The following is a 72,089-nucleotide window of genomic DNA, read 5'->3' on the forward strand; positions in this document are numbered from 1 at the left end:
ACGAGTTTTTATAGCAATTTCCAGTAACAATTTTCTGCGAAATGATAATCCCATTGTAAAACATAAAATTATGTTAAGACTATGATTTGTTCACTGATTACTATAATCCATTAACTTGTCAATCACTTTTAGTTTCATAATGTATCACTACAATATTCTTTTGTTTTCAAATGAAGTTTTAACTAATGTTAAAAACTTCTGCATTGGTATTTCAATCATAATAAGGAATTAAAAAATTACATAAAATTCATTTTTTAAGTTTATATTTAAATATTCGTTTATATATTTGGATTTAAATTCAATTAATTGTACTTTTAAAATTTATTTTGGGATGTGGATTGGTTTCGATAATTAAGAATTGAAAAATAAAGAATATTTTTTTGAGTTGATATTTCTCTACTCGTTTATGTATATAAGTTCAACTAATTAATAAAATACAATCATCTCCAATGTTAACTTTAGTTATGAATGACAATTTAATGTCACCTAAATTACTCAATTTAAATTCCTTTTACATACAAAAACTAAATTCTTATATATTTTATAAAACCATACATAAGTTATTAATTAATCTATATTACTTTGGAAAGTGTTCAATTTATAATATTATTAAATAGTAATCATTGATCACGATTACTCATTCCATATTTTCATATTTCTTTTGATTAAACATAACTGATCTCTTTCACATGACACTAGAAAAAAAAATTGATGTATGTTACTTATTATTTTTAATGTTTCAAAAAACACCAACATGATATTAATTGACGTTCGAAGTAGAAAATATGTCATTTGACATTGGAAATACAAACTTCCGACATTCTATAGCGTTGAGCGCACAACCTTTTTAGAATACATGTATTCTGACATCCTTCTCGTTAGGTCACATTCTTCTCATTCAACGAATGTTTGTCTCTCGAGTGGCACTATAAGATTTTTGACGTTAAAATATGCATTTTTCGTTGTTAGTTGATGCCGAAAGTTGTCACTTTCGACAGAGTGAAAAGTACCTTTTCCGACGTCTTTTTTGTGATTTTTTTTATAGAAGTTTCATTTTTACATTTTTACCAAACCTGGCATTTCATATATATCCATAATTTATATGATCAAATACTGTACTAATCATAATTCAACCTATAAATAAAGTTATGACAATTGAAATTAAAAACTAAAGCTATCAATATCAAAACACAGAATTGAAACTAAACTATTGTATGTCTAACTCCATATCTCCAAAAGATATATTGCTCATTCTTGTTGTATCTTAATCATTGTGGCCTCTGTTATTAGGGATTGATTGTTTAACCACTGCAAAAATAGGAAAACTTGACTATATTTGCATTCTAATGTTCAAAGTTGGATATAATTTGTAAGATGTGAAAAATGTATTATTATCTCAATCCAATCATCTTTAATTTTTGCTTGAATGATGGTCTTCATTCAAGACATGATGTAGTACTCATATGTTCAGGAATCTAACTGCTTGTTACATTAAACATGACAAAGAAAATAGTCAAATATATATGATGATCTAAATTTCACATACAAATATTAATAAGTTAAAAATCAATGAAGCTCAACTTTTGGATAAATTGTGCTTTGCACTTATCCATAAGTCTAATTAAATTTGAAACATAAGTTAATATATTAATATCATGATAATTGATACGAGAAAATGTAATAATTATGTTTGTAACAAGAATTTCTAATCAAGTTTCATCTTTTTATACAAAAAAACAAAATCATATAATTTAACATTATCTACCCTTATTGTTCCCATGTACTCTAATGTGCATAACTTTTTTTTATCAAAAACAAAAAAAAAGACAATTTTTTTTTGTGTTTACACATATCCACTTAATAAACACTAGTGAAAACATTTATTACGCTCCCGTGTGTGTATATATATATATATATATATATATATATATATATATATATATATATATATATATATATATATATATATATATATATATATATATATATATATATATATATATATATATATATATATATATATATATATATATATATATATATATATATATATATATATATATATATATAATATAATATAATATAATATAATTATTATTAATATAACAATAAATATTAATAAAGTTAATACTTTTATTGTAAGTAAATTTTATTTGTTTTTGTAAAAAAAATTATCATTATTTTAGTTTAGTTTAACAAAATAGTTAAACTAAAAAAACAGTTAAATTAAGGAAAAAATCAATTAAATTTTAAAAATAAGTATCATACAAAGGATACAATAATAAAACAGTAAATTAATTTTAAAAAAACTATTGTATAAAGGGTGAAATAGGAAATAATATGCGCACATCAAAAAGAGAAATCACTTTTATATAATAATATCGATAATATATGAAATGAAGCTTAACTGCGCATTTAACATAAATATTTTAATTTTATTTTTTGAATAAGAAAAAAGTACAAAGACATAAAAGAAAACATGAGAAAGTTAGGAAAAAAAATACAGAAAAATACATGCTTGACTATATTTATCTTTATCTTCAAAACAAAACATTTATATCTATCTATGTTTTTGATATAGGTAAACCATAGAAACAATTCGTTTCCGCTTAACCTATCTAAATATTTATCAAATAATATGTTTATAATAATATAAATTTCAAAATAAATTATTACACAAACAAAAAGTACTTAGCTACTTTAAAATAGAAAAAGAAAACATTTATTTTAAAAATTTTAATATTTTCCCTGATTCATATTTCAATCTTTAATCAATCTGTATATTTATTAATGCCAAAATAAATTCTAACAATACTAAGTTTATTTTTTATCCTAATAGTACCCACTTGTTTTTTTTTTAAAATATGATTATATACTATACCATGGTAGTAAATATGTGCACAACTTTTAAACCAAATCTATATTCCCTTATTTGAAAGGGTGAAGTATAAATTATTGTTCTTGATTATTCAATTTTTGTGTTTATTTTGTTATTCTCGAGAAAGATAATATCATGTACACAAAACGAGAGAATAAAATCTTCATGAAGTTTGATGAAAACATGCAATGCAATATCTTTTAAGAGTATGTAGCACGTGGTTGAGGATGGAACAATAGATAAAGTAGGTCAAGACTTTTACAAAAATCAAAGTTAAACTTAAACAACCCTAATAAATTTTATCTTGGTTTTTGTTTTCATCCTTGCTAAGATAAGTAATGCAACTTCTTTTAGTGTTCTTATAATTGTGTAGAGTAGGGCAAGATGTCAAAGAGACATTAATTAAATGAGGGTTGAATAGAAAGACAAGAAAAAGGAAAATTAGTCATGCAATAGTAAATTGAAGGTCATAGAAGCAAACCCCATTGAGTTGTTTTTGTTGGCGTTTGTAGTTTTGATATTAAAGAATTTTGAATGGTTTATTTCCCTAAAAAAGATTGAATTATTATAATAGGTACCATAAATCACGTTTAGCAATAAACAAGTAATATTATAAAAGTGTAGCTTGACGCTATTTTTTAACTACTTGAAAAATGAATTTAGAAGTTTGACTATGAAAATTAAAGGAAAAATAAAAATTGAATTTTACTACTCTCTCTATATAAACATATTAAAGAATTGTTATTTTATAGCTAATTGTGGAAATGTTAATATTTTTTCAAACCATCATTCTCACTTGAAAATTAAACAAAGTCACAAAAAAAAATATTTTTTACAAATTAAAAAGAGTTAAAAAAAGGTTTGTAACTGAGAATTTAGAACTATCCTTAAAAAAATTTGCATCACCTTATGAAACATTTTCACAAGCATGTGGTAAGCACCAACCATAGGACAATGGTTTTTATATTTTCATAAACTAATCATAGATCCGCACTATATTGAATGATACCCAATTGAGGTAAATTCGCCTAACCAAGCACCATAAGAGAATATCAAATACATAGTAGTGGTACAATCAATTGAAAACCAAATCCATTTCAATCCAATGGAATATGCATTCAACCTGAAAACATGATTACTCTGAATCTTGTTTTAACTCAATGGAAGAGAAAATTGACTAGTCATATGAAGACCAGCATTTATGCATGAGTCAAACTAGCAAAAAGTAACAACAAATGGATACATTCAAAAACAATTATCATGAGACCTTTTGTATTTGTGTCCCACCCACATCCACTGTGTTGACATCAACCCTGCCTTTTTAGTGTCACACCAGAAGTGCTGTCAACTATCCAAAAGAATTCTCAATTACCAATTTAAGCACAATGCATGACAAATCAAGTGGAAAGAATGGTTTTCGAGAAGGAAGATAAGCCAAGTTTAGATAATGGCACGAAGGATAATTCCAACACCATTTTATACATAATTAATCTTAATTTTCATATTGATGTTGTTTAGATAATGGCACGAAGGATAATTCCAACACCATTTTACTCAAAATTAGAAACGAAATTATAGATTATAGAAGTTAACAGTAGTAGTAAGATTCTAGACGAAATTCATATATGCGTATATAAAGTATTACATCTCACTCAAAAGTCATAACTGAATTGAATTTTTGAAGTTATCATGACAAACAAAACAATAATATAATAAACATATAAAAGAATAAATCAATAGATATAAAGACTACGTCCTAGTTACATAGTAATAACTTCTTCCTAGTTATAAAATAGTTAACCAATAGCTCCATCCTATTTCCAAATAAGATTTTTATCCTAGTTACAAAAGATCAATCGATCCAAAAGAAATAATCTTGTTAGTTGAAATCATAATAGACTTTCATCTCCATCATTTCCAACTCTATATCCTGTACAATTCAAGTAACTAATGTCTATATCATGTTTATTTAGAGTTTCACCATCCTCAACTTAGATTGAAACCAAGTTTTCATCTAAATTCAAGTTTTCTATATCCAAACTTAATACTTCATTTTGCTCATACTCATCTTACATAATTCACTAATTATCAAATGAACACCAGTATTAATTTTTGGCTTTCTTGTTTGCTTCTTCTTAGTTATTTTTTATTAGTTATAACAAAAACATCATTCATTATGTTCTAAATAAATGTAAATTAAATGTGATATGCAAATAGTAACTAGTAATTCTATTACATAGATGTATTTTTATTAATATTCATATTTGGAGGAACTACATGTCAAGCTCAATACACCAAAGACAAATTTTTGGAGTTCTGAATCGCCTTAAGCCAATTTATTGAAGTATGTAAATTAATTGACTTAGTATCCAAAGACAATCAAGATGCAGGAAATGATGTCTGCTAAGTCAAGTTTAATGCAGCAAATAACATGCGCATATCAGCTTAGAGTACCATCATGACATAAAGGGAAAACATTTGTGACAACCATCAAATTTGAAACAATATAGAATTTCCAGATTCACAGCCAGCTTTATGTAAGTAGCACTTAAAGAGGAGAAAACAATATGATTTCTGGTTTCTGAAAACAGAAATTGAGAAATCTAATCGATTACTTTTATTGCTAATTGGTTAAATGCAAACTTTGTGTTTCCACTAACTTCAAGGTTAATTATTTTGTTCATTGTTGGATTTGAAAACTCAACAAGAACAATCTAATTGATTATTTGTGATAGTTAACTGAGAAACGTGTTTTGAAATGTGCTTTAGATAATCAATTATTACTAAAAATAGTCTATTAATTCACTTATAGTAATTGATTATCGATTATACTAAAGGGTTAAATATGTTTTTAGTCCCTAAACTATTGGCCGTTTCTGGTTTTCGTCCCTCTTTCAAAGTAAGGTACAATTTGGTCCTCATTCTTTTCGAAACGTTCGTTTTAGTCCTCGGAATTTTGGTTTTAGTCCTCATTTGTTGCTAAATGAGGACCAAATTTTTAAACAGTGTTTAGTTTTCGAGGACTAAAATGAACGTTTCGAAAAGAATGAGGACCAAATTATACCTTACTTTGAAAGAGGGACGAAAACCAGAAACGGCCAATAGTTTAGGGACTAAAAACATATTTAACCCTATACTAAACGAGTATTCTTAAAGTCTCTTCAAAAAGAGTTTTGAAAATATGGTTAAGTTCAAAAGAAAGGTAATTGAAGAATATGATGCATGATCCAATACAAACTTATTAACATGTATGAATCATATTCAATCACTCAAACAAACAATAACACGCACGACTACAATGAATTTGATCTATCATCAAAACAAAACATCTAAACATAAGAGTATTCGATCTTTATGTTCCTTGATCAGAAATTTCCCCCTATTTTGGGAAGATCAAGACCTGCATTGACTCTTATGTGATGATGTGAATTCTGCAATAATAACACACAAATATTCATCCTTGTATTTGAACTGCTTCATCATCATGAGTGGTTAAGTTCCTCTTGTAACGAGATTAAATGTAATCTATCAAAACACATGAAATTCAATCTCAATACCATTTATCAGCATTACAATCCCATATTTTATTACTTACTTTATATTTCATTGGTTAACAGTTGTCAAATCTTTACATGATATGCAAGTTTTAAATTGAATAGTGGATATTACTGAACACTACACATGTCTATGAGGAATTGACACTTGTTATATATTACAATTGACTCAAAGGTCGAGCACATGTCAGACCGGGTTTGATCAAGTCAAGTCCTCATCAGGTTTTGTGTGGTCAAATCAAATTCAAGTGTATCCAATTCAAATCTAATTTTGAAAAAGTTATGCAAAATGGATTTAATTTAATTTAAATTCGATTGGAAAATCCTACTCAATCTGATCTAGTTAAAATAGATTAGGATTTTGGATCCAATCTATTTTATTGAATCTGAAAAAAGCCAATACATAATCACCCCTAACAAGTATAGCTAAATGAAAAATTCCTAGAATAAAATAACTGATAAGAACAGAAACCAGATCCGCTAAGAAGAGACAGAAGGTTTGCCCAAAGAATAAAGAGAAAATATATTATTCAAGAATGAAAAAAATTAGTCTGAGAAACCTGAACCTCCCTAAACCAATTATGATGTCAACTAATTTCCTTGGTCACAGTTGCAAGTTACATAAACCTGTCTAATAGACGGCCAAACTCTATCAACAAATCATCAAATATCAACAGGCACTAAATATAATGATATAGATCTCTCAAAATATGTGCTGGACCACAATCTTCTGGCATTCTTAGAATTTGGATTTGAGTCCAACTTGATCATAAAATCTAAGTTATATAAACTGAGGTTTATTCTTCATTTATATACATTATTTCAGCTCTATCATGCCTAGTACTAAAGTGCATAGATCATATCATAGTTGGCCCAATAATAGATCTAATCTAAGCTCTAAGCTTAGAGTGAGACTTGTTCCCATTTATATATGCAATTAAAATATTATTTCTAGTCAATGTGAAACTTAGATTTTTTCTTTTCAACAGACATTAACGAATAACCCTGAGGAAATGAAATGTTATCCTCCCATCTTCTTCACATCAATGAAACCATCCTTAACCAATTCTTTCTAAATAATCTTTCTAAAGGCGTTATTCACTGCCTGCCTTCACATCATAACACCCAGATAGGTTGACAATTGTTTTAATATCACTATATTTTGAAGCACTACGTCACCTCCTGCTCCAAGATACAGAAAACCAATATTAATAGTTTCAGCAAGTACAAATGAAATGCGATAACCGCCTAAATGGAATAGGACTTCGCTCAACCTCAGTCCTTACCTATCAGAGCTCTATAGAATACCTTTGCTCATATGATACTAGTTAACAACTGTTACAATTAAAGGCATTGGCCATTTTCATTTTAGCGCGGTTTCTGAACAATAACATGCAGCTGAAACGCTGAACTGGTTTCTTATCAGAAATTACACAATTCTCCTCATATTGCATCACTAAAGGTTGATATCTTAATATCCAAAACATGGTTGACAAGGACAGTTCTCATAATGATTTTAGGCATAATGAAACTTGATCAAGGAATGCTGCATAAATCAGCGTGGATAATCATAAATGTAAAATGATATCTAGTGCTATCTTAATTGTCTTGTTAGTAGAATTATTTACAGATAAGGAGAAAGAATCAACCTACCTTTACTATGACCAACACTTGCACGGATTACACGGTTAGATTCATGGAAATGTTGAACTACAGCATGTAAATCATCAACCATTGCCCCATGGTTACCATACTGAAACAAACCTTTAGTTTCCCTTCAAGGAAAATACGACAGCTAAAGTTAAGACAAAACAGAGAGGTGGAGCAAGGCTGATGATCATGGCAAGATGAAGAAACTTTAGCAGATATAATGTACTGTAAATGGAGAAACTACCACACAGTTCACACCAAAGAAACGAGTTCCGTATGTTGGAACTAAGCAAAGACTCCTGAAACATAGGTACTTCGTTAAGTAAAATGTACCCATACCTGGTCCGTGCTAAGTACAAAAACTGCATGTGGCTTGCGACTTGACTATATTCAAGTGAAACTAAATGTGGCTTGGAGAATAGCTAGGTATGCTTTAGGTACTTGCAAGATCATCCCCTCCCCCTCCAAATGACAATTTTAAGTTATATACAGGGATTTTATTTTCATTCTCTCAACCTTTACCTGTAAATATTGTATATTCTTCATTTATATCATTTAAAAAAGAATATTAACGTACTGATACCTATAAGTTTTAAAAGGTACCATTTTATGCACCTATACTGGTATGGAGTACTACCTTATCTGTGTAATGTATTCGTGCATCATAGAGCAGCAGATACAGTGACAGAATCAGTTTTATCTATAGAAGGCACTATCTAATATCAATTACCGTATTGCAAAAATCAGGAAATTGAGTTCCTGAGGATACATATACAGATCTTCTAGCCTGATGAAACTCCTAAAACAATAACAATGATCCTAATATCCTAACGACCAGAACTACATGACTAATTTTAACAGAAGTTATGACAAACAAAAATAGCCTCTGCAACCAGAGGAATTGCATTAGAGGACGGCCAATATAAATTCAATGCCGTTTGAATGATCATACTATCATATTCATCAGTACAGTGACATATGCCGTTGGTGTTTAAAAAGTATCAGTATTTGTAACATCGAGAAAGTATTAGTGTTCAGAAACCCACTAACTAATACATACGACCAAAATGATAATAAAAAAAGAAAGAATTTAAATCACATGTTTTTCACACAGGTAATCGTCTTGCACCATCATTATCCATTTGAAAACAGAAGAACCCCAATAATGTATATCCCTCCACCAAAAAATGAAGGTCCAGTCCATTTTCTCCATTTCTCAGATTTAGCAGATCATTGGATAGTAAAATTCTGAAATTCTAATACAATTTAAAAACCATTTATTGTAACATGACCGATAACACAAACGCATACTTAACCATTTCCAGAAAAGCTAAAACGGATAGAACTAATTTTGGTATTTTCCAATGCAACTGCAAGTTTCAATATGAGATTGGCATGGTATCCTAAAAAGAAAATATAAATAATCAATGGGAATAATCAGGCATTAAAGGAATTAAATAATACTGATATAATACTAATTAATACTAATAATATTCTTATCCAACAACTCAAAGGATTATAAGTTCTCTCAATTAAACATTTTTTTATAATTTTTATCTTATCTCACTTGGCTGGTACACTTATAATTAGCAAAAAATATTTCTCAAAATCATGTTAATCCCTAAATGGAATCTCAGTAATTTTTTAATTGTTCTATAGATAAAATAATTTTACAACATAATTCAAGTCATTTATTATAAATGGGAGAAAAATTATGTATTATAAATCTGACATATTAAAGTTATTCTTTATCACAGATGTTAACCATAACATACTTGACATGTTAAAATATTCATTTATTATAAATTTTAATTCTATTTATAAAAAAATATACTATATCTGTTAATTATAATATATTTTTTTATATATACTTTTACTAGAATAACGTTTAGAAGAAGAAGATGAAGAAGTATTGGTTAGAATGCAGAAGAAACAGACCTTCGAAGATCGAAAAGCATGACATACAAGATTACAATGTACCGTATTTCACTGTGCCGATTGGGTTTGAGATAGTGTGTCGCTGAACAGCTGAAAAACCAAACGGAAGATGGAAGGCCAAATTCAATCGTGAATAAGAATGAGTGTGTTGTTGGTGTTGAGAATGCGTGACTGATCTCGGTTTTGTGGTGGAGGCAGAGCCATCTTCAAGGCTGGTTCATCTCTGCCAATTTAGCGAAATGGCCTCCATCTGCATCTGCGTGCTTGTGCTTCGATTCTCGCGCTGAGACTCGAATCACGTTTTCCTTAATTTAATTTTGTTTAAACTTAAAAATAAAGTAATTTTTCAAAAAAACAAATAGGAAAAATAAGTATTTTTTTTTTTACAAAAACGGAAATTACTTTACAAAAGCATTTTTATTCACATTAAAAATTTCCTATATGTTTCTAAAAATAGTTTTACATCACTTTATTATTAACTATATCAAGGAGATTATTTTTTTTTATAATTTTTTTCTCATTTTTAGTTCAATTGTATAGACCAACAACCCAGAGTGAGAGAATATTTGCAATCACATTAGTTCAAGTCAATTCACAGTAAATAAAATAATAATTATGTAATTAATAAATAATGCATATATTAATATTATCACTTATTTATACTACTGTTACAGAATTATTTACCAGTATAGAGTTATGGGGTAACCTTGTACATATCCTAAATTTTAAGTATGAGAAAATCTTGGTTTTAGTTTAGGAAAATGATACTTGAACAACTATTTTTGACAACATTTAGACACGCACACATGTGTCAAAATCTGAGTGGTCCAGTTGGAAAAATTAAATGAAAATGGACCACTCAGATTTTGACACGTGTGCGCGTGTCTAAATGTTGTCAAAAATGGTTGTTCAAGTATCATTTTCCTTTAGTTTAATACATTCATTTTAACATATGATATTGATTACGCTGCTGAACCGATATTTTTCTCCATATATTTCCTAAAAAATTAACTACATCAAAATAACACAGTTTATTAATTATCTTTACAAAAAAATTTATATTTAAACTTTTTAAAATTATATTTTCTTTTCATATGACTAATTAATTTATTAGGTGTACATAAATATTTATTATTTTTCTTTAAATTATATTGTAAGTCACAACCAAATATCAAACAGATGTAAAAAAAATCGTAAAAAGAACGCACAAAGAAGAAAAACCTAGAGACAAAAAAAAAGTAGAAAATAAATGTAAATTTACTCCAAGATTCATTTTTTGGTGTCAGATTATGTTTTTCAACTTTACTATACTTTTTAATAAGTAACTATTTTTTAAATTAAAATTAACTTATCAATTTTATTCTTTAATAACATTTATTAAATTTAATCGTGTTATTTTTATCATTTTTTAAAATTTAACTATTTTATTAAACTGAAATAATTATTTATAATAAACACTACTTATAAAATAAATAAAAAATTATATTTTATTGTAAAACTAATTGATATTCACATTTATATTTACAAACTTGAAAAAATGTCACCTAAAAAAATTGGTAAAAAATTGTGTATAAAATGCTTTATTAATGTTATAGATGTCAGCGAAGATTTTAGTTAATTTAAGAATAAAAGAAAAAAATAAATACAGGAGTATTGAAAAGTTTTAAGAACCATGTTTCCAGAAACACTATAAACTTTTAAAAAAAACTACTAATGTTTATAATTATATATGAAAATAATATATATTTTATTATATTTTATTTTTTCAATTTTACTCTTTTAATTAATATTCTTTAAATCTAAATAATTATTTATAATGAAAAATTATTTTTCAAGTTTATCATTTTATTAAGGCTTAATATCCTATTTTGTTCCAGTTTGGCTCGACAATGTAAATTAGTCCATCTTTAAAAAGTGCGTCAATCTTATATCAATGAAATCCTTTTGTACGGATTTAACGGAAGGGATTTCATTGATATAAATTTTATTAGGTAAGAACGTAATTGACGCACTTTTTAAAAGATGAACTAATTTGACTTATTAACTATTTTTTTTAAATTTAAATAATTACGCATAATATTATTTATATAATAATACTTATAATATTTTTTAGGGTTAAATATGTTTTTCGTCCCTTAAGTATCACACGATTTTGGTTTTAGTCCCTACTCGAAACTTTGATGGTTTTTAGTCCTCATAGTATTGAAACTATTAGTATTAATCCTTAAAAATGGACGGCGTCAACTTTTAGCTGATCTGGCAAACGGCGAGGCCACGTCTTCTTCCCACGTTGCTTCTTCGTCATCTTAGTTGGGGGCAAAGTTGAGTTCTTCTTTTTCGTCATCTGAGATTAACCAATTCACCAAAGGCTCCCTATCATCCTTCTCGTCAATCCTCAACGCCACTTTCAACTCCTTCAACCCTTGTGCTGCAAATTCGAACCTTCCACTCCTCAACGCTTCCTTCACACTTTCTAACCTCTTGTTCAACCCCACAACAGTTCCAACCAGCCCTAGGAGTTCCTTCACCTTTAGCTCCTCTTTCTTCACCTTCATTTCCGACACAACCTCGCGCACCTCGACATCGATCAGTCGGTCGGAGAGGAGTCGAATAATGGCAGCGACGTCGTCGGAGACCTCGCGAGTCTGCGAAACGGCATCGTTGCAGAGAGAGAAGAGGCGCGCGAAGTCTTCACGGTGTGAGACTAGGTAGGACTGGACCTGAGAGCGGATCTGGAGGGACTGCGACTCGAGGCGCTGGATCAGGAGGTGCAGATCGGGTGAAACCAGAACACAGTATAAAGGCCAACAATGAACTCGGACTGCAACAACCTGCTCAAATAGAAATTATGCAATTGAAACACCACTGTTAAATTCCTAAACACCCTTTAGATTTCAATTGTCAATGATTGACTCCATTTTCTAAACACTTCCAAACAAAATAAAAGGTTTAAATAACATATAACATCACCGCTGATTTTCTATGGTACACTGCATTGGAAGAAGCAAGAGAATTATACAAGTACTTTTAGGATGAAGACGTTAATTGCTTCATTTTAGATGCAACCTGCGGTGAGATTTGTACAAATTCATTTTTCTTTGGGAAATAAGGTAAAAGGTAATATGAGAACTCTTAAATTCATTTCAAAAAACAACGTGAAAAAAGTAATTGACTTGAACTTCGTCCAGGGGCTGGGGAGGGGAAGATGATTCATTTTATAAAAAAAATATTGGGGCCAAATTATTTCGTGGTGGTACCTGTAGCAGAAGAACGATAATAAAACACATATCCATGTCCTTAGCCGTGATTGTGACCACAAGTTCTATGGCAAAAGTGGCCATCATAGGGAATCGCGAGAAACCCATGAAATCATAGCACTATAACGGGCGCTGGATCAGGAGGTGCAGATCGGGCGCTGATAGAGGGGAGTTAGGTCCGAGAGGTCCTGCGCCGAGAGAAGGTCGCGGAAGAAGAATTCGGCTTTGCTCCAACTGAGATGACAAAGAAGCAACGTGGCAGATACTGAAGAAGAAGACGTGGCATCGCCGTTTGCCAGATCAACTAAAAGTTGACGCCGTCCATTTTTAAGGATTAATACTAATAGTTTCAATACTATGAGGACTAAAAACCATCAAAGTTTCGAGTAGGGACTAAAACCAAAATCGTGTGATACTTAAGGGACGAAAAACATATTTAACCCTATTTTTTATGTTAATAACTAAAATTTATTCTATCTATAGTTATATCTATTTAACTATATACACTTTTCATTTTTTTCAATTATACTGTTTTAATTATTATTTTTAAAATTTAAATAACTTATAAATATTTGAAAAATAGGGACACATATAGGGATGGCAACGGGTCGGGTCAAACACGAATAGTGCCTACCCGCAACCCGACCCGACAAAAAAAAATCCACCCGCTACCCGACCCGCTACCCGCACGGATATCCGCGGATACCCGCAAATAATAAAAAAAAATATTTTAATAAATTATTAAAATAAAATTTAAATAAAATTACAAAAAATATATAATATAATATAAATTAAATTAAATTTAAATTTAAATTTAATTTTAATTAAATTTAATATTGTAAAATATAAATTAATGTTGATTTTAATTAAATTTAACTTAATAAAAAATAAATTAAATTTTTATTTTTATTTTTTACCGATAGCGGGTATCGGCGAGTACGGATAGTGTAATACCCGCACCCGACCCATTTATAAGCGGGTATTAAAATATCCGCTACCCGCGGATTGCGGATAGTAAATATTCGCGGGTATCAACTATCTGTAACGGATTTTATCCGCGGATATCCGCGGGCGCGGACACACATATATATATATATATATATATATATATATATATATATATATATATATATATATATATATATATGTGTGTGTGTGTTTTTACCCTGTTTATTAATAATGTGAGAGAATATTTTAATTAGAAACGAAAATTAAAAAGCAATTGAAATATCACGCAGAAAATGACCTTAATTAAAAGAATTACCTTAATTAATTGACTTATGTGTTCATGTTACCATCTTCCAAATTGGCTGCTGTTGTTCTAGTCTTGATAACCACACAAAATAGGAGAAGGAATAGTCATCCCTATCAACCTATCAAAATTAGGTCAATTCTAACCTAAAGACTATGGTCCCAGGAACAAGACTAATTGTGAGATGTGGTCTCAACCACTTTTTCGAACATTTGCAAACATAACAGACCTTTCATATCTCTTTTTCTTTTCTGTATTTTTTTAACTACATAATTTTATTATTTATTAAATTAAATAAATATACAATTGCTTCGTATGTCATTTTTAATTGTATAAAAGTAATATTCTTAAATTATTATTTATAAGTATTTTCAAAATTAAACCACATGCTTTTTCATAAATTAACATTAATTTGTACTAAACATGATTTGTAGGATATTACCGTTTTTCTCTATTTTTAATTTATGTAAACTATTTCTTATTATTTTTTTCTTTAAAGTGTGCATGAGGAAGTATCTAAATATGTATTAAATAAAAGAACCTTTTTTAATCAAAATTTGAATGTTAATTTGTCGCTTGTCGGAGAAAATAGTTGCTATAATAGACTTCTGCTTGTCATTCTCACTGAATATATAATTTAGAATAATAATTATCTCAAACGAAAATGTTTTTAAGTCATTTCTTAATAGACGTTTAATTTGTTGAACTTTTGGTCAATCACAGCAGTTTTAGATGTTTTTTTATATCTTTTTCACATTATCAATTGCAAAAAAAATTAGTTTTCAATTGCACTTCAATGTTTTAAAAATATCACGTCAAAATTATATTATTTTTTCATAAATCTAAAATATAATTTATATGCTTGAAATATATATATATATATATATATATATATATATATATATATATATAACTTAATTATCGTACTTTAAAATATTTATTTATAATAAATTTAGCTATATAAATAAATATTTATTTTTTGTTTATTGAATCTATTGAGATCAATTATATAGAAAACATTGTCTATTTTTTTAATCTAAAACTTCCTTATAATTTTGTATTTAAAAGTAGGAAAGACAAATAGACATGTATATTCTTTGAAGATATTTTGATAGAAAATTCTCAGTGGTTAAAATATAGGTAATACTTAACTTTTCTAATTGAAAATATGTACTAGTGCAATTTTTACTTTTTAATTTACGGTTTTGAAGAAAATAAAACATATAAAGATGCAATGAAAATTTTGAAATTTTTTTGAATTTATAGGTCTCGGTTCCATTGGATCCAAAGCTATATACTTCTTTTGACTTTGGTTATTACATAACCTAGATCGAATTATGTGCGAAATTTCAATGTTTTTTCAAAAAATTTATTATTTTTTTAATTATTTTAACTGAGAGAGAAGATTTGGTTTCAATTATTAAAAAACTATAACCACTTATTTTTTTACTTTGGTTATTCAAGAACCAAGTTGAAAGGTGCATCCAAAATTTTTAAAATATCTCGTTATTTTTTTATTTATTTTATCTTAACAAGGGATCTTTTAAAGAGATATTTCTTTGTTTTCTTCACCAGCTTTTATTAGAAGTGGACTTGAGGCCTAACTCATCCCCACAAAACCGGCTTGTAGGGTGAGGTTTATCTTAAATCGGCCTTATCTCTAGTCGATGTGGGACTTCCAACAGCTTTTTCTTTATTATCTTTGTTCAAAAATTTGTAAGGTGACCACATTGTTTTAGTGTTTTTCCACAGTAACCACAATTGTTTAGTTCCAGTTCAAATACTATGTTTCTAGGTTTGCAATCTTCTCTTGACCCTTATAGACTCTAAAGATTATATAATTGTATATTTGATTTACTGTTTGTTGTATGTATTATCATTATTTTAATTCATTCAAACTTTAGAGAATGATGAACACTAAACTCTAAATGTTGTATATATATATGACAAACATATAATCTAAACCCATGAAAATTCTCTATTTAATGTTAAAACACCAGAAAAAAATTGTAGAATTTTTTTTGAATAATATATGTTAGTCAAATAAATATATGAAATATAGAAAAATTGAAGAAAAATACTTAAAAACTAGAAAAAACATAGTAAACGATGAAATTTTGAGAAACATAATTTTTAATAACTTTGTCAACCGAGATCCACAATAAGAATTATATTTGTTTCAAACTTTATCTTTACTAAATATTTTGTGACAAATATATACCATGTAAGTATTCTACAAAAAAATATACACTAATAAGAGTTTCCACAAAAAAAATTGAATCAAAAATTAATTTATACATATTTTTAGTGAAATTTTCAAAATCAAGTGAATTTCTATTTATATTGCTTGTTTTTGTTCAACAAAGTTGTCTCGTGCAGTTAAATATTATTTTAACCTTTCAGATTATTTATTCTAGTGTAGAAATTACTAAAACAAAATTATATTTTCTTTAAAGAAATTTTATAATATGCTATGGATAAATAAAAAAACCATAGTCTATTTTATGATTATAGAGCACGATTTTCTCATCTAACCGTAATACATTATAAATTTTTTTTAAATATATATATCTATATTAAGTCTATATATTACGGTTAAAAGTTATAGTTTTAAGTTCTTCTTTTATTATCATGCTTAGATTTAACGTCGAAAATAATTGTAGCCATATTTATTTGTTGTTTGTTATTAATTTGACTTTGTTATCTCTTATATTTGTTTGATAATAAAAACATACTTTTATCATTTTAATATATATATTTGAGAAGAGCTTGAAGATATTAGGAAAATAGAGAAGGAAAGTGAATGAGACGAAGCTTCCTTTGGCAATAATGTACAGCTATGACGAAAGAGGTTTGCTTCAACCACAACTTTTTTTTCAATTTCAAATGTCTTGGTACAAGGTTTGAATGGTTTTCGAGATGTTATATTATCTGTCTCCAATAATTGCATTTTAGGTTTAAAAATAAATAAATAAACTAATATTTTTAGTTTTCAATAAATATTAATTCTTTATTTTTAATTTGTTCCAAATAGTTAATTACATCGTTATTTATATTTACACTATATAAAAGTATTTCAAAATATATATTATTTTCTAGGTAAAGAAAAGTATATATGTTTTGTTAATGTATATAATGGTTAATAAATAACATAATGTTATAACAACTTATTTCTGTAATTTCAAATTACTGGTAATAATAAAAGAAATGGTAATAAAGTTGTAAATATAATGAAATACTTTTTGTTTCAAGTTAAACTATAATTAGTATAAAAAGTATATCCATAAATATAAAAGAAACAAATTTGTTTCTCTTTCTTTTTTTACTTTTCTCTTCTCTTTTCTCTTTTGTTTTTCCTAAAGTCTCACTTCCTTCGCCGACACAACCAAATTGTCATTAATCCACTAAGTGTACCATACCACTCTCCAACTTGTCAACCAATAGTCTATTATTTGCAGCCACACTTTCTTACCAGCTTTGTTTTCTCATTATTAATTTTTAATTCCATCTTAGTTTAATTAAATATTTATTATTAGATAAAAAAATTGTAGTTGAATATTAAAGTTCAATTTTTTTCTACATAAGATTATAGTAAGCCAAAGTCTATATAAGAATATATTAAGCCAAAGTTTATGATTCCATTGTGAATTGATTAACTTATATTCTGTCAAGAAACAAATCTAACTTCTAAGAATCTATCTCTTTAACAATCATCTCAATACAAATTAAATTTGAAATCTTAGATTATTACACTATTAAATAGAAAAACTTGTAGAACTATATTTTCTTACCTAATGTAAACGCTCAATCTTTGTAGATTAAATGCTTATTAAGAATCTTGAAGATTAAAATGTATTGATAGTTTATAGTTTTTGTGATTGAATGAGTATAAATCATGTATTTATCTTTAAATAAGAAGCTTACTCACTTGATTTTTACTTAAGTTTTTCTAAAATATTTTAAAATGGTTTTAACAAATTAGAACATATTAATTGATTATCACTTAAAATCCATGGGCATTCGTTAAGTAATCAATTATCTTTAGTAATTATTGATTATTTTATAATTGGTTTCCAAATATACACGTACAATTAATTGATTATTTAATATATAATTGATTCTCTCTCTTTTTTCAATGCAAATTAACTTATTGATTAATTTTAAGTGGTTCACGTTATGTATACGTATACAATAAAGAACAAAATAATTAGCGTTAGACATAATAGATTAAGATTCGATTAAGATGTCTTAGATTGATTTTCTATGGATTGTTTTGCATGTTTTCTTGATTAATAATATTTTTTCAATATTATTCATTACATTCTTTCAAGAAACATTATAAGAAGTTGAATAACACTTTGATTATTCATCTTTTGATAAATCTTTATGCTAGACATCAATCTACACATTTTACATTTTAGTAAAGTTGTTTGTTTTACTCTTTAATTTTAATTTTTGAATACTTCTCACTAAAGTTGATTTATTGGAAACATCTATGAATAGTTTTTTTAATATCTTGTAAGGTGTATTTTAGAAATAGGTTTCTACATTTATATAAGTTGTATATTTGGAGACTTGCTAAAAAGACATTTCATATCTTTTATGATTACAAGTGTTAAGAAATAGACTTTAAGGTTAACTCAATTTCACAAAATCGACTTGTAAAGTGATGTTTGCACCCACATATATATTATAAACTGATTTTATCTCTAGTCGATGTGAGATTTTCAACAACATGTATTGCACATGTTGTAATATGAATTTGAAAAAAGAAGTTTATCTAAAATCAAGTATATTGACATTAGATACACGATGAGGTAATTCGAACCAATCTAAAAATTAGGACAAAATTATTAATGATGTCAATAAAAGAATAGTCCACTAATCTAAGATTGTAATGAAGTGTATTAGAATGATTAGAGCACAAGAATCTACATTTAGATATTGGTTAATTGTTTTTACTACAACAATGTTTCTTTCTTATTATCTTGGTAGGGCTTCATTTTTCAAAAAAAACTTTTTCATTTTGATAGTCTATCAATATATCTAATGTCTTTGGTAAAAGTGATTATTGTATCACTACCTAAGTGTCAACTTTCATTTATTTCATTATTATATAATCTTGAGTAGTCCAAAATCAACGTTGCTTAATAAAATTTTAAAAAATATCATTTTTAAAACCAACATCAATTTTATGGATATAAAATAAAAATATATAAATATATAAAATCAAATTCCAAACCATTTTTTAATATTTTTCTTATTAATAACTATATTTTGATCACTTGATTTAAAAAAAAATCAAATAAAATTCATTAATAATATTAATAATTACTAACATGTATCTGCAAGTTAAATATAATGATATTTTATACATACGTCATCAATAAAGTGGTATATAAAATATTAATACATATTATCCGCGAGTATCTATTATGAACTTTACCAATAAATATCTACATATGACTTTTTTTTGTCATCTTCTAAAAGAACTTTAAATAAGATAACAATTAATTTAATAAAAAACCTTTATTAATTTTAGTAAACTTGACACAATAGAAAAAAAAATAATATATATATATATATATATATATATATTAAAATTTTCTAAAACTTACTTTTTAAACATAAAGATTATTCTACACACAATACTTTTTTTTCTTACTTTTCTAGACATTGTTCATTCTTTTAGTTTATAGGAATTATCTCCAGGAACGTCCCCGGCTCTAATCTTATTACTACTGTATATGGTAATAACATAGGAAAGTATGAATAGTATTGTGATGAATTAAAAGTATTTTAATTTTATTATAATAGTAAAATAATATAATATTTAAAAATTATCTTATGAATTCGAATATTCATATTAATATATTATTATAATGAGTTGTTAGTATATCATATGGTATCTCCCATCAAATGCAACTCTAACAACTCTTCTAGGGTTATCATATTGTTGATATTTTATGGGGTCATAATGGTGAAATTTTTAGATGAATTATATTTTAATACCCTTTACCAACAAAACACTCCTTAATAATTTTATTTTAACAATATATATATATAACAATTTAATTTAAAAAAATATCATTAAAACATCAATATAATACTAACAAATTGTCAAAGTATTTATTTTTAGATAACTTTGATACTTACATCAGAGTTGTTTCTGCACTCTATATTAATTATCACTATAGTTTTTAATCATTAACAATAAATATATTAAATAAGGATAATTGGATTGTTCCAACAGGATTATCGATAGTTGTAAGGTTGAATTAACTTTGTTTAGGATTAGAAGTTGGCCATTAATGCTATGGAAAATTTTAATATTGTAACTTGAAATATTGTGTAACATAAGGGAATATCTTGTTTCCTTTGTGAAGCTTACATAAGAAAGATAATTAATGATTTTTGGGCAATAAGTTAACTTTTGTTAGTTGAAACTACACACCTAATTGTCTTAGAGATAGTTTTCTTTCGTAACATAATTAGGTTACCTATATTTCTATTCGTACAATTTTGGCTTTATGGATAATTTATTTCTTCCCTCATGATTTTGTTTGCATGTTGATAAAAGGTTTATGTTTGTCTCTATTTCTATTATTTTAAAAATATACACTTTTTTTTTATTTTTTAGTAAACTAATTTTTATCTATTTCTTATGTAAGTAATTATTTAAAAAAAATTATTTCAAGAATACGTATTTTAAATTTAACTCAAATGATACTTTGTATTTTTTTTCACCTTTTTATTTCTTATAAATTACACCTCTGTTATATATTATTGCATGCAAAAAATATAACTTTAATTGTATATGTTATTTCAAAAATGTGTCTTTTTATGTTATTTGTAAAGGCCTAGAAAATTATAAGGCCATTGGGCCCAGTTGGAGGCAGCCAGGCCCAAACTAAGGGAACATGACCTTAGCAAGGGTCTTTCCCCAAAAGTCATATTCTTCTTTCTATTTTCCTTTCTCACTCTAAAAAGAAACTTTTGCCCTAAAGGTTTTCTCTGCCTTCTCTCTAGATACTCTGAACTTGGAACCATAGAGAGTTGATTCTGGTGCTGCCTAAGTGTCTGTGGAGTAGGGGGTTTCGTTTCCAGGGAACAATTTCCTATTCCAATCGGTAAGTTTCCTTTTCCCCTTCTCTTTCACTGTTCTAGAACATAGGGCATGTGAATTTGCTGGGTTCACGTACCTTGTACGTTTTCCTTCCATTCTCTGTCTATTTGGACTCTAAGAGCTATGTTTTATCACCAATATGGTGATTTGTAGGTTCTGTCAAGTTCCGCTCTGTGTGGAGGGTACTGTTAGAGAACTCCAATAGGATATACTGCTTATCTTCAAGGTAAGGGGAGCTAGTTATAATTTTGGATGATGTATGATATGCTTGTTTGATTTCTTTGATTTTTACTGTTCTGCTTGTTTGGTTGGATGGTTTAATGTATCTCCGATTGATTTCATGTGTGTTGTGATTAATACATCTTTGTTAATTGTTGAGTTCGGTTAGGCTTTCTTTTGGTCTCGTTCAGTTTTCATTGGGTTATCTGAAGAATGTTTTGTGAGCCATATGATAGGGATGTTAAGCACTTATGATAATGGGTGTTGTCTTGTTCAGTATATTCATGGTTTTAATTCTCTTTGAAAATATTGGTTACGTATGTGCTTTGTCTTGGGTGCTTATGGCCATGAATCTGGTTTTTGTGACATTTGCGGGATCATATAATCTTTAGAGAATCCATGGGTCTTATAGATTGGGGGAAAGTAAGATTAAAATTAGAAGTAGTCTATCAAATAAAAACTCTGGAAATAGTTAAGGTGGGCAGTGAGTGGATACCTGGACTGTTTCAGGTTGATTGCGGTGAGCTAAGGGGGGGCTGGGTATGTTTATTTGATTTAAAATCATATATACTGCATCTGATGCAAATCTGAGAAGGAGAGGATGAAAAAATGGGGTTTCTGGAAATCTGGTGTTTCTGCATAATTCTGCAAAATTCTGCAGAACGCGCGCTCGACCAATTGCTAGACCAATTTAGCGTTCGGCCAAAATGTCGTGAGCGTTCGGTCTTGTTCCCTGCGAGCGAGAGTTAGCGTTCGTCCTTGGTATGTGTCAGGAATCAGTTAGCGTTCGTCCATTGGAAAGTGTTAGTGATAACTTAGCGTCCGTCCTTGAGCCCGTGTTAGTGATCAGTTAGCGTTCGTCCTTGGCATGTGCTAGTGATAGTTTAGCGTTCGTCCTTGAGCCAGTGTTAGTGATCAGTTAGCGTTCGTCCTAGTGATGTTAGCGTTCGGCCTTGATCATGTGTTAAGTGATAATAGCGTTCGGTCTTATACTCACAGGTAGCAAGTGTTAGCGTTCGTCCTAGTGATAGTAGCGTTTTGTATTGGTACCTTAGTGACGATTAGCGTTCGTTCTCGATGAGGTTCGTCCCCAGGTACTTTTCATAGGTAGCGTTCGGTCATGATGAGGCTGGATATTTGAGCGTTCGTCCAAACAGTACGCGATCCAATATGGCGTTCGGTTTTAGCGTTCGGCCAATTTTGTTCAGTGTAATATGGCGTTCGGTTTTAGCGTTCGGCCAATTTTGTTCAAGGTGTTCGGTTTGAGCGTTCGTCCTAGCATGGTTAATCTCACTGAGTTCGTGCAAGTAGCGTTCGGTTCCAGGTTCCTTGCTCTTGGGTTGAGTTAAATGTGTAACATGTTTGGAATGTATACTGTAAATTGATTTATGTGACAGTATGTGAATGCATGAGATATGTTTAAATTATTGTGATAATATGCTTGTGAATGTAAGTGTAGAATTTGAGTATGAGTTGGACATCTCGGGGAGAGATGGATGAAAGTGATATGTGGGGCGTTGTTGATGTTCTGTATAACTGTATGGAGCTTTGAACTGGTATGTCTATCCCTACACTCGAAGCATTGTTCATACTCAGATAGAGGAGAGCAGTGTAAGTGGTGAGAGTAGAGGGAGGTCCTCGTCTATAGTCTTAGAGTTTAGACATAGACAGATTGGGGGATTTACCTTGCATAGTGTTGGGGAGTGCCAACTGAACTACGCAAGTGCAAAGACGACCAATAGTTCGACAATTATACTAATCCGGATTGAGTCGCGTGAGTGTTGGAGTCATGGTTTAAAGTGTCATGTATTAACTGTTTTATATGTACTAAGCATGATGATTAGTAAGTGATTGAACAGTATGATTATTGCTTGTTTATCTAGCTCACCCTTGCTTCTGTGTTGTGTGTTGCTTGTGTATGTTTTCTTTGCGATGATCATCCTCTTGGATGGGAGCAGATGTTGGTGAGGAGATACCTTTGGAGCAAGAGCTAGAGGAGAATGATGCTGCTGCACCGTCTACTTAGGATTTAGATATTTAGACCTTTGGATATTAAATACTCTAAATTGTTTAAGTTTAACTATGTATTATGTTTTAGATGACTGTAATTTCGTGTTTAAATTGCAAGTCATATTCTAACTGTTCTCTTTATTGGGGATGTCGACTTCTAAATTATATGATGTGGTTGTTATATTTTGGGGTGTCACATTATTTCGTATGTGTTAGTTGATTAAATCCTTTTAATTCACTCACTTATTTATCTTATCAGGTTTCAATTTTATTCTCTACTTTTTTAATTATTAACTGATCAACTAGGTCAAACATTATTCAGAGACCAGTAGAATTTTTTTTTAGTTATTTATTTTTTTGTCTTTCTCGGCATTGTGAAGAATAAGCTGATTTAATAATGTATATCCCAAATATAGTATTATGGACCACACCAATGGTAGTTGCAGAATCTTGCATACATTCAAGATTAATCAAACGTGGCTGCTGGATTCTATAACTCACACATGAATATTAAAAATAGTCAATTGAAGATCAATAACTTAAGTACTAACATTACCACTTAATCCACGTATGTGAACAAATAAAATAGATTTTTCGTTTATTGCTAAATAATAGAGTGGCAAAATAAATAAATAATTTAGGAGAGTTACAAGTTGATGCAGCGATCGACTTAGTACAAATTAAACTAAAAAAATCAGAGTCAAAGTTACAATATTATTGGTAAACAAATAGGTTAATTTAGTTGTCTCTTTTGAGAACTTGTTTAATCACACACATCATAGTGAATGAGTGGATGTTATATTTTAATAAAGTGCAAAGAAACAAGTATTTATCAAAAGGTTGTTAGTACAAATAATTTAACACTTAAGTTCATTAATTAATAACTAAGATTTTGAATCTTTCATTTATATATAACAATTAAATATATATTATCTTAAAATGAGTTTATGGGTAAGAAAAAATTAACGTCTATTTTCTATTAAATATATATTATCTTAAAATGAGTTTAAGGGTAAGAAAAAATTAAATATCACGTCTATTTTCTATATTAATTATAATTATAATTAGTATAAGAATACCATTACATTCATTTTTTATATATGTTATAATTAAGTTGGTATGAAAAAAAAAAGTTATTTTATGAAATAATCGTTGTATAATTATTTTAATTTAACCAATAACTTTAAGTTTAGGATTTAGGGTTGGAGAAAAATTATGTTGTGAAAGCATTAGTGTCCTTGTCTGTGTAATTTAGAGAGAAGCTTCTTGTTCTAAACATAGATATGTGGCCTAAAAGGAAGCAAATATAAAACTGTATATAGAAATTTCAAAAGAAATGTGGAAAGAAAGGCCGTGCCTTCCAGCCTTGACTAATTTTCAAAGCATTCAAGCATCGACTTTGACTTTACTACTTTTCCACCATTTCCTTCCTACTCTACTTTTCTTTCATCCTTTCGCTTTCCATCTCAATGTCATCTTCCTTCTTCCTGTCTTCTTCTCTCAGTTCAGTGTTTCAGACACACTACTTTTCAAACTCTAACTTCCCAGCAACAGCTCCATATTGTTTTTCCTACGTGCAGGTGCTGCTTTTATTTCTTTTCTTTTTTCCGGAAACTCTACTTTTATCTATTTTCTCCTCCATTCATTTGGGTTTCACATTTCTTATCATCATGTCTCTTCTGATAAACATTTCCTCGTAGTGGTATCAACCAACTTTAGTACTTTTCAAAACCCTTTCTTTCTCTCTTTGATTCTTTCTTTCTTTCTTTCACACGTGAAATAAATACACATCTTGAAATTTTCAATGGATAATTATTTATGAGGTTTGAAAATTATTTTGTCTCCCAATCCTAGCTAGCATCATTGTTCATACATTATAGTATTGTATCTCTGATTTTTTTTTTTTGTTTATTTTGCCGATGGAACCAAGCCACTCCCTCACTCATATAGCAGTAGTTTGCATCTCCTAAAAGTAAATTCAAATGGCATATAGAAAGGAGAAGAAAAGTATTACTAGAGGCACAAAACATATTCTCTTCTTTCTCATGATCATGATGCAAAAGCATTAGCATCAAGCACCATGCACCCCATGGAAAATGTCTTCTCTCTTCCTGTAGCCGCCAGGGCTGATTTTATGCAATTTCTGTTGCAGTCTTTTGGCTGCAGTTACATCTGTCTGTGGGCATATGATTCCATTTCACCCAAGTATATTTATGCATATACACACACATTATTCTATATTTTCATTATAAACATGTCATAGTTCTTATCACAACTTGGTCTGATCTTTTCTTTTCTGGCAAAAATAGTCGTTTGTGCTTCTTGGATGGTATCTACAATGTAAGAAACGACCAACCGGGCTCTAGTTTGGGGACTGTGGCACAACAACTTTTCAGACAGTTCAGGACTTTAACATTTGATGTTAATGATGAGTAAGTGTTCCATTACTTTTAACGCAAATCGACATATTTATTTGCATTTGAATGCAATAAATATAGACAATTTGCTTTTAAGAAAAAGGTAAACGTGTGCTTTTGTTTTATTCAGCCGTGTTCCTGGACTAGCTTTTAGGAACCAGCGTCCCTACCTAGAGTTGCAACGATTGGAACTTCTGAGACTTGCATCAACAGAAATACAAACACAATTCTTTCAGGTAATTTATTCTTCTGACGGAAGATAATTCTCTTCAAAGTTATATTTAAGCATCTTTTTATACTAAGATTAGTTTTTTATTTTGCAGGAGGCGAGGATTAAGGTTCGTCTGTTGTCAAAGAACCTGAAAATACTTTACATTAATTTTGTTTCCTAATGATATTCATGATGAACCAGGGATCTTATAACTGATAATGCTTGTGCCTTATATATATTATTCTCAGAGTGCTGTTTTCATGGGGTGTAACAAAGGAGAAATTGAGCTTGGTTTCTTAAATATGTCCCAAGTAAGAAACTATACGTAATGCCAATTCCATTAACCAGAGAAGTATCAATGCTGTATAATTATTTGAATTTTGATTTCTTTCTGTGCAGGTTGACATTCAAACAGCACTTAGGAGTTTGTTTCCTGCAGAATTTTCCACGGGACAGTCCCAGCAAATTGATCAAAACCCTCCCACATCATCTTCATCTTCTTTGAGATCAATATCCACAGGTAGCCCTGAATACTCATCTCTTCTGTTCAGTATTCCAGGCACTTCTCAATCCCACTTCCCTGAGACACTTGGAGGAGCAAGAGTGTCCCCAATGCAGCCAGTGCCAAACACAGCCACTGGTTCTCACCAACAAGCCATTCAAGCACTGGCACAAGCCCCTCTAACCCAATTCCCCACACCAGAAACTGAACATGATGCAATCATGAAAGCAATCCTCCATGTTATATCTCCAACTTCTCATCAGCACCAAAACTTGCCCTTTGATCCAGTGGTTCATCCAGATGCCAGTGCTTTCCAGAGGTACAGATCAGACATTGGTCCTAATATAGCTTCCAATATCAGAAAGCAAAGCTTCATGAAGCGATCTTTTGCATTCTTTAGAAACTTAAACTTTATGAGAATGAGAGAACGCATTCAAGCAACGTCCCGTCCCACTAATACCCAGCTGCATCATATGATATCAGAGAGAAGAAGGCGTGAGAAACTAAACGAGAATTTCCAAGCACTTAGAGCATTACTTCCTCCGGGAACAAAGGTACTGAACTAATCCATTCTATATTCTTCTATAAGCAATGCTTTCTGCAATTAGCAAAACTCAACACAACCATAGCTATAGGTAATGTTGATTTCTAATCAATCGACCACAAAGGTTGTACACTATATATGATAATTTAAACTTTGCCAATATTTCATGTGTGGTGTATTCCTATTAAGGCCTTGAATTTTAACATGGTATAATTTGTTAGAAAGATAAAGCGTCTATACTAATAGCAGCAAAGGACACATTGAGCTATCTAATGGCTGAAGTTGATCAACTAAGCAAAAGGAATCAGGGTTTGAAATCACTTTTGCCATCCAAAGAACCTACAACTGAAGAAACCAAGGCTAGATTATCTCCAAATGAAAGATTAAGTGTCCGAGTTTCACATGTACCCGAATCAAGCTCGTCACAGGAGCGAATGGTGGACTTGCAAGTGAATGTGAGAGGACAACTTTCTCAAATTGATCTGTCAATCTGCTTATTGGAATTCCTAAAACAGTGTCTCAACATGAGCTTGGTTTCCATGGACGCAAACACCCACATTGCAGAAGGAAATAATGAAATTCATCAACTAACCTTCAGATTAAGGATTATTCAGGTATGTCAATATTTATCTCTAGAACAATTCATGAAATACTGTACAAAGTTAGAAACAAACGTTATATTAAAACGGAAGCTGTGGTCATGTATAACTTTTGTTTAAAATTGTGGGTTCAACAGACAATACTATAAGTATGAGATTTGGTATATATATAGAGTACACTATTAATACGATATACCAAAATGCCAGCATGCATATATTTACAATGTTTACATTGATCATTTTATTTTATCTTACAAAAAACTATATAGCCACACGTGGCTAAAATATACGTGAGGGTGATAGAAAATATATTACATATGAAGTAGTTTTTGTTTATACATATATATAGTAAAGTACAGAAAGTTTGTTCATGAAAATATAGTAAGGAAGATGATAAGTTTCAAAATGAGTCAGGCATGCAGGACATAAATATTCAAACAAAAGAAATGTTTAGTAACCATTTGCACTATGTCAAACTTTTCAAAAGTGGGTGGCGCAGGATAAGTCTATCTCTGCATTATGAGAGTAGAATTATGCATACAAAATCAGAATTAGATGAGAAAAAAAGTGGCGGCTTCTTTTCTGCAGGATCCAAGAACCCCCCTCGATCAGAATTTACAATGATGAAAAATATATATTTCTTTTTGTTTTAAAGTTAAAACGAAGTAACTTCGAAAGTGCAGTTGATGATAGTGAAGGTGTGGTTTGGTGTGGTTTGTCACCATCTCTGATGTCACAAAATGGCATATTCAATTCAAAAAAGTTGGTTCTATTTTGGCAGCCATCGAACATACGCATGAGTCAGAATGAATATGTTGATAACTTCCATACGTATAAAGTTGCCTCCTAAAAGAAGAAAACTAAACTTGTGGTGATGGTGGTGGCTGTTGGGTGCATTATATTACACAAAACGACTAAATAACGTCACTGTTATAGTATTGTATATTCCAAGTCCCGTTTCAATTTGTTTTCATACAGTCTACAACCAAATAATATACTATACTGTTATATCACATTGCATGTAGTATTTGCCGTCACATGTCGGAAATGACATTAAAACTCACAAAAACAACAAAGTCGCTCTCAAAGACTATGTAGCAGAAGTTTATAATTAGTAGGGACACTTGTTGTTGCTGTGAAGAATAATGAGGTTTTGATGTTTGTGTAGGGAAGTGATTGGGACGAGTGTACCTTCGAGGAAGCAGTGAGAAGAGTGGTTGCTGACTTGGCACAGTACAAAGAGGACTAATAACTTTGACCAAAAACTTCAGCAGTCTTTGTCCATCAAATCCATTCCATTCAACTGTCCTAGTTGTTGTTATATGTTGGTTTCATGATTAAATTGGTTTTATTAATTAGGTCTACATATTTATTATAATTTGTATTAGTTTCAGCAGTTGATCTTAGTATTGAATATCCCATTTTTCTCTACTAATTTATCATTACTTCCTTTTTCATTACTGTAGACGTTTTAGTTTTTTGTGTCAACATTTATGTTTTCTTAATATATATATATTAATCATAAATAGTTATGGATGGAGTATAGTAATTAGTTAAATTCAATGATATGTACCTTAATGGTGATTATTCATATCTAATAATTTTTTTTTGTGACATGCGAAAAGAACAATATCTAATAGAACTCTGTATGACGTCATTTATCAAAATAATTTAGATGTAAGATTGAAGAATAATTTATGTAATTAGGTAAATGGGGAATTAATAAGAAGTAAAGAAATATGGAAAGTGAAATTATAGGTCGTTTAAATGTAAAACAGAATCCTAAATTGTTATAATGAAATGGCAGTTTTAGTTATGTAAGGGTAATGATTGTGGTTATAATTAAATGGATGCACAGCAACTACTTGGAGTGCCGCCTTTCAAAAACCAACATATAATAACATAAGTGTTTTATTCCTTATTTTTGTTATAACAAGTGTGTTTTCTCAATTATGGTGTGTAATAAGTTTCACGTTTTTACTTTTTGGTAAATGTTTATTTTCTTTGGCATCTTCTTTATAAACTTTTTTTTCTATTTGAAAATTTGTAAAAGAGTTGAAAGACCGCAAATATTATATATATATATTCTTTGCTAATAAAAAATTATTGTGATTATAATGAGTTATGCATGTTTTAATATGAAGTTTAAATATGGGTTAAGTTTAAAATATATATGTTTTTATTAGATTTGATTGAGATGTTATTTTAATTAACTTAAATCGGAAATAATCAATTCAACATCAATTATGTTAATTTAAAGTTGGTTTAGAACTTAAGTTTTGTTTAGACTTAACATGTAAACTTGTATAAGTTTATGAGTTTGCTCACTTGTCATTGTTCGAACTAGATTTAACCAAAGTAAAAATATTTATAATAGATTTGTTGATTCGAATTTGAATAATTTGTTGATGAGTTGTATGTTTTGTCTGCGAACTTGAGTGGTTTGAATTTCTGGTTGTAAGGATTATATTGAGATATATAAACTCAAAATGTCATAATATTAAATTATGTTGTAAATTTAGCATATTTGGTAAGAGTTGTGTAGTAAATGGATTTGGTTTATTATAAGATGAACTAAAATTGTATGTTGATTTGAGAAAGTTATGTGAATTAGAATGTTTTGGAATGAGAGATCTTGATTGTTGCAATTGGTCAGTTTGGGTATCATTTATGAAACAATTAAAATGAATTTAAATTGAGAAAAATGCAAGATATACCAAAATGTGAAATAGAACAAACCAAAATCTCACATTCAAAAACATATGGTATGACATTGAGCAAAGATATGGGTTGTTGTTGAACATTGGATTTAAAATCTTAAAATCAATGGTAGTTTTTGTGACAGGACACTAAGCAATAGTTTTTTGTCGTTAAGTGCTCAAGTTTGAGAACTCAATAACTTTGACACTAAATTTTAATTTTCACCACTAAGAGTCATATTGCTTTTGTGGTTTTTCACGTTATCTTTCTTTGAGATTATGTTATTATGTGGCGAGTATTGATGTTATTACACTCAAACATGGTATGAATGAGTGTGTTGTAAAACATTCTCAAGGACGTAATCTCGTTAATTGTGTGATTTCTTTAATGTATGGATTAATATATAGATTTAAAGAAAAATTTAGCATTATAATTACAATTATTACAATAATCATTGTTGTTTGATAATACTATTTATTTGTTTTCATTTTTTTAATTTTTTTTAGAGACTTTTGATCGTCATTGTTTTCTAAAAACTTTTAATGACGACGATATCAATTACATCTCATAATCGAGGTAAAACATAATTTTAATCATAGTAAAAAGAATTTTCAATTCCAAATCATACTCTTACTAACAACTACAACTACCTAAATAAAAAAGTGAATGAGAGAATACTAAAATTAATCATATATGATTGAAATTAAAATTATTCACGTAGCTAGCTGTCATGTACAAAAAATTATATTAATCTAAAAGTATTTGATATGTCATTTATTAAATTAAAATATATGTATTTTAAAATATACTAAAATATAAATCATGACTCTATTACTATCTCATTATTATTGTTTGTTTTTAATAATATTTGATCAAATTTATATTGATCATTCCTTTTATTTACTTATATATAGAGATAAGGGTCAAATATATTTTTTTATCTAAATATTAATTCAATTTGGTCTACCCACTAAATCCCCGTCAAACTACGTTTCTAACAATGTTAAAATGGCAATATCATATATATATATATATATATATATATATATATATATATATATATATATATATATATATATATATATATATATATATATAATAAAACAAAATTCCTATCATTAAACGTCCGAGGACCAAACTGGTCTAAAGCCACGTGTATTTCATATATTTATTGGTAGACGAGTATGCCATATGAATTTTATTGATTTTCAGGGTTAAACTCTATTTTTTTTCATATAAACTAAATAATTTTCATTGTTTTGTTAATTGAGCTAAAACTTTATTAATAGTCTTAATAACTTGTGTTTGCGTGATAAGTACTTGATGGAAGGAAATTTTCAATTACAATAAGATCAAGGTTAAAACTAATTCAGAATTTCTTGTCTGTATTGATAAAAAATTATACCGTTACTTAGATATGATAAAATTAGTCTATCAATTTTTTTTCCAAATATAAATTATAAATTATGTTTCTTTAATAACATATATTAAAAATATTTAATTATATAAATACTTTTTTATATTTTTAATTAATTAATCAATGATTTAATACAATAGTAAAGATTATTTTATTGAAAATTAATGGATTAAATATGTTTTGATCCCTTAATTTTTAATGAAAATTGAAATTAGTTTTTATTCCAAACTTTGATCCAATTTTGTCTCTCGTATGGATTTAATTTTTTTTAACTAAATTTTATCAAGTTTATTTAACGTTTTAGAAACATCTCATAATAGAATTTGAGTGGTTACACTGCTTGCACATTTTTGTTTATTTATTGTTAATTGAGAAATGAATTTGAAATATCAAGTATATTTAACAAAATTCGTTAAAATGACTAAATTCACACATTTATAAATATGAGATTAAATTAGTCCAAAATTTCAAAAGGAACCTAATTCTAATTAAATTAGAAGACAAAAAACACATATTTAACTGAAATTTAATTTAAAAGAATAAATTATTTAAAAAATTAAATATATTTTTATGATCATAATTTTATTTATCTCATAAACTTTAAATCAATATTATTTATAAACTTATATTAATAAATAATGGGTTTGTTAACTTACGTAACCTCTTAAAGTATACCAAAATTTAGTTGACAAAAATAATTTCATGTGGATTCTAAGTGTTAAGGTTAAATTTTTTTTTTTTATTTTTTTATTTTAAATGAAAAATAAAAATTATTAAAATATCTCCGTGATTGAAGTATGTTTATCTTTTTTTAATATATGAGGGTATTTTTGTCAACTAAATTTTAATATATTTTAAAAGGTTACGGTAAGTTAACAAATCCCAAAGTTAAAAATTTAGTAAAAGGACATGTTGACAAAGCAGTTGTCTCCTTCTCTCCTTTTCCTTCATTTTTCTTCCATAACTTCTTCCCCAATGCAATTTACTAAACCGTGGTTAGTGGTTGACATACAAGTCAAAACCAATTTTGCTAATCCTAACTTAGGTACCTAATGTCACGAGACAGCCAATTTTTTTTCACAGGAAGCAACTACTTATGAAAAACACATTGATGGCTACATTCACTTTGAATTCAAAACATGGTCAAAATTATCACAAAGTCATATTAAATACCCGCAATTGTTTTGTATTCTTATTCTTAGGATTCCAACCTTAACCAATCAAAATTCTATTGGAAAATCTGTTGTCACCTTTAGAGACGGCGGTTTTGACTCTCCATCTCATCCCGATTTCTTCAAACCATTCAATAAATTTTTCAGACAATATAGTTTTTGGTTTCTCTCTTTTCTTCAATAAGATCTATTCCGAATCTGCATAAAAGGTTAGGTCATCATTTTTCGAATATTGTGGACATCAAATACCTACGTAAATCCAGATACCTTTCTTCTACATTTTAGTACAAATAGTTTTAAAATGAAAACATTGATTATGAAGAGAGACTGTGTTATAACTATTGGTTTGTATTTAGAAATTATATGTTTGAAAAATAAGTTTCAAGGCATGATAAAGTAAATTTTCTTTACCAATTCGACCCACGAGTTGTTTTTGAATAACTTTTATATAAGAAGTTATATTTTTTTTCATTTATAAAATATATATTAAAATTGAATTAAATTTAAAAATTTCTATAAGTTGAAAATCCTACCTAAGACTAATTTATATTATATAAATGAATACAAATCTCAGCTTATAAACCAGTTTTGTGGGATTGAGTTAGATTTAAAGTTAATGAATATTTAATTGTATAAAGTTATAAAATAATTTATTTTTTACTTTTGCAATATTTTTTCAATATTTCACATTAGGTTCTTTAAAAATTATTTTTAATTCAAATTTAATAAATAGGAATTTTTTTCTCTCAAAAATATTTAAAAATAAGTTTATTTTTAATCATATCCATTCCAAAAACTGATGAAAATTATTTCCTACCTTTGATGTAACCATGTTGAAAATACTTACATATAATGTTGAAGGTACAATAATCCAAGTTTCATATAGAAATGGTGATTTGGTAGGTTGGACTATATTTTTTTTATACCTTACTGAAGGACACATTCGGAAGTGACACATTTTCAGTTCATTTTTTTCTTCATAATGCATCGTTGATTGCGCAGTCACTTCAAGTTTTCAAAGTAAAACTAACGATGTTTATGTTGACAAATTGATTTTTATGCCAAATTATTGAATGTCACCATAAAAGTGTAAGAAATAAATGTTACATTTTCAATAAATAAAAAAACATTTTTAAACCATTACTCATAATTAAGAAAAACAGAAGTTACATCATACTTGCGTATAATGTTTAGAAACACAGTCAGAGTATAAACTTATTGATGAAAAACCAACAAAATAAAACCATGTTATAGTATACTACCAGAGACAAAGCTCACCTTTTAAGCTAACTTTACAGAATTAAATAAAACTTAAATTTCACTTAATAAACTCATCAAAGTTCTACTCATTATTTGATAATATTTATAAATCTATAAATAAGTCGTGTCAAAGTTAAATAACTATATAATCAATAGTGTTGAGATCAACATGTATACATAGAAAATCAGAAGTGGCTAGTATAAGCTTCTGAATCATTTTGTAATTTGAAGTTAACTGTAGATCAAATGACTTGCATCCAAAGACAGAATAAGTCTAACATACTAAGCTAAAATATTATCTGCAAGATATTCATCTAATAGTGTTGATTCATGCAAAATTCTTACAAGGAATACATATACACACAGAATCATATAATGACTGAAGTATTGATGAGCCTAGAGGGCCCTTGATTCCTCATCAGTCACAAAACTTAGATGCACAACAGGACTCGTGGCTCGCATAAAATGACCAAAAATTTCAATTTACAAAGGCAATGTGCCTTGTGCTCACAAGGAGGAAAATTTGTTCCAAACTAGGAACCATGTGGCATCCTTCTCACCTTGTTAGAGCCATCTTCATCTGTGACAGCCCTGTGAGTAGAGTTTTCTTTTTGAAGCAGGGAAACTGCAGTACCCTATATTTTAAGGTTATTAGCAAATTTATGCTTCTACAACAGCAGCAGCATCAGAAGCAGTTTCATCAGTAGAATCAAGAGATACCATTTCTTCCATAACGTCTTCGATCATCACCTGTTCCTCGGGGTCAACTTCCGGCGCCGTATTAAGAATCTTCTCCCTGAGCTTTGTTGCTAATTCTTGTACACTGTCGCTGTCCACCAGAAACCTCTTTAGAGCATCCTTGCCATGGAAATTCTGGCCATTGTATTCATAAAAGGAACCACTCTTCCTTATGAGTTTGTATTTTATGCTCAACTCTATAACCTCTGCTTCTCTACTTATACCCTTGCCAAACTCAAGCTCAAACTGTGCCGTTTTAAATGGAGGGGCATGCTTGTTCTTCACAACCTTGACAAGAACCTGGCTTCCCAGAGTCTGCATAAGAAATGCCATTAAGAATATCATAAAAATTAGACCCTAATGTATTGTTCAAATCAATATTAAGACCTGCCGTTATGAACAAGCAGAGACCACATACAAAAGATTAAGTGTGAGAAAAAAAGAGTCAGCCGTAGATAGCTAGTGAAGAGCACTGGTTTAAGGGTCAACATCAGAACAATCTTGCAATGCATCCAACAAAATTTTATGTACACAATCTTGCTAGGTTTCTGACAAAGATCCGTATATCTATTTTTTATTTAGAGTACTTGTATAAAGGTACAAATTACAATACATTGGAAAGAGAAGTGAAAATTTCACATATTTATTCATGCTTATTTGAAACCATCCTAGTTGAGAAGGCGGTAGCAGTAATGTAGTGTGCATGGAAAAGAAGAATTTGAAGATGATTTGTACCTCTTCACCCTTCTTGACAAACCCAATTCTTTTGATATTTAGCCGCACAGAAGCATAGAACTTCAGTGCATTACCACCACATGTAACTTCAGTGGGACCACCAAATCCTCCAAAAGTAGAAATCTTAGACCTCACCTGGAGAAGCATACACAAGAATTCCCATAACTAAAAGGTAAACCTTTCTCTCAAGTAATTTCAACAGAATTACTTATATTTAAAAGAATAGACACACATTTTTATACAATATATGTATATGTGTGTGTGTGTGTGTGTATAAACAGTAAAATCTAGTAACATGCAAGTCAAGAACATTCCCTGGGATCAAACAACAACCTCAATCCAGCACAATCAATATCACAAATTCACAAAATTGGTTAAATGGCAAATAGAAACTGGCACACCAATACTTCAGCCCAAATAAATCATTATCACATTCAATTAATTTATATAATCAAGAAAACAAAAGTCCACTAACACCTTTCATCTTATTTTAGAGTTTACTGGGCCTGATATATACACCAGGAAAAGCTAATACCATAACATCCATAACATATTCGAAAAAGATATAATCAGTTGAATTTGAATAAGTGGATATTCCAGGACATCATATGCATGCTGTACATTTTTCACCACAGCTTATGTCGATTATATTATAGCTTACGTTTTTTACCTCTAAAGTCTACAAATAAAACCAGGCACTAAATCTTGTACTCACGCAGCTTTAACTGGGTAAAAACGAAAGAGGAAGAAAATGTAGCTAGGCAAAAACAGTAAATATGAAAGAACAAAGATAGATAGGGAACAAACGTTAATTTCAATACAACATAACAATCATGTAAAGGTTATAAAACATGATAACTACAACAGCAAACTCGTAGTAATGACCTAAAAGCACATTGACTGTAAGACTAACCAATCCCAACCTCAACCACAAATTAGAAAGCAAAGCCCTTTGGCTCAGAAGGTTCACAAAACATAGTCAAAGACAAAGATGGAATGTGTACACATCGGACTATCCCGACTAACACTCTATAAATAAATATCCAAAATTTAACCATAGGAAATTTGATACCGATGCAATACAACTGTAACTGATACCTGGTTTATAAAAATCAATATACACTGGGAAAGAGACAAAGAGTGGCACAATTTCCGAAGAGCCTGACTCATCAACCTAGCCTGCATTGCCATGTGAGCATCACCCATCTCACCATCAAGTTCACCTTTAGGCACAAGAGCAGCCACCTATAAATGGAAACATGGCAAAAAGTTGTGGACATTAACTCAACTTATAAGAACATCAACCCAGTGAAACAAGATATTAAGTTAAAAAGAAAAACAAAAGGCTTGAATATGTTTTTAGTCCATTTAAAATTAACATTTTGATATTGGTTTTAGTCCCTGCAAAATATTTTTATTTGATTTTCATCCCTCCAAAACTTTAAATCACTGTTTTCTTAGAGCTAACGCAAGATATTACAAGTTACAGCCCTGGTATATGTCACTTGGAATAATCATTTAACCTGTTGTTCAACACGTAAGTAATTAATATCATATAATATTAGGAATCAAAAGTGATCATTTCAATTTTGGAAGGACACAGAACATATTCCTCAGGGACCAACCTCGTTGGTCCTCCAGGGACTAAAAACAAAGTTAAGCCCAATAAACATGGCAACAAAATTTAACATCAAAGTTAGACCGAGTCTATATTAGAAAATATGTTAATTTCAGAACAGTATCCACATTACATATTTCAGGCTCAAAACTTGCAATCAACACATTATTTTCTGCACAATATAGGAAGAAATAACGATCTCCAAGTGCAAAACTAACTAAGGTTATTTCATAATACATATATATGAAAACACGTGTGTAGGAAGCAATGCAGATGGAAATGAGAAGAATTAAGTAAAGTAATCCCAATAACTTCTGCCCTCGCTCACACACATTTTGTGTGTCCAGGAGTAAGCATTTAATAGGGTGCACTGATGCTTTCACAATTCACCCCGTGGATATGTACACAATCAATGATCACACTTACAGAGTAAGTACTAATAAAACCAAAACATGAAGGGGTGCAACACTTACACTGTCAACAACAATTACATCAACCGAACCACTCCGGATTAAGGTATCCACAAGGCCAAGTGCTTGTTCACCACAATCAGGTTGTGAAAGAAGCAAGTTCTTAGTATTTACACCAATTGAATCTGCAAGTGTCTTATCAAGTGCATGCTCAGCATCAACAAATGCACAGTAGCCTGCATGATAATAACAAATTAATTAAAGAGATAATATCAAAAAGTAATCAGTACCAAAAAATATACAGTCTTCTGGTTATCATTAAACTTATGGGAACATAAATCCAGATTTAACATAGTTTCTCCCAAACAAAAGATAACTTCTCTGCTCAATTTAACTTACACAAACAACCTCTTCTTTCAATACACCCACTTATTCAACTGAATCTGGAAGCACAAACAAATTGTTGGTATAACCTCAATTTGGACTAAGATTTTCAACAGTTAAGCTTTATTGTTAAGACTTTTCAAAGGAAAGAGTGTCAGGCTCCCTTAAGTTTATAGATGCTTAGAAAGAAGTTACAGATGGAACTTCTAAATTGAGCTACCCAAGTTGAAACTTGTGCAAAAAGTTTGATTTATTTTGGCTCCTTCATTCACTTTAGCCTTTTGTCCGGCAAGTGCTTGTTTAGAAGTTCATCAAAAACTGGCTTATAGTATACAAGCATGTATTGATAAAATAAGAACCCTATCATGGATCAAAACACAATTTTCACTTTCAAATAATATCAGTTAGAAGAAGACTGCATTAGAACATGATTTAGACAATCATCAAAAAATCATAACAATTAAAACAAAATCATTAAAATCATATCAATAAAAACAAAAGGCAGCCACAAAAAAGACAAAATGATCACTACACTACTGTCATGGTCATATAAGACAAGTTGGATTGCAATTGTACATTTAATACAGCCAAAAGAAATTGACATTTTAACTGTCACTTTAAAAATAGCACATAAAGCTAACCTCCTAGCTTTTGTGCTTCTGCAATCACATGCAAAGCAAGAGTTGTTTTCCCAGAAGCCTCTGGACCAAATATTTCCACAACACGCCCCTACACACATCAGTTACATAAAATTATCATAAAGTAGCAGTTGCATAATGAAGCATAGAATTGTTTCACTCCTTGATGCTCTTCTAGATATATATATCCCAAATAAGTGGCTAACATATATTGAAACTAAAACGCTAGTAACATCTCATAACCCAAAACATATTTTGCAGTTGTAGAGTAACTAACAGAATTAACAAGATATAATAGCCATATAAATTGATATTTTCAAAGAACAGATAAAGATGTATAATTATAGTTGGCAAATAAACAAAGAATCGTGGAGAGAAATCTAAGAAATTGAACCCACGCCTCCGCACCAAAAAAGTTAAAAGGCCTTTTGTCATCAACAAAAGAACTCATTGAATGTATTAAAAGAGTTCAACATTAGTTCCAGTACAAAAAAAAAAACAAAAAGATACCTTTGGAAGACCTCCAACCCCAAGTGCTATATCAAGAGCAAATGAACCAGTAGACACCACAGGAATATTTTTAGGTGCCACAGAACGACCAAGCCACATGATAGATCCCTTTCCATATGCGGAAGTGATCTGATCAATAGCTTGCTGTAAGGCCACGTCTTTCTTAGACATGCTCTCTTCACCTGAATCACTTCCATCTGATTTAGACCTCCTTTTGCCTTCAAGTGCATAAGAAATTAAAAACGCAATCAACTTCTAATCAGCATCGAACTCAAAGAAGAACCCAAAAAATTAAAAAAAAGAAAAAGTAATCAAGCAAAATTTTACAGGAAGAAAAAGACAGCAACCCCTAAGCCATTATCTGAACTTGCTATGACTAAAAGGCACAAAACCCATGTAATAAAAACAAGTGAAATGCACCTTTATATTTGCTCCTGCTTGGTTCAGAGCAACAAATATCTAACTAAGTACGAGAGTCAACACAACAAAATGAACAGACATTGGTGACTCGAACAGAGATATTCCTTATGCCACAACGTTATATTAGACAATAAAACCAAAATAATACTTTAGCACTTACGAGTTGAAAAGCTCAAAACTTGAGACGTGCCCAATAGTCCTGGTTTGAAGCAAAAGCGCTGCAAGCAAAAGGGTAGCAAAAAAACACCATCATTCATTCATGCACCAAAAAACTTTTTTAAAACAAATATTCTTTAAAAAAAACATAATGCATCACCGTCAGAAGGTCGGAATGGAAGAAAGAACGTTTAAGAAGGGAAGAGTTAGCGGTGCGAAGCAGCCACGCCATGGAACAGAGGCCCTAGAAAGGAATAATGATTTGTTTTTGTTCACAAATGAGGTGTGCAGTGTCAGTGTCCGAAGTAAAATAGAATGTCTTCTTTCTCTTATTTTTCTCTTAATTTTATATTGGTGCAATGAATTTAGGGTTTGCTTTCCCTCCATTTTCAATTTCCATTGCCATTGCCATTGCCACTGCCAATTTCCTGGGAAACAATTATTTTTTGTTGTGTAAGGAAAGGTTTGTGTGTGTTACATCTTTCTTGGGCCAGGCCCATGAAGTTTAACTGATTTATCGAGTTCACAGAGAAAAAAAAAAGTATACGTTTTGTTGTGCCTATCATTCTGTTACTAAATTTTATGTGAAAAATAAGCTAAGGAGTAAAATTATGTTCCTTCATTTGCCTGCACGACTTTTAAATATTTAATAATTTATAATTGTTTTCAAATTATATCTCGAGCTCTACTTTATTTCTCAATCTTGTTCGATCTTAAATTTCTAATTATACTTTCGTGTATGGAGTTCAATATCAGTGTTTTCCCTTTTCTAATCGCATTGTTTTGTATTAAGCAGGGATTATACATCCAGATTCAAATGCTAGCCGATAAGAACTGCATCATATCTAAATATTAAAGCGACAAACCATTAAAAATGAACTAGAGCTTGGAAAGATACAACAATGACTTTAACAAGATCTTTTATTTAACTCAGAATTTCAACAATTCTCTGGTATTTACAACTCCAAATATCTAACTCATGCAAAAACAAATTGTTGCCAGTTTTACCTAGTTTTCATCAAGTATCATCCTCTGCTGCAGGGCATTTAAATCATTCTTTAACTGTGTCTGTTCGCCCATTCAATGGCAATATAATTAAGCAAATTTACTTTTTAAGTTCTGATAACATTTTGTCCGACTATTGTTCACTTCCTTCGTAAACCAAAATCATTTTTATTTTCATAAATTTTATTAGAGAAAAAGTTAAATTTCACGAGCCGTTACTTTTTATGCACATATGAGATTTGGGCTGCACTATAGCTTGCTATTAAGGGTATCAGTACTACTGCAGTGTGCACTTCAGCTAAATGTTGCAACTATGCCAATTTATTGGCGACGGTCTTTCTTGTATCTTCACTTCAGTTTCACACATGTCAAGTATGTAGTACACATTCTTGGTGACACAATAGCAACCACTCTTACACCATAGTAATGCCATAGCTACATTTAATGCTTTGAGGTTTCTAATACTTCAAGAATATTAAAAATCTGAGGACTAGATGCCAAATATATTGATATAGTCTGTTCATTATTTAATAAACGGAGCAACGTTGCTACGGTACAAGTGTCATCACGTCACTACTATATTTTGTAGATCCATTTTCTTGAGGATGAAAGATCTCTAAAAGAGTGTACAACTTCATTTTCTTAAGTACCGAAGTAAATATTGCCCCATTTAAGTCTTAAACATTTAAAATGGAGTGCTGCGATATTTTTTTGGAGAAATAGACATGAGTAAAAGAAATGTCCTTTCGACGCCACACCAATTCATATTAAAAACAAAATTGTGTATAAAAATTTAACAAAGATAAATAATAACCAAAGCACACGACCTATAAAATAATTCAGTATCTGAAATGACATACAAATTCCAAAATAACAAATCATAGTATACCTGACTATATATAATAACCACATTCTCTCCGAATGAATGGAAAAAAAGAAGGGACTAAATAAATTCAGACTATAGAATCTAGGGAGGAAAATGAATCAAGGACCACCCAAAACTGCACGAAACTGAAACCCATCAAGCACCATAGGACCTCAAAAATACCCATCAGCTGCATAACAAACATCAAAGAACTAAATTACTGCTGCTTGCACTCTGGAGGTCGCTCACCCTGCTGACCATCACCAATCTGTGCCCTTCCACTCTTCTGAAAATCAGGAATACAAATATAATGACCAGAGTAATGGGAAATAAAGAGAATGTTAACTACACAATAGCAAACAAACTTAAGACAGAAACCATTATGTGTCCATGAATAATTTCATTCAGACCACAATAAAAATATCTCACGTTAGTGGCAGATGACTGCAACATGCCAAAGGAAATTGGTAACAATGTAGGTAAAAAAAAAGGCATTAATTCAGCTTCAAACCTATCAAATAACAAACAAACCAAGGTTTCAATACTCCAAACAAATTAAACTATACCTTCTTTTTAGTCTTACTGTCTTCCTCCTCTTCCTCGTCGTCGTCATCATCTTCATCCTCATCCTCATCTTCATCCTCCTCATCATCATCTTCGTCCTCATCATCCTCCAGGTCTTCAAACTCATCTCCCTGAACAGCCTCCCCAGTAAACCAAGATACTGCATGAGGGATAATTTTGTCCCTTATAGTTGACCTAAACAGGAAACGAGATTAACTCAGATTCAAGAATACAGATACAAGGAGCGCCACGTTATGCTTAGACAGCATGAGATAACCGTGCAACGTGTTGGATAATAAAAAATATAAGGTTCGTACTAATGAAAAACATCAATCAAGCTTACCCAATGTCATAATCTTGTTCCATTTGGTTCTGAAGTTCCTCGGCCTGCAGAAAAAATGAAACTATTATAACAATACACAAGTTTCGTATTTAGTTTTAGCCTTGAGTTTATTGAGACAAAAATGTCATACCAAATCTTCATCAATGTCATCATCATCTTCAGGAACTTCTGGTGGTTTGAAAAAATTGAAGAAGCTTTCACAGTTTTCAGTTTTGGTAATTGGTTTAGCATTCTTTGAACCCTTCTTGGGCTTTTTCTTCAACACCTTCTGAGTCAAGCATTTTCCCGGGTACCATTCAATTTCCGTCCTATTAAAAAGGGTAGCAACCAAAACTTAATCTACATCAAGCCTAACCCTTTGAACAATATTGTAAACATTGTAAACACATTACATAACACCACCATGTAAAATGAACACCGTACCCAATTGCTTTCTCCAATATAGGCTCATCCTCATCAATCATATGATATGTTTTAGTCAAGACAGAGTTTGAAAAGTACGGATTGGTATCAAAAAAGAAATCAAGCTTGAATCCTTTAGGGTTATCTATCCGGCCCCACTTAATGTCTTTTAGAAACTTGAGAGCACCTTCATCACGCTCTGAAATCTACTTCACAAAAAAGCAGTAAAAGGATCACTTAAAAACATTGAGTCTAACTAAAAATGTAACTTCAATGCAAAACTAGGAAGATTCAGCAGGTAAGAAATTGACTAACCTCTTCAGCCAACACATCATTATTTTTCATTGCATTGAGCCAAAAAGAAGGTACTCCTTTCTCTACAAATCACAAGCAAATTGCTATCTCAGAATTGAAACAACAGAATAAGGAGACATTTTATAGTCTCTACTCACCATTATCCTCTTCTGATCCATCTGTTGTTTCAACTGCTTGTCCTTCCACTTCAGTAACACCATTTACTATTTCATAGCGCTGCATCCATTTATTAACAAGACCATTGACAAGAATATTACATCAAATCAAATTATCCAATACAAATCAGAATCAAGAATTTCAAAAAAAAAGTAAAAGATCATTAATAGAAACAAAAAATGTCTGCTTCAAATAGCATCAAGTCTGGTATCTACAAGAACCATGTTATGGAACACAAAAAGATAACTTAAACATCACATGCATGCCTCTACGTTACAGAATACTCAGGATACCTTTGTGTATAAGGGCTGATACAACTTTTGGTACTTAGCTTCAAGAGCTTCTCTCTCCTTGAAGAATTCTGCCTCTAGTTCGTCATGTTTACCCTGCATAATCAATAAACATATTCAGAAGCTGGCATTATGCAACAACACATTCACAATAGCTAATTTAAACCGAACAGATTAATAAAGGAGAAGCTCATTTCAAAAACAATCAGTGAAAAGGGTCTAACCATAGAGATAAAAACACTAATTCAAAATATTAAAAAAAAAATCAACAATTATTTTACCCCCATTACATAATATAACATAATAAATACAGATAGATGGGCTAAATTATAAAATATAAAAAAAAGAAGGTTAGATCATTGCAAAAAAGTTTTGCCCCAGTCAAAGCTAATTTCTGATTATGCAAAAGTTCAACAAAAATCAGAAACTCAACAAATCAATCCTCCCAATTAAAATTGAAACTTAAAAAAATATAAGCTATCCACAAAAAGCAGCATCGATACTGAAGAATCAACAAGAGAGGATATACCTGAATCTCTCTAAGAGATTCAACACGCTTCCTGACGTTAGGCGATAAAGTCTCCAGAACATCCGAATGCTGTCCAGCCAGACTCTGTATCTTACTCTGCACACAAGTTCAGTCCCGCAATAATCATATACCAATAGATTAATCCAAAACATTAGCAAACATCAAAAAACTTGTATTCTGGCTAAGCAAGCAGAAGAATCGTTATCCATAAAACTTTACAGAGAGCAAACAAATTCGATTTCAGGAACTGCAAAACAGTATAGCATACCTTGAGAGCACTGACTAGATCGGCGCGATTGTCTTCGTTGAGGGCTGCATAGGAAAACCAATCGAAGTCAGCAAATTAGAAGAGAAAAAGAAGATTGAGAAAGGAAAAGAAAGAAAGAGAAAGAAAATTGAGAGAGGAATGAGAAAGAACCAGAAGTGAGATCGGTCATGGTGATGTTTTCGTTGTTGTTGGACATTGAGAAGAAGGTTGAAGAGAAAAAGAGAACTAAAACCCTAGAAAGAGTGGAATGAAGCAGGGTTTGACGATGCCGTCTAGTCTTCTTCTCCCACTCTTTTTAAACACACTCTTACCCTCACACTGTTATTATTTACTACTATTATTTTATTTTCATAATTAAATAATTTAATATGCTAAAAATCTCTCTGACGAAAATTTTCACCAATATGCCATTTAAAAAATTAAAAAAATATATATATCCAACTACACTCTTTTGAAAAATTTTACTGAACTACACCTAACTAACTTTGTAGGTTCCAATTTGGATTCTGATATCGAATTTTGAATCTCAATTTGGTACTCTTTTACTATAAAGTTATCAGAATTTGCCTTATTTATAGGACTCGAATTTCTATTTTACTTGAATATATATATATATATATATAATATGATATACAAATTTTAATACAGATATAATAAAAGTAAATTAATATCGATATTTTAAATTATTAAATGAAAAATGTAAATTAATGATAAAAATTATTATATTAAAATTAATAAAATTTATTGAAAATACTTTAAATTCATTATTACTATTAAATAAAATTTATTAGTAAATGTGTGATTTATTATTAAAAACAAATGTATTACATTAAGTTAGACCATAGATTATTACTATTGTTACTTTTGAGAAATTGCAAACTTTAAAGATGTTGTTTATATGATATTCTCTAAAATATAATTTAATATGCTAAAAATCTCCATTTAAAATCTCTGACGAAATTTTTCACCAATATGCCATTTAAAAAAAATATATATCCAACTACACTCTTTCAAAAATTTTATTGAACTACACCTAACTTTGTCAATTCGAATATGGATTTTGAGATCGAATTTTGAATATCAATACTCTTTTACTAGAAAGTTATCAAAATTTACCTTATTTATAGGGCTCGAATTTCTATATTAATTGAAAAAAAAGAATATATATATATATATATATATATATATATATATATATATATATAAATTTTGAAACAGATATAATAAAAGTAAATTAATATGATATTTTAAATTATTAGATAGAAAATGTAAATTAATGTTAAAAATTAATATTATATTAAAACTATAAAATTTATCAAAAAAATTTAAAAATACTTTAAATTCATTGTTACTATTAATTAAAATTTATTAGTAAATGTGTGATTTATTATTAAAAACAAATGTATTACATTAAGTTAGATGATGGATTATTACTATTGTTTCCTTTTAGAAATTGCGAAGTTTAAAGATGTTGTTTATATAATATTATGTAAAATATAAGATGTTACTTTTGATAGAATATTATGTAAAATATAATTAATCTTTAACCTAAATATATGATAGTTAGAACAAATATTATTTAAGAATAATTATTTTCCTAAATACATGATAGTTAGAACAAATATTATTTAAGAATAATTATCTGCGGTAAAAATTTAATCTGTTTATTTAGGCTAATATTATAACCGTTAGTTTAATTTTAAAATTAATAATGTACTAAATTCATTGTTAAAAATTTAAAACATACTATAATGATAATTTTAATTTGCAAATATATTTGTATATTTAGTATCAAATTTATTAATGGTGAAAATTTTATTGTTATATTAGATTTATTGATTATTAGAGTGATAATTAATTATTAAATGATAATTTAAAAGTATTGTTATGTTTCAAAAATAATGTTTATGTCAAATTTATCGTGGTAAAATGTCAAATTTAAACATAAAATTAATAATTATACGAAAAACACGCATAACACAAAAACGTAAATATCATTAACATGAGAATGATAATGGAAAATAACATTAAAAATACAATTAATATTGACGAACTCAAATGATGATTAAATTCTAAATAAATCAAATAAAAAATATATATTTTATTTATTTATATATCTTTTTGCTTTTTTCATCATATGGTTAGACCAACCGCATTAACATAGTATATACTTCATTCACATTGATAAGATGATGAAAATGACGAGGACTATTAGGAAGAAAGATACTACAAATGTGTTCACAAAACCAATTCTTAAAAACAGGTTCATACTTTGCTTATATTTGATAAATGTCGATTATTAAGACTAATTGCACGTGAAAAGATTGTTGTCAAAGGTAGAGTTTATGGTATCTTGTGTACTAAACTCTGAAAGTAGATTATCAGGTGATAAAGTATCTAATAATATACAATTTGACAAGGTGCTAGATGACTTGGGTTTACAATCGTTTGTTTCATTAAATAATTAGTTTTGTTTCCAGGATAACTAACTATGTATTGTCATGTCCCTAATACATAGTGAATTATATGTATTTATTGGAAGACGTATTGAGTGATTTTTTTTTTTCAGGAAAAATCACATGTTTTTTGTGAATTTTCATATGTAAATGAAAAAAACATAAAAGAAACTTGTAAAGTTACATTAAAATTATGTGAAAAACAAAAATAGTTGATTCTTGCAAAAGAACACAATGAAATTAATACGTTTGTTTTTTCAAAAAAAAATCATCTTTTTCATTGACCTATGCTACCATTCAATCTCTATACACTGTTTCATTTTTTATACAAAAACCTATAAAATAAAAATATGATTATTAGAAAACAATGATGAATTTCTAATTGAAATTCATTAATTAAGTGAATTAAACTTGTGAAATTAATTCACAAATTTTATCTTAATTATAAAATCTTAAATTATCACACAACACACTCTAATTTTAATTTGAATTGAAAAATATATTTTGTTAGTCCAATCAACCTCGTTAAGCTAATTTGATTAAAAAAATAAATTGTTGAAGTATGGAACTAAAATCCTCAAACAAACAATTTGCTTCTAATAAATAAAAAGTGCACGAATATGTACAATAAAACGTGAAATAAGAAAAAGGTATGTGAAACAAAAATAATGAACACGAATATAAAAAAATATAACGATTTTGACATTATTTTAAAGTAACAAAGAAATGCTATATTAATAATTATATTTTATAAATAAATAATAAATGTTTTGTTATAATATAATGAAAGAAATAATTAAAATAAAAATACTAGAATAATTAATAAAATTAAAATAACCAATAGCCACACAAACTAATTTTGAAACCCAACCCACTGAACTCAACAATTTTAATTGAATTGAATAATAAATTTTAGCAAATCCCATCTAAACTGATATGTGATTGTTCCCAATAAGAAGATTATTTACTTTTGGATTTGTGGTGCCACTTACAACCTTATGAAGATTGTAGTCCATATGAAGATTTCTTTTTAAAGATTGGTTTCAAAGTTTTGGTGTGTTTTATCTGTTCGGCAGCAGAATCATCATCTCAACTACAACATCAATCTGGATTTTCTTTGAACCTAAATGGAGAATAGAATATCCTAAAATACATTTCATTTTGCCTCATCAGATACACCTCCCTTATCATCCCTATTTAGAGACGAAATTCCTTACTCAGGCAAACCGAATCATAAGTAAACCATTCATGTTTCATGTACATTATACTCCTGCTAGTTCTTAAATCAAAACAATCTCTATACAATAGTAATTTATCATGTAATTTATCATGTAATTTATTAACATTTCAAAAATGCACGCACATAAACAAAGAAATCTATTGGAGAGTACAAAATTCCACAAATCCATTTACAGGGCAATGAAGGAATTAGCCCAAAATAAAATGAACTACCTTTGCTATCGCCCTAGCAGCTTTAAAAAGTTCCACAAAAACAAAAGTAGCATGCAAATCAGAGTAGGATAGCCTATCAATTCACTTTCATTGACTGAATTACACATAATAGTTATTGGCCTACAAATTTGATGAGTGTCTTACCCCAGAAAAGAACCCAACTTCTCCAAGAAAACAGTAGTTATTCTATTCAGTTCTCCTGTAAGAACCCTAAAAAGGGTTTTCAGCAGCTTCATGTTCATGGTCATTGTTCTTCTCATTGGCAGGCTTCTCTTGATTCAGCACACGCCCAGTTAGAGCATCGACAGGGCGAGTATCACGCAGTCCACCTTTACGCCCCATTGCCACCATAGGTGGTGGGGGCAGTACCCCAGCTCTGAATAGAAGCCGTTCCACAGGCTCTGAAGGCTGAGCTCCAACAGAAAGCCAATACCTAAAGAAGAACAAGAAAAAACAACAGTATCAGGAAAAAAAAATGACGAGCTTCCTCATTTATGTCTACAAGAAAAGTCCCTGGTGAATAATTTCTAACAGGAACATTCACAGGATATTCACACAACCAGAAAATTTTCTATTTCTTTTCTCAGAAACACCTAAATCAATTCTAAGTAGGACATGATGAGGTACAATTTCTTATAAACGGTTCTATAAGATTAAAAAAAAAATCTTCATAAACTAAATCAAGCTTATACAGAAGTTAAAAATATAATTTACAGAGGAATTTAACAATTTCGCTTATATTTCATTAAAATTTTAATTATTGAAATATGAATCACCTTCTTCAAACTGGCATAGCAAGAAAGAATCACTTACTTCACCCTTTCGAAGTTGAGACCCATTCTCTTGCCACCATCTTGACCTGAGAGGAAACAACAAAAGGATAACATCGAGGCACGAATCTAACTAATTACCTCTGGGCATTCGAAAAAACGTCATCTTTCGGAATGAATCAGAAAAAGAAAAATAAAAGAGAAAAAAAGGGGAATTGTGAGAACCTGGTAAGGGATTGTAGTAACCGAGAACTTCAATGTGTTTGCCATCTCTGGGAGATCTGCTGTCAGCAGCCATGACCCGATAGAAGGGTTTGTTCTTGCATCCGAACCGCGAGAGCCGAATCCTCACCACCATTTTCAGAGCCAAAGCAATAATAGGGTTCTGGGTTTAGTCGCAGAACACTGCTTACTTCTGCAACTGTGTTTAGTAGCTCAATCTCAACACTTTTTTTTTTCATTGAACGACGACGCATTGGGCTTGTGATGCTCAAGTTGTAGAACTTTTATCATTTTATTGGATAAAATAATATCTTTATTTAAAATCATCGAGTTAATGTAATACTGCTTATATTGAAAAGAGATGGAATACTAGTTAAAAATATGGTTTAGGTTAAATTTGTATAAATATAATATTTTATTAAGTTAAAATTGAAATTTAGTTTTCTTTAATTTTTATTTTTTAAATTTAATTTTGGTCCTTTTTTTTTCCATCATTTGAGTCTCTCTGTTTTAGATATGCAATTTCAATCTCATTTTGAATTTGAATACCTTCTAGGTTTAATTGTACATTGGATGGATATGCTAAGTTTAATATTTAATAGCACCAAATATACAAAATTAAGTTAGATTAAAATAATTGATCTTTTAAAATATGAAAGGTAAAAATAAACAAATAAAAAGTAAAGAATCAAAATCATGTATTGAAAGAGTGTGAAAAATAATTTATTTTATTTTTAAATGATATAACATATGAGTAGTATTTAAAAAACCGTGGTTAAAAACAACCAATAAAAAAACCAAAAGATACATTCACAAATAATACACAAGAAAAAAGTGTAATATATGTAAAAAAAGTATAATTCTATTTTCAACTCCATCACTCCGAAATCCTCTCTATTGAAAAAAGAGATCCAAAAATTCTTGAATCCTACTAATTCTATTTTTTTCTCACTCTCGAATCTGTCAAAATAAACTCATATACACAAATCATTACTTTCTTATCATTAAATATAATGTGTCACCTCAAACAAACACAACCTAATTATATATTAAGTGTATCACTCACTCCTAATATTTACTGTATCACTTCAATTTGCATCACATCATCATTCATCCATGCTTTATAAAGTCAATGCAACTTTTAATGGGAAGTCATTTAAATGCATGATATAGTTATGTTTGTATTTGTAATACAGGGGGTAGACAATTTTTTTAAAATATTTTCATAGATAAAAAAAATATGAAATAAATGTAACATTTCATAATCTCATACTTCATAATTTATAATTGATATATTGTAACATTAAATTTAAGGTAACATCTCATAATCTCACACTTGATAATTCATAGTTGATATATATATATATATATATATATATATATATATATATATATATATATATATATATATATATATATATATATTAAACTCAGATTTTAACTACAAACTCATAAATATAACTCAAATTCTTCTAATTTATTCTTCTATCTCTTTCTTCATTGGCACTGAATCAGACGACATTCCTTCATCTGCTCCCATATAACGAATTATACGATCATCGCACATACACAAACACAAACAAGTAGGGTGAGCTAACATGGAACAAATCATTTATAAAACATGCATAATTACTTTGATACACTCAACAAACATCGTATAATAATTATGTCAGACACCCTCATATAATCATACAACAATCGCACCATAGATATTCATCTCATCATACCACAATTCCTAATGGACACTCATCCCACGATACCCCATAGACACTCATCCCACAATACTCAATAGACACTCATTCCACGATACCCAATAGACATTCATCCCACAATACCCAATAGACACTCATTCGGATGATACGTTGATGAGCGGTCACGGGAGGTTATGCACTTGTGATGACTTCTACTTCTTCTTACAAATACACTTCCAAAATACTCCATACCATCCACAAGGTTAGTCCTCAACACTATGTCCAAAATCGGCACATAGACCAAGACCTCATGCCCCTCTCACCACATAATTCATCATTCTCTACTTGAGACTGGATGATTATTAGAGTATCAGGATAACCTCCAACAACAGGACCCTCAACATCAACATATACACAAATACCATATCATTACAAAATCTCTTCACGAGACTCATATCATGCTCATATTCCTCAACTCATATTATACCATTACAAAATCTCTCCATAATACTGATATCATGTTCAGATGCATAAATTCAAATCCAATATAATAAAATACAATCATCACAGAAATCATACAAAATGAATATATCACAAAATAAATTAACAATACTAAAATATCACCACAAATGGTCACCGGAGAAGAATAAAATGTTTAACGAATCAAACTCACCATAAACGCGGGTACATATGACTAGTCACAACTTACTGGATTTGACCAGGGCTGCTCTATGATCAGGGATGTACCAACTCCGGTTTTTAAGATTCATCTATCCTACCATCACAATTATAACCTTAATATAAACGTTTTGGGGAACTAAGAAGTTGAATCTAGCATAGCCGGTTAGACTTATCCTTCCAGAAAGGTGAATTCATCACATATTTTATATCAATTGAGTATATTGCATAATAGTTTAACAGTACTTAATCTGTTCAATAGGATTTAAGTTAAAAACATATCGAGTAGACTTTCAGGAAAGAGAGGTGTGTCACAATGGACAACTTAAGTACCAAGTCTTTCCTTAGTCAAAGTGTTTCTCAACTAGTTTTTAACAAATTTCTTATTTAAAGATTTAAAACAACAGCATATAATGTTAGCACAAAAATTCAATATAGATAGATATACAGTAAGCACATATGTTTTTCATTAACAGTATTCACACAGAATTTCAAGACATGAATAGTAATAAAACAATACTAAATCATAATATAAAAGCTTAGAAAGGTTAGCTCCCCTATCTCTATTACAGACTTAATCTCTTGCTCAGAATTTGTTTTCCCGAAAACCCTCCGAAACCTGTACTCTTCTTGCAACTAAAAATTTCTTCCTAACTGTAGAAAAGAGTTTGAATCCATGTTCTTGAAATCACCACAATTTTCTACCATTTAAGCTATCAAAATTTCTTATTTAGCTTTCCACATTTTATTTTTACATAAACTTATTAATTATATTTTCCATTTACAAAGAAATTTACTACTAGTAAAAAAATATTTACTATTGAAATAAATATTTTTCATGAATTTTACAATAAACATCTTTAAAAATTAATATTAATAAATGTATATAGATTAACCGGGCATTGCATTATTGAAAATCATTGGAAACCTTTTCCATGGTTAACGGAAAAACTTTTGCTTTTTTAGATTCAAATTCATTTGAAATGGTGGACTTAAATAGTTTGCTTGCACACTTCAACATTTTGAACTAACGTTATGATTGTCACAATTTAAATGTTTCAATACACGTGCTTCCCACATTTAGGTTGGGAAATGACGTTCTCTTACTATAACAATCAAGCATATACCAACTTTTTGTAATTACACTACTATAAAAATGGATGACCTATGCCAACAAGTTTTTGATATTTATTTATTTATGTTAATTCCCACTTTATATTTTTTAGTTAAAAATAGTTTTTACTTATTTTATTAATTGTTTTTATTTATTTTTCTCTCAGTTTCCTAATACAGACATTTAAGTATATCCTGAGCACATTTTTTTAAGTTGAAATTATTGTCCATCTCTACATAAACTATACTATATCAACGTTAACTTTGTACGTGGATGAATATTTTTTTTAAAAGATATAAGTCAATTTGATAAAAAAAATTAAAATATTTTATAATAAAATATGTTATGTGATTACATCTACAAAACATATCGAATACATTTCTAAAATTATAATCATAAAATAAGTTTGATTTTTCATAAATATCCTCCATTATATTAAGTAAATACAAAATTAAATAATTAAATTATATTGTTGATAGTGTCACATCAATTAAAAATAAAATTTATAATACATAAATAAGTGTAAATTTTATTTTACAAATATATTTTATAGGATTGAGTTAAGTTTAAAATTCACTTTTTAAAATGGCATGAGAGTCAAATTCTAATGAAATTTGTTACTTGTTTGATTTGTTATTTGTTTTTACGATTTGATTTGTTATTTGTTTTTACGATTGAGTTAAATTTGTTGTTTTACCCAGACTATTTATTCATGTTTAGATGGGCATGCTTCAACGCTACAATATAATAAATCAGTGCAAATTCTACTTTAAAAATTTTGTGGAAAAGAATTAGATTTATAGCCATTTTTTATTATATATTTTATACAAATTTGATTTCATGTTTCATAAGAATGAAGTGAGTGAAACAAGTTTTGATTTCTCCTCAATGAAATCAATAGCAGTTATATTAATTGTACATAATAATAATAACACAGACCCTTTTGGCCACTGTGATTTTCATTTGGCTCAACCTATGAATCTATGATGACAGTTGAAAAGTTATGCAGAGCAGGTGCAAATTAATAATCTGACACACACTGGTTTCATATCAGACAGAAAGAAGCAGCATGGTCACTCTGATATACATGTGAAGAAGTTGATGAACGAGAAGGAAGATACTTGTAATACAAATAGAGATACTTGCACCGGTTTATGTTCAACCACTTTTCAACCAAGTTCATAAATTATACTTTAATATTATCATAACGTACATGTGGAGTGACTCAGAACACACATAAATGTGTTCCTGAAAGAACAAATCACTGGAGTGACATATTCTTCAAGTTCTTTTGTTCGTTTGTTGAGAAAACACTGTTAAGAGGAATTTGAGAAGATGAATTTAGAAAATAATTGTGTTCACATTAAGGGATTTGCAACGATTGATTCTCGCTGATTTATGGGATGAGGTGCTTTTTTCTATCCACAGGGATGCAACGAGATTTGGAGGTGATTATGCTGAAAAATCTTTTCTACCCCTGTGAACAAGCACAGACCACATGAAGCACAGTTACTCCTCCTGCCCAACTTTATAACAAACATAGGATTTTATATGATGCGAAGGGAACGTTGTTTTGTCTCTCTTGACAAAATATTTTATATAATTTTTTTTAACATCACAATTGTTTTATTTTTATATTATACATAGTTAATAATAATAATAATAATAATGATAATAATAATAATAATTAATAATAATAATAATTATTATTATTATTATTTCAATTTACTAAATTAATATTTTTTTACATTTTAATAATTAATTTTATTTTTTTTTCTTATAAACATTTTTACAATTAAATATAACATTAAAAATTATCATTTTATATCACTTTAATAATTAGGGATATTTTGGTAATCTTAAATTTCTATCAATTAAATAATTTTGTTTTATCTGTCACATCAATCAAATCCTACACTAATTCTCACAAACTTTACCCTCAAATCCACTTTCAATTACCCACAAATCCACTCAAAAAAACAACAAAAAAAATTACCCTCAAATTCACTCAAATCCATTCAAATCATCTTCCCCAAATCATCTCCCTCAAATTCATCTAAAAGAACACAGCCTTATTGTTTGCGTGATATTTTATGATTATTATGCTAGAAAAAACAAAAAATCAACTTTATATTAAAAATTATATGAAGTTTGATTTTAATAGAACTTACCAAATGTGATCCCTTTATAACAGAGATTGAATTCATATTATAAAAAATCTATACACCGTCGAGATATTTAAATTAAATTCCAGGGAAAACAAAATACTTTATCAAAGAAAGTGAAAATTTTGAAATTTAAATTAGGAAAGTTAATTTACTTTAACTTTCTATGCAGTCAAGCAAAACAAAATACATAAAATAAAGAACATGTAGAACATCGTCATCCACATTTTTTTTTCTATTTTATTTCCTTTAATAAAAGTACACGAAAGAACAAAGATAATGTGTTATTTCTGATAATACCATCGTACATTTTGACGTTCATTTGATATAAATTATAATGATAAAAAAATGTAAATTTTTGTATTGTTTTAAAAAAGAAAAAGGTAAAAAGTAACTGAATAAACTCTAAAATATTTAAGAGTGTAAAACCATCTTTAGTCTTATCTTACTTAATAATGGACAAAAAAATATACTGAAATGTAGAACATGTAGAAGTAAAAGAACAACCTTATAAATGTAAACATCCACAAGCATGTAATTTGAATCTGGCAAGGAGACTAAAGTACAGTTTCACAACATCTTTCTCTCAGTCTCACTTTGTACTAAGTTTCTGTTTCCAATGGCTACATCGGTAAAGAACAACTTCCTGAACCATGCACTGGCTTCCAATCTCCAGCAAGCACTGATCCGCAAGAAGGACAGTGTGCAGGAACAGCACCAGAGCAAAGCCAAGGAACCAACCAAAGCTTCTTCAAAACCTGCGGTACTAGTCACCAATGGTGAAGGCATAGACTCTCCTGGTCTAACATTCCTCGTGGAGGCACTCCTCCGTGATGCTGTTCTTGATGTTCATGTCTGTGCCCCACAATCGTAAGTTTCCTCAAGACATGATTTTTCGTGAGTTTAAGTTGTTCCAATGTGTGTATCATGGCAAAACTTCAACTGGGGTGAGCTGATTTAACCCTTAAGAATCTTTACAATGGGATTTTGATGATCCAGGGATAGATCTCTGTGTGGTCACTCGGTTACCACTGGGGAGACACTAGCTGTGTGTTCAACACAAGTTGGTGGTGCCAATGCCTTTGAAGTGTCAGGAACCCCAGCAGACTGTGTCTCTTTGGCTTTGTCCGGGGCATTGTTTTCTTGGTCAAAACCTGTTTTGGTAGGTTCTGGTGCTGTGCACAAAATCTATCATCAGCTATCAAATACATATATACAGTGTTCACACCACCATTTTAATTTCATTACTCTGAAACCAGGTAATTAGTGGAGTAAACAAAGGAGCAACCTGTGGTTATGACACGTAAGTGTGTGATCAGTTCTTCTTTTGGTATCTTACAATTCAATTTGGAAAAGCAATCGACTCGTTTTCAGAGATATACAACTTTATTTTGCTTTTCTAATTCGGCTTTCAAACTTTGGCATTTTCATTTGGTGTTTTTTTACTGATGTAGTTTGTACTCTGGGGCTGTTGCTGGAGCTAGAGAGGCTATGATTTGTGGTGTGCCTTCTCTTTGTATATCATTGAACTGGTATGTGTCATGCATTCTTATTTTTTCTATTCTCCTTTTGTCCCTCCTATGATCTTGTGAACTATGCTGTCCAATGTTTTGCAGGGAAAAGAATGTGAGTTGTGAAAGTGATTTGAAGGATGCAGTTACTGTATGCTTACCATTAATTCACGCAGCCATAAGTGATATTCAGAAAGGGATTTTCCCCAAGAATTGCTTCCTCAATATAGGGATCCCAAGCTGTCCTCTGACAAATAAGGTTTGCTCTCCTGATCATCATATTTTCATATTCTAAAGTTTGCCAAAAATTGGCTGCATAACCGTAATCATAAATTAATGTAAGCAACATCCTTATTGTTTGATGTAAGCCAAGTTTGGATGTCTTTAGCACAAATACTTTTGAGAGGAATAAAAATGAGGTAGTACATTACAATTTTCGTCCAAGTTAAAATCAATTCATGTTCTTCAACTTTTAGAGAGGTAAACTGGTATAGATTGTTTTTAACTTAACAGAGACGTTTGATTCATTTGAGTAATTTATTTCCTTTTCTGGAAGTGTTTGATGTAAAGTTTATCTAAACTGAATCGTATCACATTTAGTTAGACACTGTGTTTTCCAATACATTTTGTGAATAGGGTGTGAAAGTGACAAGGCAAAGTCCAAACAGAGCTTCTTTAAATTGGCAAGCGGTGTCAACAAATAGGAACCCTTCTGCAGGCCATTACATGTCAAACCAGCAAAGTCTTGGAATCATGTTAGCAAAACTAGGACGAGATGCCTCTGCTGCTGTAAGAATATCTCATCTTTCAACAGCTAGTTTTCTTCTTCACAGGGACATTCTTTCATTCTCTCATTTTTTTATGGAACTTGCTTTGTAAACAACACTTCAGGCAGCAGCACGCCGGCTAAACTCAAACCGCAAGAACGTGGAGATTGAATCAATTGGTGTTGCTGGGAAATTCAGTTCTCAACAAAGCATAAAGAAATACTTCAGAATGGAGGTACCATTAACATCATTTTCCAAGAAAACAAACATGTTCTAACATGATTCTAGTTTGAATTTGGTACGATGAGGATTGATAATGGCACACGTTTGAAAATATTTTCTTTCTTCTTCATGTTGATGCTTCTTTTCATTTGCATTCATGGCTTGAGTTCTCATTTGCAGTTAACTGAAAAAAGGCAGGAGAATAAAGAGGATGATTTAGACTCTAGAGCACTTGAAGAGGGATATGTGAGTGATAATTTTGTGTTTTGGATGATGAATTGGTGGGAACTAAGCATTATTCTACATTATTATATGCTAATTTGTTCCATGTTTCGATTTGGAATGACAAACAGGTTACTGTCACCCCTTTGTCTGTATATGAAAATGGTGACATGGAAATTCAATCATCAGTCTCCAGTTGGTTAGCTACTGGAGTCAGTGGAGATCAATGAGCAATTTGCATTGTAATTGTGGCAATTTGAAAGTGAGAGAGTAATGCTTGGCAAGTTTGATATTATGCGATCTTAGAAAGTATATCATGTGTCATTGGCCAGATTCTGTTCCATTAACTTAATCTATATATTCCTAGTCCACAATTCAGTTTCCCAATGATCAAATTTTGACCTATTTTTGCAATTTTTAAAAAAAGGGGGACTTTAAAAATAAAGAAAATTATTATTTTATAATAGAAAGTATAATTATAATTTTAGGCTTATAAAAAATGAAATTTAGTATTTTTAATAAAATAAATATTATGTTGGGTTATGTAAATAAATGTGACATATTCATGGTTATTAATTTAACAATTTTTTCAATTATCATTGATAATAACGTTTTTGGTGTTGAAAAATATTTGAAAGGAATTTTTGAAGTACTCACGTATTTTATTTTTTATCCAATACACTTTTGGGTCAAATATTTAATTTTATTAATTGTTTTTAAACTCCTTGATGATTAAATATTTGATGACATGTATTAATTAAAAGAAAAAGGCTTAAATGCTTACTTCGTATTCATGTTAAGGGGTGAATTTATGTTTAATACCCGGTTTTAAAAATGAAGACATGGTTCCAATGTTATCAAAAAATATATGAATAAGGTTCACAAAGAAAGAACAAGTTCAACAAATCATCAAAGAAAAAGCTTAACAAGAGATAGAAAAAGCTGGACAACAGAAGAGAGAAGAGAAAAAATACAGCCACATCAGCATGAACTTAAGGTCGTTGCTGTCAACTTAACACCGTTACTGTCAACTTAATAGACAAGACCTTATTCATACACTTTTCATAACACAGGGACCCAATGTCTTCATTTTTAAAACCGGGTATTTTTAAAACCGGGTACTAAATAGAAATTCATCTGTTAACATGAGGACGAAGTAAGCATTTAAGCCAAAGAAAAATTATCTTTGTTATTTCAATTATCCTTGAAAACATTCTTTCATCTTTTAGTTTTTGTTTTATAACTTTAAAACCTTTAATGATTCTTTCGAGATTAATTGTATATTAACATTAATTGTATATTAACATTAATTGTTTAAATAACACGTATAAAAAATAATGATAATTAAATAGTACATACTTAAGGATAATGATACTTTTTGACAATATTTTAACACCATGTAAGTGTCATTATATAATTTTGGACCAATCACATAATGATACCTAGATGATGTTAAAATGTTATCAAAAAAATGTTGTCAAAGTATCACTATCCCATACTTAATTATATTGAAGAGAGTTCAAACAAAACTAACATACTTAAACTTAGACTAGTCAAATAAGCCCCCATCATAAGGATTGGCCTTAGCCCGCATGGGTTGGGGCCAAAAAAAACCTTTTACTAAAAAAGCCCACAGAGTTAAATATCCCCAAAGCCTTATGGGTTAGGGCTAGCCCATGGGCCTTTCTTTTTATCAAATTTTTAAAAAGAAACACATCACCTTAATCATTGTTCCATTTACTTTTTATGCCTCATTAAATGTGATGTATAGATATTGATTGTTGAATTAACAGTTTATTACTAAAATAATATACAACACTTTCTTTTAAATATTTAATAAAAAAATCATATGTTGCTCATTTATCAATTTTGTGATTTAAAAGAACGAGAGTAAAGAAAAAGAAAAGGAAGATAAATGTTTGATTGGATGAATTGTCGAAAAAAATAAGACCAAACATTTAATAAAGCTTGTGACTTGAAGGATATATATCTCTATCTATCACTATCTCAATCAAAAATCAAAAATATATATGTGTTTGAGTTTTCTTTTTTTTGAAAAAAAAATTAAAAAGATCATTATTATCATAATTATAAAAATGAATATAAATAATTTTTTGTTATAAATAATTACTTTAGCTTATCAAAATAGTAAGTTTTAAAAATAATTAAATAAATAATAACATTTAATTTACAAAATATTACCAACAAAATGAAATTAATAAGATAATTATTTTAATTAAAATATATATTTAATAAGATAATAACGTTTAAGCTAATTTTAATTTATGGAAAACAAGTCTTTTTACTTCTCTATTCACATTAGTCAAAGAACAGACCACCAATATAACAGGTTGTATGAGTAGTTTAGAAATAAGTAAAAATGTAAGAATAAACTGAAAATCATTAATGAAAAACTGATAGATAATAAATGAATTGTTTATAATTAATTAATATATTTCTATACTTGACTGACTGTTTATAAGATTAAAATGTAAATTTCCAATATTACATTTTTTATATCAGTAAGTTTAATTTACATAAAACCTCATTTTTTATCTTTCTATTTGATCAATTTGGTTCATAAATATTTAATATAACATAATATATATATATATATATATATATATATAAGAGAAAATAAAATTACAATAAATAAATTATGTATATATAAATTATATTGTTTCTCAAATTTAATTAAAGTTTTGCTGTGGGACTAAACTCACTTTAACCCTGACCCTAACCCACTTGAGAGGGAGTTTTGGGGGTTGGGGCTTTTTTCTGACCCCTACTTGAGGGGCTTCTTAAAATAGGGCTTTTTCAATAATGGGTTGGGGCTGCCTGGGGCCATGGGTTAAATTGACACCTCTACTTAAACTTGCTTTAATGAGATTGTATTTTTCTTAGTGTACTGAAAACTAAGTATATAATAATTATTGTGCTCAACCGATTATTTATTTTTAATAATATATTTACTTTTAATAATATATTATCTAAGAGTTGTTGATTAAAATTGTTATATAATAGAATATAATCTAACTCATTATGAAGTTCAAGTTTTCAATATGATATTTTAAATTTTTCTTTGTTTATCATTAAAATAATGATTTAAATATTAATTTAATTTTTGTTTTTGTTAGTTTTTTTTTGTTAATGTCGTTTAAATACTTAACTATACAATATAAACACAATTTATTTTTCATAACTCAGATCTTTCTCTTAGTTATTTCCAAATCACTTATTTATTGTTTCTTTCATTTTTTTTTTCTCTACTTTTAATTAGTATAAGGAAGACATTCTAGTGAGGAAGCGATTGATTTAGAGATTGAATATAAAAATATGAACATACCTAAAATCCTAAATCAAGGATACACTTCTGAGAGGAAAACACCTTTCACTTTTTTCACTTCCTCTTCCAATCATTTTCAATAGGATGCACACATTCTACTTTCAATCATTGTAATTGAATAGAATGTCGTAATTGTGAGTCATTTAGAGAAGTGAATTTTAGTGTGTTAATATTACTTCCTTCCTTATAAGCTGATTTTTCCATCAAGTACCTATGAACTCATTTTTTCTGTTAACATGCATATTTCTTGTGTTCTTGAATTTTTATTTTTTTTTCTAATTTCTTTCCCAACACTACTAAAACTAGTGAACAAACCAAAAATTAAAATAATTTAATTACTAATTTAAAATTGATGTTGTTGAATGGATAATGAAATTCATGGAGAAAATGAGGTTTTAATGATAGAGGTAATAACATAAGTGAGGAAGATGATAATGTATAAAAAGTTGAATAAAAATAAATGAAGTGTCAATGTTATAATAATGAATCATATTATACACTATACTACTAACTATTTAAATACCATTAATAAAATGTACTAAATTGATCAAAATTAACCAAAATTAGAATCTATTAAATAAAAAAATAAAATAAAACCACATTAAACAATTTTAACAAAATAATAATAAAATTAGTATTTAATTATAAAAAATTCAAATATTTTATCAAAAGGTTATTACAGTAAAAAAAATATTAAAATATTTTACCTAACCTTTATCAAATTATTATTTATACTTGATTATTTATATAATGGTATTTTTTTTTATTTTGATATAATTTTTTTACATTTAATATATAATAATATTATTTTTTATTGTAATTTTTATTTTTTAAATATTTAATTAATATTTGTATCCGTACAAGGACAAATACATTACCATTTTCCGATGGAAAGATAATGGAGATAATGCTCATATGAAAATACAAATAAAAATTAATTTTCGTTTGAGATAAAATGAGATAATTAAACCTACTTTATTATCTACTAAAAATAACACCACCACTATGATGATGATAATAATATAATATATATATATATATATATATATATATATATATATATATATATATATATATATATATATATATATATATACGGGGTTTGCTAACGCGTATACACTTGTTTTTCAGTTTGTAAATAGCAATGGGTACCAGGTTTTAGTAGACAAAAATATCTTTATATATCATGAATTCTAAGTTTTAAGGTTAAAGGTATTTTAATAATTTTCATTCTCAAAACTAAAGAAAAAAAGAAACCCCAAATCCTTGTTCACCTTCCTCATTCCTCTCAACCCTCTCTCTTTCATCTCTCCCACTCCAACATTTTCTCTTGCATCCTATGGTAGCCCCAAGTGGAAAAAATCAGAAACTCTGACAGTTAAATAATCTTACAAAAAATGATTTTATAGTAAGTTTTCATTTTATAATTTTTGTCTTATCTAATTTTCACAAGCATAAAGGAATTGGTCATTGATCTGGAAAAAATAAAAAATACTCGCTCTTAAACAATTTCTTACAAAAAATGATTTTATAATGAGTTTTCATTTTATATTTTTTGTCTTATCTAATTTTATCTAATTTTCACAAGCATAATGACATCAAAGGAATTTGTAATTGGCCTGGAAAAAATCAGAAACACTTGTTGTAAAACAATTTCTTACAAAAAGTGATTTTATAATGAGTTTTCATTTTATAATTTTTATCGTATATAATATTATCTGATTTTCACAAGCATAATGACATCTGAATGAATTGGTAATTGGTCTAGAGGGTTTTTATAGAGATGATGATTCAACATATGGAGATGATGAAATTAGAGAGGTTACTGAAGATATGGTGAAATTGAAAGGTGAATATGTAAATGACAGATGACAGAGAAAAGGTTGGAGTGAGAGAGATGAAAGAGAAAGGATTAAGAGGAATGAAAGAGGTGAGTAAGGGTTGGGGTTTTTTTTTTTTAGTTTTGAGAATGAAAATTATTAAAATACCCCTAACCTTAAAACTTAGAATGCATGAATGGTATTTTTGTCTACTAAAATCCGGTACACATTGCTAAAATGTACCAACTGAGGCTTACGCGCGTTACTAAACCCATATATATATATATATATATATATATATATATATATATATATATATATATTATATAAAAGTGATCAGTATATATTTTTGTTTTTCAATTTTATCTTGTAATAAGTATATATTTTTTATATTGAAATAATTATGATACTCTTTAAATTGTAGTTTTTTTAATTTACCCATTTTTTAATTTAATATTTTTTTAACTTAACAACTTTTAAGTTAAAATAACTATTTATATAAAAATATTAGTTACAAAAAATATTTAATATAAACTTGTAAAAATTATTTATTTTTATAATTAAAATTTTATTATTTTTGTTATCATAAAAAATATTAATATATATAAGTTTCACCACTACAACTAATAATAATAATAATAATAATAATAATAATAATAATAAAAGATAGACTTAAATTGTTAACTATCATTAATAAAAGTGAAGCTTTAGAGTAGCCGTTGTTTAAATCTCACAAATTTAATAGACATAATTATATTAATATATAATTAAATTTTTCGTATTAGTATTATTTATTATAGAGTTTAAAATTTTGATATGTTTCACACTCGCAGACTTTTATTTATTTTTTTGTACAAAATTTTTAATTTACAATAGGCTAGATTAAATTTAATTAATGAATAATTAAATAGTTGGCATTAATTATATTTATATATAAATTTACTGATTAAATAATTACGATAATTTTAGTACAGTATTGAGTAGCACTATTTTTTACTATATAATTTACTTTAAAATTAATAACTAAGTATTAAATAAACAATAGATCACACACACACACATACATATATATATATATATAGAGAGAGAGAGACATTATTTAATTTAATTATATTCATTTATAGAGTAACATGTTTGTTTTTATTAAAAATAATTATAAATAAATTACAATAACTATAACAATATTATTATTATTATTATTATTTTTTTTACCGATTGTTAGTTTTTTTTTCTTAAATATTTATAATAATAACTTGAATAACACTTTTCTTAATTTTATTTTCTATGAACTGTCAAGTGGGACCTTTATGGTGACTTTTTCATAAGCTCTGTATTCATAATTAATTTTTTATTTTGGAAAGTCTACAAAGACTTAATAAATAAATGACAAAAAAAATCATGCATAATAAATTTTATATTTTTACATTTGTGAATATAAATAGCATATTAATTACAACTGAAAAAGAAATATGGTATAAAAATATTATAAATTTATTTTCTTAAAACTTAAAATAAAGAAAAAATGATATCAATTTTTATGTAGGTTGTACTTACTTTTTTGAACAATTGATAATACATATTTTTTATTTTGAAATAACGATCTTGAAAATACTACTCTTCATCCTGCTTTTATTCTTCAATTTAATATTTTAAAAATAAATTTATCTTTAACATCTAAATTAGTGAAAATTCGAAAAATAAAAATACAATGACTTAAAATTACAAATTGTATTATTATTGTTATTATTTATAATAATATTATATTACATTTTTACATTTATTTGAAACAAAATATTCGGATAAAATGGTTATAAAAGTGTAAACTTTTGCATTTTTTCAAAAAAGAAGAAAGAAAAATGTAAAAAATGATAATGTCAAATGATGAAAAATTTAGGTGTATCAAATAATTATTTTATGTAAAAGTGTATCATAATATTATTACTCATTTAATTATATCATATTTAACATAGTAATGGTACATGACACACCTTTTTCTTCATTTGACACATGATACAAGAATAAAATGGTTATAAATGCATAAATTTTTGTAATTAAAAGAAAATAGTAAAAAATAATAATTATAGTATCAAATAAATATAAAAATTTAAATATCTCAAAATAATATTTTTCTATATAACAATGTTGAATGAGTACTTTTTATTGTATCATATAAGCTAATTCTTTTAGAACCCTCATAAATATAAACAAAGACATGACTACATTCTTTTTGACCGACACAGTTTCATATTAAATGAACATGAATGTTGGCATTGGTTACCAAAAATAAAGTGTTGTTTGGAAGAAAAGAAACGAAAATGGATGTTTCCGAGTGCGAGTCCCTTCAGAAAGTGAAAGCAAAGGAACCAAACAAGGTTGGTTCTGAAAACGGCATCGTTTTGATGAAGGAAGAAGATGTTGAGTGGGGTCCACAACCGTTCATGAAGAAGATATTGAAAATGGTGGAAGATGAGAGCTCGAACCCAATTGTATCGTGGGGTGAAGGGCGTTGTAGTTTCGTGATTTGGGATTCTGCTAAGTTCAGTAAAACCATTCTTCCAAACTACTTCAAGCACAGTAACTTCTCTAGCTTCCTTCGCCAACTTAACAACTATGTCAGTGTTCTCTGATCTCTTATTGCATTTTTGCATGCCATGTTGAATTCACTGTGTATTTCTTAATTTCTTCACGCAGGGGTTTAAGAAGGTTAATCCAAAGCGTTGGGAGTTTGCATGTGAAGGTTTTCAACCAGGAAAAAGGCATTTACTGAAGCATATCGTGAGAAGAGGAAGAAAGAATAAGTTGTGTAATGAACAACTTCGAGGTGAAGTTGAGGAGCTGAAGAAGGAGAAGAACGTGTTAGCACTGGAAATTCTAAAGCTCACACAACGGCTTAGGGATTCACAGGTTCAACTTAACAATTTTGAAGAACGGCTTCGGTATGTTGAGTTGAAGCAATATCAGATGTTGGATTTCTTCAGCAGAATGGTCCAAGTGCCTGGTTTTGTTGAGCAATTGGTTCACAAGATTCAGCAGAAAGATGGGGTTGATGGGGCAGACATGGTTAGGAGATGCAAATTGTTGGGACCTCAGTACTATTTGAGCTTCTCTAATAAGGGCACGAACACTAGCTCAAACTTTGGTTATTATAGACAGCAAGGTTGTGAACAAAATGGTATCACCAGCTTCTGTCCTGTGAAAGATGATTCATACATATCTACACAAGGGCCGAGGACTGATGGTTATGATGTGTCACATGCTTATGATGGTGTGTTAGAAGAATTACTAAGTGAGAATTTTGGTGAGGATGTAAATGTAAGTGTGAATGAGTCAAATATATATCTTGAGTTGGAGAGTTTGATTGGATCCACAAGTGGATTGATGGGGTGAATTAGTTTACTGAACATCTCTTGAGTGTTTACAGAGTGATATTGTATGCATAAATAAGAAATACAAAACATAAAAGGCAATGCTTCATATTATGTAAAAGCAATGCTTCATTGGACTTTGAAGAGTTTGGTGAAGTCCTATCACATGCACTGTGTTAAGATCATGCAGCAATGTTCATACTCTGAAATATTCATTTACAAAGTAGTAGATAAGAGTGACGAAAAGGGCATTCAGTCTTCAATTTTAAGACCCACCCAGATGTTGATTCAATTGGGTTGGCGAAAATTCACAAGCTCAATTGTTTTACATTGTCACACACTGACATGGTGGTACACTGTTGTTCAATCAGAAACTGTACTATATTAATGATAATTTTTTATTGGTTGATAAAATACGTTTTTGCAACTTAGAAATTAAACTCATTGAAGAATTTGTAATGTGAGAAAATAGCTACCTCTATTTTCAAGGTACAACAATTTCATGCGCAAATCATCCCCTGCCAAAGCAAGAGAAAGTGATGCCTCTGAGCTTGCTCCAATATCTCTATGCACAATCGGTCATTGCATGACACCTTTCCTTCTTCAGTGGCATTGTAATAATCCAAAGCCTTGGTGAGACGCTTTGAAATCTGAAGGGCATTTCTACCATCCAAAGTGAGAAAAGAAGAGAGAAACTATAATATTAGGCTCTTTTCTCATTGCAGCAACATGAAAAACACTATAGCCCCTATGGTTTTTGTGGTTGACATCAGCAAGTCCAAGGTCAAGAAGCTCGGAAGTGGTCTTCACATCACAGTATGCAACAGCATAATGAAGTGCATATGCATCATCAAGAGTGGTGTGCCCCTCTTTCAAAAGCCATCTTACCAATTCCACATCGTCTGAATCCAGAGCCCTGTGTATTCTGTTGACAAGTTTGTCAGGAAAATTGAAGTTTCTGGGCATGTACATGCCATGTTCTATTTGTTAATCCATGTTTGTTTCACCAAAGATTGAGGCAGCTCCTTTTCAAGAGTGGTGATATCAGCATCAGATTTAACCATCGTCTCAGTGCACCTTGCTAGCAGTCTATCACACATTTTGCCACATAAGTTTGCGACCAACAGAATCATCAAAATCTCATCTACCAACACCTTATTAAGAATGCGTAATAATAGATTGTCCTGTAAGAAAACAAAACTGTTCTTGAAGCGTGTACAAAATGAATTATATATAGATTTCAGCATCAAATTTCCTTGCAAATTATATATTCCTTTTCATCTTTTATGATGGTTATTAACCACTGCTATATATTAATATTATAATAACATTCAAAATATACCGCGAATAGAATAAGTCCTCAAGAACACAGTAATCTGAGAAATTTTGTTCGTGATTTTGTTAACTTTTCTAAAACTTTTCGTGTAAAGACTGATTGAGATAAAGCCATTGTGAAAATTCATTAAAAAGGAATGGCCAAGAAGAAACTCAGACGAGATGAAAGAGAAAGTTCATCATAACAATGATATATAAATTCAATTAGAATTCTCATAGCTGCTTCACACTGTTAATAATTGAATCAAAATTAAACTCCACACGTATCTATCATTCTCAGAAAGACAAATGATGGAGAAAAAAGTCAATCCCACCCTAGAGAGAGAGAGAGAGAGGTTAAGGAAGAAGGAAGAGCTATGCATAATATCTTACCAGGAGCATGAAGTTGGTATACAAGGTCAGAAGAGAGATAATCTACTGCAGAGGTTGTTCATTTGCTTACGTAAATTGAGAAGATTTTTCTCAAAATAAACTCAATTTAAATACAATTTACTCAAATAAAGTCAAACGATTTACTCATTGATTACATTTATATTTTTGAAAAATCGATTTTTTAAGAGTCAAATTTTCAATATCAGATAGAGACCTGAAATTGATTCAATCCGGTTTACTTAAAAGTATTTTGTTAATTTCAATATATTTAATATATTTATTAATTTAATAAATAATTATAATAAAAACTGTATAAAAATATAGAAGTAATATAAATTTTTTTAATGAATTATGGACCAATTAATTTTAATCCAGTTTGAATCGTTTAATCCAATGAGTAAACTAAATTTAATTAAACTTGCATTTAGTAGTATACTAATTAACATTAATATGAATCAAATAATTGTATTACATCCTCATCTAAATGTTAATTATTTATTATTACAATTCAACTAGTAATCTAGTATTCAAATTTAAATATATTATGCTAGTTAATTAAAAAAATACCCCATCGAAAGTTCACCTTGACTTAAATATATTGAATAAGCCCGTTCTCCCTTATGCAGAAAATTAAAGAAATTATTTGTGCGAATTTCAGAATTTTCTCTTTAGTGAGTATACAATTTTTTTTTTCTTATTTTTCTTAGTAAAACAAAAAATTATTTTTCTTGTATGTACTAGTCTAAGTGAAATAAGTATAAGCCTTGGTGACTTAAAATAAAATTATACATGTTAAAAATTGTTATATATATTAAAAATATTATTTTTTATTTAATCAAAATTTAAATAAGACATAAATTTGAATGTTTTCAGCTGCATTCACATAAAAACAATTATCTAGTGCTCAAAATAATTTATATAATTTTCAAAATATCTTATTATTTAAATTTTATCGTTTCATTTCTAATTTATTAATTAGCTTACAACTTATTTTAAATTTCTTTTAACTCACCAGTCAACTCGTTTATTTTCTATTTAATAATCCATCTGATAAATTAAAAAATAATCAAAATAGAAGAAACTAGTTAAAGATAAAAAAAGTTTATTTAGGTTTAAGTAAAAATATATTTAAACAATTTTAATAAAAGTTATGAGCTAACGTGTTAACCAATCAATTTTTGGTGAGTTAAACTATATTGTAAAATTTATAATTTATAAAAAAAAATAAATCAAATTGAATTATCCCTTTTTTGACTAAATTTATAACAAGTCAACTCGTATAAACCAGATTGACTATTAACATTTTTATTTATATTATATTATATTTTTTATATTATATTATATTATTATTCTATATTATTTTCACGAGTTTTAAATGACATTATCTTGAATATTACATAAAAGAAAAAAAAACTTTATAATAATAAATGAAGACAACATTTAAATATCCAAATCATCTTCGAAAATCATTAATTCATGCATTTTGATAAATATTTTGATGAAACACATTGTATTAGTGAAATACTGTTTTCAGTTCAAGGAAAATATATTTAAAACTAAATGTATTATAAAACACAAGTTAGTGTAGCAAATTCTATCAACTAGAAAAATATCAATTATAGTTAGAACTCTAATACAAAATAAAAGATTGAGACACTATTTATAATTATTTTATTCAAAACATCTATGTATAGAAGACTTGTGATCATGTCAACCCAATTCATACGCGAAGTCTTTGCCAAAATTCTTATAAGTGATAGATTATAGAAATATCTTACTAAACAATAAAGAAAATGTTTTATGTTTGTAAATATTTACTTTACGAAGTATTTTTTTTTTTTGGAGAATTATTGTTTACATATGTTTTCTTTAGAGTGTTATCTTTGTAATCTTATAATAACTCTTTTGTTTTTAGTTAGAAATGACAATTAAATAAAACTTATAAAAGTTCTAAATGGTTTCGTTAAAAAAAAAACTTTGTTTTATACTATAACTATTCTTAAATATGTGTTTTGAATGTTACTTTCACGAGGGAATAAGTGAAGGTTATTGTACTTATTCTCTTTTCATTATATTTATTTTTATGTATATTATTTTACCTATAAATATAAATACAATGTATCCAAGCAAAAACTACAACAAAACACAATAATTTTCTTTAATTTTTTTATTTTTTGTTCTAAATTATCTTTTAAAAATATTAGGATTTATAAAATGAAAAGATCATTCCTTATATACAATCAATCTGATAAGTTATTATCTTGAAAGAAAATATTTATTATTTTGTCTTGTTTGGACACTAGATGTTTTATCTCTAAAAATAATGTTATATATGTCTTAATATTAATGATTTATAATCTCTTATATATTAACAATTTCTTTTATTATATTATTATTTCTCACAAAATTTGTGGGTAGACTTAATCTATGTGATGATGGATTTAAGGTTAACAAGAAATCTACCTGGGTTTATTGAGAGAAATCTACTTGGGTTTATTGAGAAAGTGTTGAGTTGGTTTTATCGAATAGAAAAAATATATGTTAACATAATATTTTGACACAGCATATAACGTGCGTTAACCTATTTTAATTTAATAAAAGGACTAGGATATTTTAACAACTTTTTTTAACAACTTTTTTATAATAGACTATGTGTCACTATTTTATTGGTCTGTATATTTGAAAGGAACCAATCACAAACTATTACATATGTTGTTGTAAAAAAGTTGTAAAAAAATTGTTAATCCTTAATAAAAAAAATTATATGTATTATTTTAAATTTAATAAAAAATTAAAAGTATTATATTAAAATGTTGTGAAAATTCTGTATTCACATGTTATTGTCCGAATAGAAAAAAATGAATAACATTGGTTGTTGGGAAAGCGGAAACGACCAAAAGCATCAAAATCCAGAGAAAATTCATTTACTCAAACGATTTGTTGGATTGAGATGCAAACCTTTCATCCACACACACAAAAATTGCATCAACCTCTTAACTCTTTTTTTATAAGCAATAAATAGATAAATATGGTAACCCATTGCTATCAAGGCCCCCTAATTTCCAATTTTTTGTTGTTGTACTTTTAACTATTTGTTATAGTGGGCCAATGGCCCAACCTATTTCACTCACTATCCATGATGGGTGATACCTTCACTAATCCATCTAACTAACCCAATATTCAAATTCTATTATGCGTTCTAATTGAATAAAATTAAAATTTTAATAAATAAATATATTAAATATATTTTTAGTCTTTAAAATTGGATGTAAAACTAAAAGTAGTCATTTTCTTAAAGTTTGGTATAATTTGCTATTCAAATTTTTAAAAAATACATATAATTTTTTTAGTCTAATTACATTAAAAAAAATTTGATGTGTTAAGTGAGATTTCAAACTGAAATTTGAGATGTTTATATTCTTAGATATATTTTAACTCAAATATTAGTTTAGAATATGTTTGCCATTAAAAAAATAATGACATTGAATTAAAATAGTTATATTTATTTATTTTTTAAATTTGAAAATTA

At 28.8% G+C, this 72,089-nt stretch overlaps 6 protein-coding genes and 1 pseudogene across 10 annotated transcripts; 3 read left to right on the top strand and 4 right to left on the bottom strand.

The window, feature by feature from the left end:
- Window positions 1–25,361: 25,361 nt before the first annotated feature.
- Window positions 25,362–29,695, top strand: LOC124839284 (putative transcription factor bHLH041). 4 transcript variants are annotated; one of them, XM_088106381.1, is made up of 9 exons: window positions 25,502–26,089; window positions 26,194–26,316; window positions 26,432–26,537; window positions 26,625–26,639; window positions 26,761–26,823; window positions 26,912–27,333; window positions 27,415–27,568; window positions 27,780–28,172; window positions 29,326–29,695. In XM_088106381.1, the coding sequence occupies exons 1-9, from the start codon at window positions 25,965–25,967 to the stop codon at window positions 29,404–29,406; spliced, it is 1,482 nt and encodes a 493-aa protein (XP_087962507.1). In that variant the 5' UTR covers window positions 25,502–25,964; the 3' UTR covers window positions 29,407–29,695. The 4 variants fall into 4 exon arrangements, with proteins under 4 accessions (XP_087962509.1, XP_087962507.1, XP_047171007.1 ...); XM_088106383.1 differs by lacking the exon at window positions 25,502–26,089 and adding an exon at window positions 25,362–25,464 and having other exon boundaries at window positions 26,912–27,568; XM_047315051.2 differs by having other exon boundaries at window positions 26,912–27,568.
- A 5,280-nt stretch (window positions 29,696–34,975) lies between these two features.
- On the bottom strand, window positions 34,976–40,743 carry LOC124839307 (DNA repair protein recA homolog 3, mitochondrial-like). 2 transcript variants are annotated; one of them, XM_047315078.2, is made up of 8 exons: window positions 40,476–40,743; window positions 40,320–40,377; window positions 39,740–39,957; window positions 39,233–39,320; window positions 38,271–38,443; window positions 37,278–37,424; window positions 36,180–36,314; window positions 34,976–35,759 (listed from the first exon to the last, which is right to left on the bottom strand). In XM_047315078.2, exons 1-8 carry the CDS (start codon window positions 40,545–40,547, stop codon window positions 35,367–35,369), a joined length of 1,284 nt encoding a protein of 427 aa, XP_047171034.2. In that variant the 5' UTR covers window positions 40,548–40,743; the 3' UTR covers window positions 34,976–35,366. The 2 variants fall into 2 exon arrangements, with proteins under 2 accessions (XP_047171034.2, XP_087961990.1); XM_088105864.1 differs by lacking the exons at window positions 40,320–40,377; window positions 40,476–40,743 and adding an exon at window positions 40,067–40,142.
- A 1,307-nt stretch (window positions 40,744–42,050) lies between these two features.
- On the bottom strand, window positions 42,051–45,352 carry LOC124839297 (nucleosome assembly protein 1;3-like). The gene is made up of 11 exons (XM_047315070.2): window positions 45,203–45,352; window positions 45,053–45,096; window positions 44,785–44,880; window positions 44,259–44,351; window positions 43,947–44,025; window positions 43,810–43,871; window positions 43,516–43,700; window positions 43,223–43,400; window positions 43,093–43,136; window positions 42,752–42,944; window positions 42,051–42,471 (listed from the first exon to the last, which is right to left on the bottom strand). The coding sequence occupies exons 1-11, from the start codon at window positions 45,246–45,248 to the stop codon at window positions 42,403–42,405; spliced, it is 1,089 nt and encodes a 362-aa protein (XP_047171026.1). The 5' UTR covers window positions 45,249–45,352; the 3' UTR covers window positions 42,051–42,402.
- Window positions 45,353–48,872: 3,520 nt separating this feature from the next.
- LOC124839309 (Ribosomal protein S16 family protein) lies at window positions 48,873–50,202 on the bottom strand. The gene is made up of 3 exons (XM_047315080.2): window positions 49,956–50,202; window positions 49,774–49,819; window positions 48,873–49,393 (listed from the first exon to the last, which is right to left on the bottom strand). Exons 1-3 carry the CDS (start codon window positions 50,086–50,088, stop codon window positions 49,171–49,173), a joined length of 402 nt encoding a protein of 133 aa, XP_047171036.2. The 5' UTR covers window positions 50,089–50,202; the 3' UTR covers window positions 48,873–49,170.
- A 5,924-nt stretch (window positions 50,203–56,126) lies between these two features.
- LOC124839302 (uncharacterized) lies at window positions 56,127–58,711 on the top strand. The gene is made up of 9 exons (XM_047315074.2): window positions 56,127–56,470; window positions 56,600–56,762; window positions 56,860–56,903; window positions 57,055–57,132; window positions 57,217–57,370; window positions 57,748–57,900; window positions 58,003–58,113; window positions 58,281–58,346; window positions 58,454–58,711. The coding sequence occupies exons 1-9, from the start codon at window positions 56,220–56,222 to the stop codon at window positions 58,550–58,552; spliced, it is 1,119 nt and encodes a 372-aa protein (XP_047171030.2). The 5' UTR covers window positions 56,127–56,219; the 3' UTR covers window positions 58,553–58,711.
- Window positions 58,712–65,803: 7,092 nt separating this feature from the next.
- LOC124839299 (heat stress transcription factor A-9-like) lies at window positions 65,804–66,875 on the top strand. Its single transcript, XM_047315072.2, has 2 exons — window positions 65,804–66,100; window positions 66,180–66,875. The coding sequence occupies exons 1-2, from the start codon at window positions 65,804–65,806 to the stop codon at window positions 66,873–66,875; spliced, it is 993 nt and encodes a 330-aa protein (XP_047171028.2).
- Window positions 66,876–67,294: 419 nt separating this feature from the next.
- Window positions 67,295–72,089, bottom strand: part of LOC124839288 (BTB/POZ domain and ankyrin repeat-containing protein NPR1-like) — a 9,231-nt pseudogene continuing 4,436 nt past the window's right edge.

This window comes from Vigna umbellata, chromosome 2, assembly GCF_029865625.1.
Source record: "Vigna umbellata cultivar VRB3 chromosome 2, Vumbellata_1.0, whole genome shotgun sequence".
NCBI lineage: Eukaryota > Viridiplantae > Streptophyta > Magnoliopsida > Fabales > Fabaceae > Vigna > Vigna umbellata.

Bases quoted from the DNA above. Each gene is read 5' to 3' on its own strand.
- LOC124839284 (XM_047315051.2), top strand. From the start codon at position 25,965: ATGCACCCCATGGAAAATGTCTTCTCTCTTCCTGTAGCCGCCAGGGCT. The intron at 26,824-26,911 runs GTAAGAAACTAT...CTTTCTGTGCAG, and splicing joins GTTTCTTAAATATGTCCCAA to GTTGACATTCAAACAGCACT. The intron at 27,569-27,779 runs GTACTGAACTAA...ATAATTTGTTAG, and splicing joins TACTTCCTCCGGGAACAAAG to AAAGATAAAGCGTCTATACT.
- LOC124839307 (XM_047315078.2), bottom strand. From the start codon at position 40,547: ATGGCGTGGCTGCTTCGCACCGCTAACTCTTCCCTTCTTAAACGTTCT. The intron at 40,378-40,475 runs GTGATGCATTAT...TTTTGCTTGCAG, and splicing joins TCCATTCCGACCTTCTGACG to CGCTTTTGCTTCAAACCAGG. The intron at 38,444-39,232 runs GTTAGCTTTATG...ATTATCATGCAG, and splicing joins AGAAGCACAAAAGCTAGGAG to GCTACTGTGCATTTGTTGAT.
- LOC124839297 (XM_047315070.2), bottom strand. From the start codon at position 45,248: ATGTCCAACAACAACGAAAACATCACCATGACCGATCTCACTTCTG. The intron at 43,701-43,809 runs GTTAGTCAATTT...TTTGTGAAGTAG, and splicing joins ATGATGTGTTGGCTGAAGAG to ATTTCAGAGCGTGATGAAGG. The intron at 43,137-43,222 runs GTATGACATTTT...TTTTTTCTGCAG, and splicing joins ATGACATTGATGAAGATTTG to GCCGAGGAACTTCAGAACCA.
- LOC124839309 (XM_047315080.2), bottom strand. From the start codon at position 50,088: ATGGTGGTGAGGATTCGGCTCTCGCGGTTCGGATGCAAGAACAAACCC. The intron at 49,820-49,955 runs GTTCTCACAATT...GTTTCCTCTCAG, and splicing joins TTACTACAATCCCTTACCAG to GTCAAGATGGTGGCAAGAGA. The intron at 49,394-49,773 runs GTAAGTGATTCT...GTTCTTCTTTAG, and splicing joins CTCAACTTCGAAAGGGTGAA to GTATTGGCTTTCTGTTGGAG.
- LOC124839302 (XM_047315074.2), top strand. From the start codon at position 56,220: ATGGCTACATCGGTAAAGAACAACTTCCTGAACCATGCACTGGCTTCC. The intron at 56,471-56,599 runs GTAAGTTTCCTC...TTGATGATCCAG, and splicing joins CATGTCTGTGCCCCACAATC to GGATAGATCTCTGTGTGGTC. The intron at 56,763-56,859 runs GTAGGTTCTGGT...CTCTGAAACCAG, and splicing joins CTTGGTCAAAACCTGTTTTG to GTAATTAGTGGAGTAAACAA.
- LOC124839299 (XM_047315072.2), top strand. From the start codon at position 65,804: ATGGATGTTTCCGAGTGCGAGTCCCTTCAGAAAGTGAAAGCAAAGGAA. The intron at 66,101-66,179 runs GTCAGTGTTCTC...TTCTTCACGCAG, and splicing joins TTCGCCAACTTAACAACTAT to GGGTTTAAGAAGGTTAATCC.